Source organism: Phaseolus vulgaris, chromosome 2 (genome assembly GCF_051622355.1).
Source record: "Phaseolus vulgaris cultivar YP4 chromosome 2, ASM5162235v1, whole genome shotgun sequence".
Lineage (NCBI taxonomy): Eukaryota > Viridiplantae > Streptophyta > Magnoliopsida > Fabales > Fabaceae > Phaseolus > Phaseolus vulgaris.
The window spans coordinates 20,965,247-21,037,335 of record NC_143499.1 but is presented as its reverse complement, the minus strand read 5'-3'; the positions used below and the strand labels follow the sequence as shown (position 1 = coordinate 21,037,335).

Here is a 72,089-nt window from a genome sequence, read left to right as displayed (position 1 = left end):
GCTTTCGAGTGTTCATTGTTAATCCAATACAGCCTGTTGCAATTCCTAACAGCACCGTCTGACAAGTTACTGAAGCTCTGAGTAGCTACCCTTGTATCCTGCCGACTGGACACAACATCCACCTGAATATTATCCTCCAACGTGCTTCTCCTTCCTTCTACCGCGCTAAGATGCCCTCTCCCTACGTTAATGGTGTCAGATTTGCGACCCACGCTCTCCTTCGCCAACTTCGTTCCGTCATCAATCTTCTTGCCATTCTCGTCGCATCACCACTCCTTGCGCATGTTGCAATCGCCTTCGCTCTAACCCTGGTGCAGATGTGATACGCCTGTATGGTTGGTCTGATCGGAGATGGCTCACTTTGTCGTTCAGGGAGCCTCATCGCCGGCGTACACGACCCCCGTCGTCGTCTTCCTCCGTGATCGTCACTCCACAAAAGACGTCTCCCCCACTTGCCTCTACCATGGACAAAGACTTGTGCTTACATTCCTTAGGGTTGTCGTCACGCTTCTCGTCGTAGTCATCGCTAATCCGGGCCTCCTCCGCGCCTTCAACCCCAAGCTGGGCGCTCCTTGCTATCGGTACCCTTCCTGTTTACTCATCTTCTAGTTGTTTCGAGCCCAATCCCTCAAAGAAGCTAAACTCACTCCCTTCGTGTAGTTGGGCCTTAGCTGACCTACTAACAATTAGGTCAAACACGTTTCCACACCTACTATCCGTTGGAACCCCTTAGATGTCCATCCTCCTTCTGCACTAGCGCATGCTTAGAATGAACCCTGTATGCGCTCGCTTTCCACGAGCAACCTACGTGCTCCTCCAAAAGTGGCAACCTACTCACAGCCCTAGACACCAGGACCTTACTAGGGCTACCTGTACTGGCGCCACCCCCATGCCCCACCGCGTCCTCCGCCGGGAATCTCACTGAGCACTCTTCGTCACCTTCCCCCCCTCATATTGCTGAACATCAACATCGAAACCCTCCGATTCTAGCAACTCCTCTCCGAACTTCTCCTCCGACCCCTCGTTTGAATCGCCACCCCGTGCCTCTCCCCCTCTGCTATGCGAACAACACCTACATGTGTTATACGAAGGGGTTTCTTTTTCCAAAACGATCTGGCAAAGAATGTCGTTGATCTTCATATCCACCACCAGGCGAATGTCTCGCCCCACCGTTGTCTTTACTCTTAGCCTTGCAAACTCCAAATCTTCGAATTCAGACGTAGCTCCATCTACCTCCACCAGGGATCCTACATGAGTAGCAACGCGTTCAAAGCATCCTCTGTTCCACATGTTTAGAGGTAGTCCTCTACATCTAATCCACACCACCTTTTCATCCACTGCGAAACTCTCCTCCCACGGAACAATCGACTTGAAAAGAGCTCCCACCATCTTCTTGTTATCTTTGAGCGTCTTCTGGACTATCCCATCTGATTCCCCAGACAAGAGCACATATTGGCCTCCTAGGTATCTCACCCGGATGAAGTCAACACCTTCCATTATGAAGCTCTCCTTTACCACCTGCACCATTCCTGCGTCAGACAATTTTCCAATAAAATTGTTCCTCAACCATTCAACATCCTCCTTCTCCACATTGATGTGAGCCATGTTCAGTTCCATGTGCCCTTTTTCCTTCACGTTCCCCACCAACCCAGCCTGAAGGAATGGTTGTCGACGGTCCATGGTCACTGCCTATGCATAAGAGTGAGTATGGTTAAACCCAGCCTGTGAATGAGTGTGAGCACGGTGAGTTGGCGTTCGTTCCTGCCTCTGTTGTGGTGCTTTCAAAGCATTCTGGTCTTCGTTCCGCTCTTTTGTTGTCCCTGGTACCTTCCTATACTTTGATTTATTAACCCTCATCTTCCAAGTCCCAATCCAAATGGCGTTCAACCTTCTTTCCAGCTCATCCACCTCTACCACCTCCTGGAACCTCACAAATCCAAACCTTTGTCTTTTGATGTTTAACCTCCTTGAGATAAAGATATCTTTTATCCTCCCCATCTCTAAAAAATCTTCCACATGTCCCTTTCATCATGGTCATGAGGAAAGTTGGAGAAGAAGAAGCTAACCTCCATGTCCGAGCTCCCACCTAATCACGAGATGATATTTTGTTTAGCTATTATTGGGTTAGTGCACCATAGCTTAGGACAATCACTCATCTAGTGATTCTACGGTACTAACTACAAATCTATAGATATTAATATCTATAACAGTAATATTAATATTAATATTAATAATAATATTACTAATAAAGTTAATATTAATATATATCAATAGTAATATAAATAATAATAACAATAAAAATAATAAATTTATTAATCCTAATATTAATAATAAATAATTATAATAATAACAATATTATTATTATTAATATATTAATGCAATTAATATTACTCTGATCCATATATTTTGATTGATTTATCTACGAGTAAGGAATCGATAGGTAAATTTCACTATAAATACAAAATTCTTAGATTAATTTATCCATGGATCAAAAATGTATGAGTACTATCATTAGTATTATTAAAATTATTATTGTTAATATTAGTATTATCAATGACTAGTGAAAAATATATGTGCGGTTTTATTAAATTAAAATATATAAAATTTTATACTTTATAAATTTTCAAGTTTTATCATTTTTGTGAATAATTAATTAAAAAATAATACAATTGAAATATATATATATATATATATGTATATTTAAATCATGTTAAAAAAATTATACAAGCTATTTTTTTAATAAAAGAGAAGTTTTTTTAGTTATTTTATAATAAACAAAAGTTATTCAATTTTTTATTTTATTCAATATATAAATAAATTATTTTATTTATTAAAGGATAAAACTATCCAAATAAAATATTACATCAAAGAAAGTTACCAATGATGTATCCTCTTTATATAATGATTATATAGATATTATTAATATTATTTTTAATATATTATTAATAATTTTTAATAATATTTTGTAATAATATTATTAATTTTTTGTATAATATTTTTTAATAATATTATTAATATTTTTAATAATATTATTAATATTTTTAATAATATTTTTAATAATATTTTTTAATAATATTATTAATATTTTTAATAATATTTTTTAATAATATTATTAATATTTTTAATAATATTTTTTAATAATATTATTAATATTTTTAATAATATTTTTTAATAATATTATTATATTTTTTAATAATATTTTTTATAATATTATTAATATTTTTAATAATATTTTTTAATAATATTATTAATATTTTTAATAATATTTTTTAATAATATTATTAGATTTTTTAATAATATTATTAGATTTTTTTAATAATATTATTATTTTTTAAAATAATATTATTAATATTTTTAATAATATTATTAACATTTTTTAATAATATTAATAATATTTTTTAACAATATTATTCTTAATATTATTGATGTTATTTATAATATAATTAATATTATTAATGTTATTTATGATATTATTAAAATTATTATTATTGTTAATGATATTATTATTAATATTATTAATACTTTTAAATTTATAATTAATATTATTATTAAAAAATAGTATTTTTAATAATATTATTAATAGTATTATTAAAAATTTTAATATTATCAAAATTATTATTATTAAAAGTATTAATAACATAAATAATGTAAAATTATTGTTAATATTAATATTATTATTAGTATGATACTATTATTATTATTAATATTTTATTAATAAAAAAGTATTAATAGTATTAGTAGTAAAATATTATCTATAGTAATATTAATATAATGATTATTATTAATAATATTTTAATATAAATTATAATAATATTATTAATATTATTATTATAATAATATTAATAACAATATTTATAATAGTAATAATATATATAATAATAATTAGAATAATTAGAATAAATATAATAATAATAATCATAATGTAATTATTAAGTTGGTTTGGTGTAATTGTTAAAGTTTATATCATCAAATCTAAGTTTGATTCCCTCTAAAGAGGACACCCTCTTATGGAGAGAGATTTAGTCAAAATATGGATGGAGAGTTTTAGACTAGAGAAAGAGACAAAGTTGTTTGATCGTAAGATAATGTGAAAAACAAGAATAGGATGGTTTGAATGAGAAAAGGCTTTGGTCAATAATTTAATGCGAGAGGTAGACTTTGGAACAATTTGCATGGCAAGTACTAATGAATAGTGTGGCAACATGATAGGGCCATAGAGGTGGGAAGTAAAAGAATGTCTCTTCCGTGATAATGAATCTCTGAGCCATTTATGTTTCACTTTGGGGTGGTAACATTAGTATGGAAAATGTGTAATTCCTGGTTGGAAATTTCATCGGTATAGCATAATAGCCAAGTTACATTTATGGTAGTTTGAATGCCTTTTTTTTTATCAGAGAAAGAATAAAGTTAATAAATTAGAATATTTCAAACATTACTCCAAATCCAATTGTACAATTGTTTGAAATATTGACAGGAATAATGTTATTTTCAAAGACAAAATTAATGTTGAAGATTTATTGGCTCTAGCGCAAGTAAAAGCATGAGATAAGTAAATATCCAATAAATGATAATACATTTGATAACTTAATTTTTTTTTATACAAAACAACTCTTAATATTATTATTTTAATATTTTTTATATAATTTAATTCATAATTTATCTTTTATTATATATTTATTTTTAAACTCATTTCATCAACACTTACGCAAAACCTTAAGACTTACACAAAACCTTAAGATTGTCAAAGTATATTTTTTTATACAACCACATCCTTTTGATAGTCAGAAGTGGTGTATATGAGGCCATTAACAAGCTTACAATCCTTACGTTTGTAATTGACATAGTAATAATGCATATCAGGAGCTTTCTTAAGAATGGTGAGACATTTATTTAGGAAGATGTATGGACTGCATAACATATATAACTTTAGTTAATCTTAACCAAGGACTAGGGCTGCTAACAATACTACATTGAACATTCTACTATATCTGCAGGTACATACATATGTTAAACAATCTGTATAGGACAGATTCTTAGACTTACCCTGTTGTTTGCACACGTGAGACAATTGTATAGAACATACTTGAACAGTTTTCTGTTAGGTGAGTGGAGATAACGAAGTTGGCTAAGGAATAACAATATATTATATAGGAAATGTGTGGTGGCCTTCGTCTTGCTCTCTTCTGCAGGTTTTTTAAGAGGTAACAAAGGTAAAAGGATGGGCATATAAGCTGACATAGATAATTATCAAATTGCTCTCTAATCAACTTAAGGAAGGAAGATTATGGCAAACCGATAAGAGAAGGAGGCACAGAGACAATAATATATCATAGAAAAAGGCTGCTGAACGTATCTAAATGTTTAGGAAATGTGAGCATATGAATAACAGGTTGGAGGTGCTCATGCTATAGAATACATGCCTTTTGCTGAACTGATGTTTTCTGATTGTGAAATGGGTTATGTATAATGTTATGTTTAAAACAGTAGAAAATATTTGGTTAGCAGTGGAAAGACTCTGCAGGAGGATTGCACACTTAGTGACACTTCTTTATTTTGATTTTTCTTTCTTTTTTTTCTTCTGTAAATGGATCTCTTTACTTCTTAATTATTTATATATTTGTTGTTACTGATAAAAAAAAAACTATAAAAGTTATAATATATATTTTATTGAAGAAATACAATCATGCCATAGAAAAATGGAGTTCATATGGTCCACAACAATTGTAAGACCAGGCTCCACCGCGCATAATGTCCTACGAACACCTCAAACTACAACATGCTGATACTTTCGTAAACAAAAACAAAAAAAACATATATGGTAGTGACACACTGTATGCCTATGATATTTTCCTATGACTCCATTAAGAATCTTGGTTTAATAGTATATTTTTTGTGCAGGATGCTGATGGCATATTTAGGGTCTAAAAGCAACTCTCGGGTTGAACTGAACCCAACGCCGCTCCATCTGCATGGTTGCAGGAAGATAGAGCACGTTGGTTCTTATATGTGAGCTTCACATCCTCCAACCGTATCCTGCTGCATGGATACTTGGAACTGCAATCAAATTTCACAGCAACTTGGGTCGCAGATGTTCCATGAATGTCTTGGTATGTCACATCACTCACTTTCACTCCAGATGCCTGTTATTTTATTTGTGCAAACAAATCAAACATGAAAAACAACATTAGCTCAACTTATAACAGATGATGTTTGTTTTCTTTGATAATGTGCCGTTATGATTTGCATGCATACCTGACCCGGGCAGCCCTTGTTATCTGGGCAGTAATTTTGGTCAATTATAACGGGGTTTTCGACATTGACCATGATAGCATCTTGGAAAAGAACGTTCCTCACAAAGCCGTCGCTGGGTCTCCCCCAGGTCTTGATTCTAACACCGTTTTGAGTCCCAGTGAAGGTAACCGTTTTAACTGTCACATTTTGTACACCAGCTTCTCTCGAAACTTTCCCCAAGCTCCCAATGCTGCAAAATCCAAATGAACATTTCATACTTATGGAACAACAAAAACAACAACCTTGTTAATCTTTTTGTTTTGAACTTTTGAATGAAAGATGACCTTATTCCATGTCCTGGTCCACATGCAATGTTTTCAATCCACAGGTTAGTGGTTCCAGGGCCTATGGAGATGCAATCATCTCCGGTTCGAATTTTGGAGTTGAGGATGGTGACGTAGGAGGACATTTGAACATGGATGCCGTCGGTGTTAGGGCTGTTTCCGTCGGCAATGACCTTCACTCCTTGCATCTTCACATTCTGGCATCCGTTGAGTACTATGTGGAACATTTGACTGTTCAATGAGGTTAACCCACTAATTGCGATGTTATTCGAGTTGGTGAAAGCCAATGTCTGAACACAACACAAAAACCAGAGCACTTCACTTAAAATTATCTTTTGCTTTATAAAATTTAAGAATCACTATTATTTTATATGCAAAAGGCCAACAGAAACAAACAAGGTTATGTTAGCAGATTTGGTTTAATAGTGTAATGATTACAGCATACTAGTAGAATTGGTATATAAAACACAATATCAAATAATTAAGTGTATAATTAAATTCAATGGCAGATGATTATCAGAGGTGATTAGGTTTTTGTATTGATTGTGAAAGGTAGTCTTTTAGAAAGTGGACTCAAAAAATGAACAAAATTGGGTAAGAGACAAATTATCAACAAATCCAGAGGTTCAAGCAATTGTTCTAGCAAACTAACCACATAACCTATTATTTATTCATTTATCAAGTAACAGTATATGTTAATGCTACAACTAACTTCTCACTTCAAATTAATTATCTTCTAGCCACCATAATATATCATTACTATTTATTAATTATTAGAAGTATATATTATGACTATCTCCCTCGCTTGATATTTGTTTCCTCCTTAACAAACCATGGTGAGCAGTTGAAAAACCGTTCCATGAATTCTCCCACTAATTAAATAAAACAAACACTCACTAATCACCAAGGTCAACTCCACCTCCAACATTAGATTAAAAAATTAACAAAATAAAAGAAAATGGGGTGAGTAATTGTGTGAACTATGATAATGTGCATGAAAGTGAAACACACCGTGGCACCGATGGGGCAGTTTCCTTTGCCGGAGTTCTTGCAACTCCACAGGGCTGTGCCTTGACCATCCAACACACCACCGCGAATGGAAACCCCGTTCACACTCTGGAAGTGCAACCAGTTACCGGCATTTCCGATGACCCTGTAATCAGAAGGAGCCATCAAAGTGCCATCAATGGTAAAGGTGATAGCTTTGTTGTGACATTGACCACCGAAGGTTGCACTTCTGAGCAAGAACCTCCCTTGCGGCACGTAAACCGAGGAAGGGTTGGTGGAAGCACAAGCCTTGGCCCATGCATTGAGGAAGGCCGTGGTTGAGTCTGTTTTACCGTCTGATTTGGCACCAAAGCTAACCACATTGTAAGTGGCTCCCATAACAAGGGATGAACAAAAACAGCAACATAAGATGAGATGAAGGATGAAAGTGGGAATAGGTTTTGGTGTTGGATTTGCCATTTTTTTGGAATTTGGTGAAGTGTTGAATGGGGGTGATCGTGGAAGATGGAGAGGTCCAAGTGTTGAAGAAGGTGGAAGGTTGAGTGGGAGTTGGAACGGTTTGTGAGCGTATTTATAGCTAAGAATTAGGAACAACGCACTGTGCAGGTTGGTTTGCTACATAGAAATAAATAAAATTATAAGATATTTTATTTTATGTAATACTAATAAAGAATAAATAATTCAACTAGTAAAAGTGGTGCCCAACTTTTGAATTTGATGGGAGAGCCTCTTTTACCAGAAAGTGAACTTTGCGTGGGTTATGGTTCCATTATCTTAATATTTTAGGCAAGACTAAAAGAAGAGAAAGAGATATTTTTTTTTATAGATAAAGAATAAATTGAATTAAAAAAAAATGTTTTCAATCTTATAAAAAAAATGTCCTATTAAAACTTATAAAAAAAAGTCATATTGATACCCGAAATTATTCAAATACCTACTAAATATTAATCCAATTCAAATATCTACTAAATATTAATCCAACCTTTTGAGTACTAAAGATGTACAATATTGTTCATGATATCAAGTTTTGAGTTATAATAAATACTTACTTCTAGTTAGACTAAGAATGAATGAAAGATGACTTAATTATTTGAACTAAATTAATTTTTCTTCATATGAATAATGTAACTAAAAAGTCATAATTGTTAGGTATCATATCTAATATACACAATATATAATGAATTGAGTAATATGTTTTCTAGATTTGATTAATATGCATAGTGTAATTAAAGGACGTAGCAGAAAAAATGAAGGATTACACCATGTTGTATATGGTATAGTATGCATGGTTGCTTAAAAATATAAAGAAAGAAAATTATTAACATAAATTAATTATAATTTCTTGCAACAAAATAAGGAAATGACCAATAAGGTGACGTGGCATTCGAATACGTAGGTTGCAAACATGTTAAAAACCCTAAATCACGCCATCATTTGGTACTCATTTTCCGGAGTTAATTGTTGTAGCGTATATACCAAATATATACTATAATTCAATATAGCGGAACTAGATTCTATTTACTGTTGTCACATATATTACAATTATCTCTACAAAAATTATTAAATAAAAATTAATTATTATATTAATTAAATTAAATATTATTTAAAAAATTAAAAAATTATTACTAATTAATAATTAAAAATTGATAATTAATTAAATATAAATTTATAAATTTGTATTAATCATATAAATTACTTTAAATATTAATAAAAAAATTAATTTTAATTAATATAGTAATTAATTATTTTTTATAAAAAATTAATTTTTTATAATTATAGGAAGAGTATATGAGTAAGTTTCAATTTTAAAAATTTAATTATGACTTGGAAAATACAAACATTCCAAAAAGGATATTAGGTAAAAATAATTTTCTAACTAAAATTATAATTTTATACTGAATAATATACATGAAATAACTATTAAACTAAAAAAATACTTAAATTCTGATATAACTTTTTTTTTAATTTTAATTGTACTTATCTTGTCTATCTTATTTTTAACATTAAATATTTTATATTAAATTGTGAGAATTCTGCGGAATTTTTATGCAGCTAATAAATTTAAATGGCTCAATTCTTCTTAACAGTCTCTTAATTGTGATTGTATATTTTGTTGCAGATTCATATTGAATCTCCATAAAAAGATTTACTTACTAATCATTTCTTCAATAAAAAGATTTACTTACTAATTTTTTTTAAAAGAGGGGAAAAATAAATATTACTTAATTTATTTTATTAGGAATTATTAATTCTGTATTTTGGAAAATTAATCTTATTTTTTATCGTGTAAAGTTTTTACCATTATTATTAATATAAAACAATATATAATAAGATTTTTCATTTGGTATATATAAATTTTTCTAAAATTATTTTTAATTATAATTATTTCTTTCATATATTAAAACACATAATGTTATCTATAGTTTGACTCAACTCTTTTTTTTTAATATTTTATACATTATAATAGTTAATTTATTATTGTAATTGCAATATATTTTAAAAAAATTATAATTTAAGTTACTTTTAAAATATATATTATGTCAGTAATAAATAAAGACTTATTAGTTAATATATACAATTTAAAAATTTAAATACTTTGTGTTCTTACTGGAAATTTGTTTGGAAGAAGTGAGAATTTGGATGTTTCTTATCAAATGTGTTTTCAACTGGTCTCTAGCAAGAAGAGAAGCTCTATCTGAAAAAACTCCTCTGATATTTAAATAAGTAAGAGCACACAGATAATGATAAGTGTGCAATAATATGAGAATTAAGAGGATAGAATAGAATAGATTGTAATTTTTGGAGAATTGATATTTATAGATCTTTTTCGTGGCAACCCTTGGTTGTATGATAACTATTTATTGATTCATAAATAGTTGTTTATTAATAAAGGTTCTTTGAGTAGGTCATTTCATTCATAATTCTCATTGATGACAATGAGAACTCAGTTATGGGATATACACAATCGCCTCAAGCTATAGGTATTCCTATTTTATGACAGGTAGGTACACAAGCTTCCCAGCTTGGAAGTCGAGGTGATACACTGACTAGAAGCAACCAAAGGATGAACGAGTTGATGAGAGTTGATGAGTACCCGAACTCATGCTTGATGCTTGTAATAGTGGTGGTTCCGGGAAAGATGATCCTCATAACAAGTCAGGTAGGTTATTCTCGCCTAAACCACTTATTTTTTGAAATATTTAATAGTTAGAGGTTTTTTCTACTGTGACAGTGCATCATTATTGTAGTAGTTAATGTCACGTCTCTTTAATTTTCCCTACTTTTTTCCTTTTGGAATCATCGATTAACATCTTTATAAGTATTTTCGTCTACTTATTTTCCTCTTGGAATCATTGATTAACATCTTTATAAGTATTTTCGTCTTTATGAGAGGTAGGTACACTTTGTATCTTATTAATATAAATTTCTTTGTTAAAATTAAAACAGAAAATACTAAAAAAATACGAGTTTATGTGTCATATACTCAGTATTGTCGTAATATATTGGTTCTTTAATGAGCATCCGTCCCAAAATAAATATTGAATTAATTTTTTTAAAATCATATTATTTTATTAAAATTCATGTTAAACAACATGTATCATCACCTAAAATATAAATATAGTATAAAATTAAAAAAATAAAAATATAAAGAAAATATTAAATTAATTTTTAAATAATAATGTTAATCAAATCTAACGCTATTAGAGTTAATTGTCTAACTTGATTCTAATATAAGTACTAGTGCAAAATGAAGAAAAGAATGTTCTTTATTTAGTGCGGCTTTGCGCTTAAATGCATTTGTAAAAAACGCGGTGGTATTTTTTAAATTAATTTGATTTACAAATGCGACTATTTGTAAAACCGCATTTATAAATCAAGCGCTTTGATTTACAAATGTGGTTTATACGTTTAGCCGCATTTATAAATCCTTTTTACCCTAATTTTTTTAAGCACGTCTCACCACTTTCGTAGTTTCTTTCTGTTCTTGCCTCTCATTTGCACTGTTCATCCTTTTTACGTTTGCCTCTCGTTTGTGCTGGCGTAAGAAGTTCATCTCTTTCGTAGTCTTCATTATAAGTTTGTAAGTTTTTGAATCGCTTTCTTGCTCTCCATCTTCACAAATGCCCATTTTATAAATTGTTTTCGTTTCCTTGCATTGGTGGTCGAAGGTACTGTTCCATTGGCTGCTCCGCCACTGCTTCCGCTGCCGCCACTGTTGCTCGCGCTCCTCTACCACTCTTCACCACCAACGTTGGTTCACACACAAGGTTGGTGAGCTGCTTTAAATTTTTTGATTTTTTTTAACTTTTTAAATTTATTTTTTGATGTATTATAATTTGTATGTTTTAAATTTTATATTATTTATTATATTTTGAATTTGTATGTTTTTTTATGTATTATAATTTGTATTTTTTAAAATTTATATTATTTAGTATTAGTACTTATTATATTTTGAATTTGTTCTTTTTTATGTATTATGTAATATATATTATTTAGTAGTTAGTTGTTACTTTATATGTTATCTTCGACAATAATACGTTTTGTATTGAGTCTGGGGGTGTTCGACCCTCGGCAAACGCGTGACATAAACACTAATTGAAAAATCCTAACCATTTCAGAATATATAATGGATCGAAATTGGATGAATTGTGTTCGTATAAGTGATGAGTACGAAAGAGAAGTAGAAGAATTTATATAATTTGCACAACGTAACGCGATTAATAGTGGTCATGGTGGAGCAAAGATCAGGTGTCCGTGGGTTAACTGTTTGAATGGAAGGATACTAGATGTTAATATAATGAGGGAGCACCTGCTATGTGATGGGTTTCTTCGGTCTTATACAACTTGGACATGGCATGGTGAATTATTAAATTTACCATGTGTTTCCGTAACTGAAGAATACGTGGGGTCCACCATGGATGAAATAGTACACAAAGATGTAGATGATGATCGATTGGAGGACATGATTCGTGATGTAGGAGTTGAGTCTTTTGCAAAAGCGCTTGGATATGGAAGTATGTCAAGCGATGCAGAGACTCCATTGTATCTTGGATCAACTAACTTCACACGGTTGTCCACGGTGTTAAGATTGATGAATTTGAAGGCAATAAATGGATGGACTGATAAAAGCTTCACGGAATTGCTTCAGTTGTTGAAGGATATGCTTTCAGAGGAAAATACTCTACCTAATCGTAATTATGAGGCCAAAAAGATTCTTTGTCCAATGGGTATGGAGTATAAAAAGATACATGCATGTCCTAATGATTGTATATTATACCGGAAAGATTTTGAATTGTTGAAAAGTTATCCGAGGTGTGGGTTATCACGTTATAAGTTGAAACAAAAAGATTATGATATTATTGAAGATATAGAAAAGCATGGACCCCCAATGAAGGTTATATGGTATCTTTCCCTCATTCCAAGGATGAAGCATTTGTTTGCAAACCCAAACGATGCTAAGAATCTTAGATGGCATGTAGATGAGAGGAAATGTGATGGCATGTACCGACATCCAGCTGATTCTATTAAGTGGAAGAAATTTGATGATGAGTTTCCAGAGTTTGGTAAAGAATAAAAAAGTATCCAACTTGGTTTAGCTACAGACGAAATGAATCATTTTGGTAATTTGAGTACAAATCACAGTTCATGGCCTGTTTTACTAGTTATTTACAACTTACCTCCAGGATTGTGCATGAAGCGAAAATACATGATGTTGTCCATGATGATATCCGGTCCGAAACAACCAGAGAATGATATTGATGTTTATTTAAGTCCCCTAATTGAAGATATGAAGTTAATGTGGGACCAGGGTGTTGAAGTAGTTGACGAATTTGCTAATTAAACTTTCAAGCTTCATGCCATGTTATTTTGCTCAATCAACGACTTTTCGGCATATGGTAACTTATCAGGTTATAGTGTTAAGGGTCATAAAGTATGTTCAATATGCAAAGAAGACACTGCTTCTCAACAATTGAAACATGGAAGGAAGACAATATATCTTCGACATTGGAGGTTTCTTAGAAGTCATCATCCTTACCGGAGGTTGAAAAAAATCCTTTAATGGACACCAGGAGGATAGTGGTCCACCAACTCCATTAACCGGTGTTGAGGTTTACGAAAAGGTAAATAACACAGACCACACCTTCAGTAAGTAAAAAAAAGTCATATGTGACAAACATTTGGAAGAAGAAATCAATCTTCTTTGATCTTCCGTACTGGTCGAGGTTAGAAGTCAAACATTGTGTAGATGTAATGCATGTTGAGAAGAATGTGTGTGATAAATTAATTGGTACATTTCTTAACATTAACAGGAAGACAAATGATGGTCTAAATGCTTGTTTAGATTTGATTGAGATGAACATACGAGGCGAGTTGGCACCCATAGAAATGTGTAAGCGTACATATTTGCCCCCAGCCTGTTACACAATGTCAAAAGATGAAAAAATTAGTTTTTGTCAATGTCTAAAGGGTGTGAAAGTGCCACAAGGACATTCCTTAAATGTGAAGAGCCTAGTGTCAATGCAAGATTTTAAGTTAATTGGGTTGAAGTCTCATGATTGTCACATCTTGATGCAACAGTTGTTGCCGATAACTATTCGTGGGATCTTACCAAAAAATGTTAGACATACCATAACCCCTTTGTTCTCATTCTTATCTTCCATCTGTTGTAAAGTCATTGATCCATCAAAACTAGATGAACTTCAAAATGAAATTGTTATTATCTTGTGTGAATTGGATATGTTTTTTCCTCCATCTTTTTTTGACATCATGGTTCATCTAGTGATGCATCTGGTAAGAGAGGTTAGATTGTGTGGACCAGTGTACTTAAGATGGATGTATCCTGTTGAGTGGTATATGAAAATTTTGAAAGGTTATGTGAAAAATCATTATCGTCCAGAGGCTTTAATGATTGAAAGGTACATAGCTGAAGAAAGTATTGAATTTTGTTCAGAGTACATGTCAAAAGCAAATCCAATAGGTCTTCCAGCTAATTCATGGCACCACATGCATTCTACAAGTAAATGTTTACGTGGTGTGAATATTGTAAGCAAATCTCGATCAGAAGTCTTGCAAGCACATTTGTACATATTGAATAACACAGATGAAGTTATAACTTACATAGAAGCTCATAAAGCCATTGTGAAGGCAAATAACCCAAAACAAGCAGAGAAATGGGTCTTGATGGAACATAATAGAACTTTCATGTCTTGGTTTAAAGACGAGGTGTTCAAGGATTCAACGGCATCAGAGACCTTGACCTGGTTGGCTGCTGGATTGAAGTTTGATATCATCTCATGTACAACGTACGAAGTGAATAATTGTATATTTTGCACGAAGTCCATGGATAAAAAGAGTACAGTTCAAAATTCTGGTGTTACTCTTGAAGCCGAGTCAATGCAATTTTCGACTTCAAAAGATACAAATCCAGTACTTGGATGAATGACATACTATGGGTTTATAGAAGAGATATGGGAGGTTGACTACACTAAGATTTTTGTTCCCGTTTTCAAGTGTAAATGGGGTTGACAATAAAAGTGGGATTAAAATTGATGAATCAGGATTCACACTAGTGGACTTTCGAAAGATAGGGTATCGAGATGAGCCATTTATAATGGTTCAACAAGCATCTCAGGTTTTCTACGTGAAAGATCCTACGTCAGAACATTGGTATGTCGTTTTACATGGGAAAAAACAAGGGGAGGCCATATATGATATTGAAAATAGTGACCCCGTTCATTCACACCAATGATCATTAATAAAGATGACGATGTACTTGATGATGTACATGCAACCCGTAAAGACCACAGTGAAGGAATTTACATATGAACATTCAACCCACATGCAACCCATAAATAAGCATTTAGAATTTTATGTATTATTTTTATATGATTTTAATTCGATGCAGATTAACTAATGTTTGTTACCTAATTTTTTTAACAGAGACATGGATGACGATCAGACTCCAATCAAACCTCGATTCGGACGAGGCAGCAGAGGACCTACTAGATTGAAGCGTCTCACATTGAGACGTGCTGCTGGTGAAAAGACAAGTGTTGACATTGATGTCAACACTGGAATGGCTTTTGGTCCTAGAGCAGATGAGTTTAGGAGATATCTTGGAGTTGTTTCTCATGAGAGGCTCTCCATTTTGATTAATTCATGGGATGAGCTATCAGAGGTCGATCGGAAAATGATATGGGAGGATGTTCTGGTAAGCTTTACATTATTATTGTTACTTGTCTTATCAATGGTTGATAAGACTGTTATGTGGTTCTGTTCCCTACACAAGAAGATACCCACAAATTTTAAGAATATCATTGATATGTAAGTACACTATAAACTTAACTTTGTATGTTACTAATTAACCATCTACTAATGAGGTTTTTTCTATTAATCAATTCAAGGAGTGGATATAACATTCTAAAAGGTCGATCCAATTCAAATTATTTGAACTGGATAAGAATAAAGGTTTGTAATTTTTTTTCTTTCTCTTATCATTGTTTATCAATATACTAATTTTTACTTTTTATTGAATTATAGTGTAATAAACAACCAAGAAGCTATGAGTGTGGCTATTACGTTATGCAATGGATGATTACCATTGTAAGACTAGGTGTTAAAACTGGTTGGAAAGAGGTAACATAATATGTTAAATCATTTTTATAATTCTTGAACATATATGTATCTTAAAACTAATTTATGTCAACTATATTTTGAAATGTAGTTATTCACGGAAGAAATACCAATGAGTTCGGAAGCCATGTCATATGTGAGTCATTCTTGGTCCACATATTTCATAAATTTTTATAACTATAGGATAGTTGATCAATAGTGTAGGAATTATATGTAATTTGATTACTGTTTGTAATGTACATTTTGATCAATATATATTTGATTCTCTGATTTATGTATTTGTCTGGCTGGGTATATATAATTGAACAGGTTAATTTATATGGGTTTAACACTAAACAGATTGCACTAAAAAAAACCACTATTTACAAGTGTGGTTATTTACCAAAGCCGCATTTTTAAATCCAGCGTATGATTTACAAATGCAGCTATTACCAAAGCCGCATTTGTAAATGCTATACCCCTAAACCCTATCACCTGATTCAAAAGCATATACAAATGCGACTACCAGAAATAGCCGCACTTATAAATAGTATTTACAAATGCGACTATATAGTCGCATTTGTATCTCTTTGATTTACGAATGCGTGCTGATCAAATGCGGCTCTATAGTCGCATTTATAAGTATAAAATAACCGCCCTTGTTTAGCATTTCTGCGCTAGTGAAAGTTAAATTTTTAAAAAAATATATAAAACTATTTTTAAATTTAATTTTATATCATGAAAAATATATATACATCGATTAAGTTTACAATCAATATAGTCCACTTAACTAAATTTAAGTTAACACTAAAATTTTAGTAGTTAAAAGTATTTTATGTTAGTGTCAGATTCACACTCATTAATATCATGTACTACTAGAGTTAGTCTAGTCAATTCTAAAGTAACGCTAATTATTTTTAACTTTTTATATAAGTAAAAATATTTGTGCTAGTGTTAGATTAATGTCGACTTAGTCAATATTAACAGAAATAAATACTAAAAATAAATAAGGTGGTCTAGTTGACATTAATCTTTTTTGTTTTTATTTAATTTAGTGACAACTATACTAGCACTAACTTTATTTGTTTATGTTAATGTTAATTAGACCGATTCTAATTTATATGCTATAAATTTTTGCATCTTCATGATAACAAATAAGAACATAGATTGTTTTTAATCCAAATATCTAAATTTAAAGATGGAAAATCTCCTCATTCACAATCTTCATCTCTCACATTTCTATATGAATATCTTCACACTCATATTTTCCATCCACCATGAGGGAATTTTGACCTCACCCTCGTTCTCTTTCAATTCAAAACTTTTTTTTGTCTAATTTTTGTTTGTATTTTTTTTTTGTTGAAGATGGATACATTGTATGAAAATATTTTTTGAAATTATTGTCATTAATGTCAGTCACACAGACGCAAGTTAAACTAATATCGTGAATAAATTTCATTTAGCATGAAATCAGTTGACACTAATTAAATTAAATAAATTTTAAAATAAAAATATATTAAACTGTTTTAATTAAAAATTATTAAAAATTAATGATGAATTAACACCGACTTAACTGACACTATTTAGAATTGACCTTAAAAGGTCAATGATAATGAATTAACGTTCATAATTTTAGAATTCATTGAATATACACATAAATTTGATATTATTGATTAATAGCTTTTACTTTTAAAATCGATTAAAGTAGAGGTTAAATATATATTTTCTGATAATTATGTGGATCATGTTGAGCATTTGGTAGCACTTGTTAGGATTCATTCTTGTTTTTATATGGGTTGGGAAGGTTTCTTCCTTGTAGTGTGGATGTTCCTTGATGTGCGTTTTTTATATGAATTAGGTCTTCAGTCTTCAGTCTCTCCCAAGTCTCGGTCTTCGATCTTGGTCAGAGTGGGAGAGTACCTACAAAAGATACTGTGACGCTCAAGTCAGTACTTGATTATTAATGGTTGGAGTGATTAGGCTCTTCACCTTAAAAGGCTTAGTCTAGGGCACTATGTACCATTAGCTAGTTTGATCCTCTATTAAAAAGGAATGTAACTTATCTAATGAGTCGATTATATGACCTACTAATAACTAAGAGAGAGATTCAATAAAACTACCCAAAATATTAGACAAAAAATAACAAGATATTTGCTTGTGGTTCTTGAAATCGGTTGAGAAAAATACAAACTTTAAATATTAGTTAAAATTCAGAAGATAACAAAACAAGTAACTAAGGCTTATAAAATACACCTCTCACTATGAACACAATTACTACATTTTGAATGCTCTAACTAAAAGTCCTAGAAATAAAATCAAGATACATTTGAATAGAAAAATTCCCTTCAAGTGAAATCATGGACATCCCAAATGTTAACCTTAATTGGTTGACAAACACTACTACATGCAGAATGGCTACTCATACAGAAGAAAGTTTATGTCTTTGCTTCGTATTGTAACAATAGTTTGTGAAACATATGTTGATTTTTCATTGAGTTAGTTTCTTAATAAGAAATTTCAATAACTATTTTCTATATTTTTACAAATTGAAATAATAATTTATCTTACATACATGTCAAATTTCCTAATCATAATTGGAGTTCACAGTTCATTAACATGATAGACAAGTTAACGTTGTGTTTGTTTTCAATGTTTTACTATTGATGAAGAAAGAAAGACGAGGATCATATGTGTTTGTATTTGCTAATGTGAGTGGGCATGTGAGCGTGGAAATATGCGCCCTCTACACCATCTGGTGGAACTTCCTTATCTAGGGGATCCAAGAGAAAATCACCCATGGTGAACATAATTGAAAATCAATTTTCTATGTTGAATAGTAATCTTTAAAACGGTGTCTCCTCCACAAACCATGGAAATGAGGTGGCTTTAAAGTTGGTAGACATTGTTGGTCTACAACTCACCACAACATAAGATGAAACTGCGGAATCAAACGACTAAACAACTTATATGATCAGAAAGTACACCATCAACGTCGGAAAACATCCTATCAGTACTTAGAGTCTGATATTTGGTCTAATTCTACTCAACATTTCGGATGAAAATGTCATGGACCAATTCTACGACTTCCTGTGTGAAAATTCAGCAAGAGTTAAGCAACTATTTGACATGCACGTCAAGCGAAGGATGACAAAGTTGTAACATTATGACTCAATATCATTAAATTGTGTTTAACTTGTATTTTGGGCTTGTAATTCATTTCAATTTGAAGTTATTTGTGTACCTAATTGAACTTGTAATTATTTTATTGTTGGATTGTGACAGAAACGTTATGTTTAATAGTAATTCCATTGTCACTTTTGGTTCATCTATTATTGAACATTATTAGTTAATATTCTTTTTAATGCATTTGAAATGTTGTTTAGATTTTCCAATAGTAAAAATAAGGCTTCATTACCTTTTTTGGAGGACGGAAGGCTTTATAGTAGTGTGCTTCAATGTATGGGTATCACTTTTCATCATCGTGTAGTTGTACTTGGTGGGTGTGCAGAAGCGTTGTAATTCTGCCCATGGTGGTGGAAGCATGAGTGTCTTTATTGCACCTATTTGCGGTTGTGGAGATTTTGCTATTTTTAGACCAACAACAACTGAAAAAAAAGGTTGGGAAGCGATTTTGGGGTTGTCCTAAGTACAATGTCAGATTTATTGAACCATACTTTCTACAAAGATATATATATATATATATATATATATATATATATATATATGCATGTTATGTTAAAATTATTTATTCTTTTGATGTTATGCTTTTGTTAAAAATAGAGTAGAAGTGACATGTAATTTCTTCAAATGATGCATTGAAGATGTTGGCGATGAAATAAATGTAGTTATTGTTAGATAAAGGAATAACATATGTAGTCTAGATATGTGTCCATTAAATGGATTCATATGTTGTTAGGGGCATGTTTTCTTGTGGTAATTAACATTATTATGTTGAAAGTTTCTTTAAATTTCCATGACAAGAACATGTGTCTCTTTTAGGATTGTAATGTAATGACTTTATGTAACGTGGAGTTCTATGACTATTTCAACTTCATTTCATGTTAAGTTGAAGTATAATATAAAATGTATTTTTACATGAGTTGAGGTTAGTCATATATTTTCCATTTCACCATAATCTAAAATGAATAAATCATATTATACAACTAATAATATTATTTAAATTCAAAACAAACTTATTTAATAATATTATTTATAAAATATGCCTATTAAATTTATTTATTTCTATCTAACAATTTTAAACGTTTACATATATTGATAATTTTTCACCTAAAAATTCTTACAATGATGAATATCAAAATTTTATTTGTAATGCAAACACAATTATTTTTGATAAATTTTTATTTTCTGAAAAAATTACATAACTGTATTTTTTGTTCTAAAATAGGTTCTGAAAATAATGTTTTAATTACAAAATACACAAATAAATAAATTATTATTTTAATTAGTTTAATATAACGGTCAATTTGTATATACTTAGACAATATTATTTTTATGATAACTTTTCATGTTCTTACCAGGTTAAGTACTTTGTATGTTTTTTTTAAAAAATATTATTCAATGGTACTGGACAAAATTTACAATTTTTTAATAAACTTAAATATACATAAAAAGACCTCATATTTTATTATTCAAATACTTTTATAAATCATGGTAAATTTGTAAACTTATATTTTATACATTTTTAAAAAATTAAAAAAAAAATAAAACAATCACATCACTCACAAACTTAATAAATTTTTCTCACACATCCACTCTAGTATACCAAAATCCAAATGTCCCTTACTTTCTTCACACTTTTCTCTCGTATCACTTCCCATTCATTTTCTCGAATCCTCAATTCACTCTCTAAATCCTCAACTTATATTGCCACGTCACAAACTACAGTAGTAGTTGAATAAAATAATGAATCCCATTTTAATATAAGTTTATGAAAGTATAATGCAGCAGTCATGATCTGCAATATTCAAGAATGTACGAAGTTAAGTATTTTATTCATAAATTTGAAATAATGCAAGGCAGGAGAGGGCTCACATGTTCTTTGTGAGGATGAACTTTGTCTTCTGCAAAGTATATATAATCCACAACACAACCAAATTCCTGTGTGTACAGTTTCTTTGGCGTACAAAATGGTACTTACAAACTTGTTTCAGGGTTCCTTGCTTAAGGCAATTATAGTTTGTGGAGCCATGTGATTTATGTTGACCAGCATGAAAATATACTATAGTCTATAGCTTTTAGGTGTAGACACGTGATCATCGCAGCTTCAAATGCATCCATGTTTTTGCCTTCACAACTTATCATCAAATCATTTATATTATCCATTTCATTTTTCTAGCCTTATTATCCAAGTTAAGACTTAATTATGGTCCTACCACTACTATTTTCATTTTGAAGTTTCATACATAGTATGAACAATGACTCTATGGGTTAATTTTTTCATAATTAGTTCAAGAAAGAAAGAAAAAATATGGTATCAGATAGAAAATAACCAGGTTTATTATGTCTAATCATTTAATATGATTTGATTATATTATTAGTCCACATAATAACTTTAGTATTATTGATCCTAAATACATGATCTTATATATTACATTAAATAAATTAATTTTAAAAACAAAAATAATTAGTTATTATATTTATTAAAATTAAATATTATTTTAAAAATTAACAAAATATTGATATGTAAAGTAATTTTTATTATTAATAAATAATTTTTAAGAAGCAGCCATAGAAAAGGAATCTGAGTTACAAATGAAAATATGACTGTTTGGGGGGGTAGGGGGATGTCACAGTAGACACATACATAGACAGATGCATGTTTCACGTGTATTAATTCACACGTACAAAATTTTGTCAATTCTTGAGATTCGTAATCTGTGATGCAGCTGCCCTTGCAAACAACTAGAATATTCACTGTTTAGGTTAGGAGCAGATTGAAGTGGGTTAGGTTCGTTACCCAAAGAATGTATTGCTTTTGGTTGAAAGCAAAATCCCAAATTGTAAGTCAATTGCGTGCTATATATAACCATCATTCATTGTTCATAACCATTATAGCTAGGACTGTAAAATGTTCGATTCAAACTCACCTTAATGGTAGTGACTTTGCTTAATGGCTTGCACGATTGGTGAAATTTTTTATTGCACACTTTTAGAAGAAAAGAACAATGAAAATAAAATAAAATGAGATTCTTCATAAGTTATATAAGAGCTAATTTTTGTGAAAATTTTCTCCTAATAACTTCTCTTGATTTTATTTTTTTAAACTATTGTATAGGTTAATTTTACTTTATTTCAATCTTTAAATAATAATCAAATATTGTAATTGTATAGACAAAGTGAGTCTAGATAGTATCTGGAACTGGTTGTCCAATTGCTCAGTTGTTCTATCACTCCCTTGCTCTTGAAAACTCTTAAGTTTTCTTCTTCAATTCACTAGTGCTCAATCGGGGTTGACTTGCAAAATGTATTTCGACGATCAAGTAAGTACTTAGTATTCAGAATATATATTAAGAAGTGTACCTTACTCCTATGCAGTTTATAGTTTTTGGTCATGAACCCTGTGCTATAATGGGTCGAATTTATCATATATCAATGTTAGTTTTTTTTAGGAAGGTTGCCTGATTTCTCGAGGCGTTACCCAAATTTATTAAGACGTGTGTTTGTTTTTTAGGAAGTCTTTGCAGTTGGCCTTAACTGTTATTTATTGCAATTGTTTTAATGTTGTAATTGTTTTAATGTTTCTTTGACTGGTTAGTCGGTCACCAAGACCGAGTGACATGACTCGTCCAGTTTCAACCGGTACAAATATATTTAATGTTAAAAATAATTAATAAGTTAAACAAAATTACAAAAGTATAAATTGTTAAAATTTTAGATTCAACTCGGCTTGTAATTAATGTGAGGGTTCTCTCTCACTTAAGTACTATTTTCATACTCTATATCTAGTAGATGTATCTGGATTATTTGGTGGTAAATAATAAATTACCCTTTTTAACGAATTTAAAATAGATTTATTTATATCTTAGAGTTTGTAACTGTGTATAACTTAAGTTTAGAAAATTTATTTAAAAATAAATTGTCTCTAACTTGAATATTTTTTTCAAACTCTACCTTTAGCCTACATTGAATTTTGAGTTATTTTGTAATATTTAGAAATGAGTTTACTATTGATGATTCATTTCTTCGTATTATCTATATATATATATAAACTTTTACTAGATGCATGAACCATGGGAGTTGCCTAATCTATCGTAAAAACATGCCACAAGTTTCGTTTATACCTTATATATAACTTACCAATAAAGTTAACTCACAATAATCTCGGAAACTTCTTGTTGAGTTGGGATGTTTTCAAAGTTTAGACATCTTATTGGTGGTGGAAGCTTACGAGACAGATGACAGTATGAAAGAAACAAGTTTTATATATATGATTATTAAATAGGACTATATAACTTATAATAATAATAATAATAATAATAATAATAATAATAATAATAATAATAATAATATAACTTATATAATAGGATTATCTTGGTGTATAAAATTTTATTTTTCACCGTTACTATTATGTATAATTATCACTTCCACATATAAAATGTATAATTTTTCTGTAACAGATATATTTAACTTTTATTTTTCAGTACTTCTTAAAATAAAAAATAATTTAAAATATTTTTTTTAAATGATAACTTTTTAGTTATTTTATTGGTAAAATAATAAATATAGAACATTTGAGGGGTGTTTACTTTATTACTTTATTACAAAGAGAAGGTAAAATAAAAAGGACTTCCAACTTAACTTACAAAACCAAAGTGAATTACATACACTACAACAAAATCATTAAATAACAATCAAATTTAGAGATAAAAAATAATTAGTCACTATATTGACTAAATTAAATACTATTTTAGAGACTAAGAAATTATTGATATCTAAAGTGATTTCTATTATTAAAAAAAAATTATAGAATGGTTTCTAAATTGGTAGCTAATGGTTAGATACCAATTTAGAAACTACTTTATAAATTTTTATTAACAATAGAAACTACCGTAGATACCAATAATTTTTTTAGTTTATAAAATGGTCTCTAATCTAGTGAATATATTAACTAATTATTTTGGTATGTAAAATTAGTTAATGATTTTCTTATTGTGATACTCTTCTAATTATTTTGGTATGTAAAATTAGTTAATAATTTTCTTATTGTAATACTCTTGTGTCCCATGTAACAAAACCAACAACATCTGAAGATGTTCCTCCAAAATCCTGTTGAGTTAATGTAACTACATAAAAATTTAGCTACCACAAAGGAGATATCTAAAGCAATTACGAAAAAGTCTATTACAACAATAATAGACTAACAAACCTATAATAACAAAAAACAAAGAAAATAAAAAATACTCTAGTAAACTCCTTTCAAGTTGGGCGGTAAATATCACAAACACCCCAACTTGTTAAATAAATGTGATTAATGGACTTGGTAAAAGCATCTACAAGTTGGTCCACAAAAGAAATCAGAAGTAAGTGAATTAATTATTGTTAATTTTTTTCACGAAAAGCATTACAGTCAATTTCAATATATTTATTGTGTTCATGAAACATAAGGTTATGATTAGCTAACTAGATAGTAGATTGATTATTACAATAAACAGAAGTATGATCCAATGAAATATGAAGACCATGAAGGGGCTAATGTAACCATTGGATTTCACAAGTGAGGCTAGCCAAATCTATACTCAACTTCAAATGAGGACCGAAAAATAGTAGTTTACTTCTTCGACTTCCAAAAGACCAAAGAAGAACCAAGAAAAATACATAAACCAATTATGGATTTTCTGGTTGCAAGCAGCAAGCCCAATATAAATATGCAAAAGTAGATCATCTGAGTTTAAAGTGTTAGAAAGTATGGCTTTAAACTAGAGGGGGGGGGGGGGGGGGTGAATGGTTTAAAGAGGGTTTTCGCAGACTTTTAAGCCAAGAATGAAATTACTTCGAGAATAACTTGATTAAGAAATCAGATTGCCAAAACACAAAGCAAAAAGCACAGCACCAGAAAAACAATCGGTTGTTTATACGAGTTTACAAATATAAAACTGAAATTAAAGAGTTAAAGGATAGAGAGAATGCACACAAAGATTTATACTGGTTCACTCTTAACCAAGAGCTACATCCAGTCTTCCCAGAAACCACTGGGGAATCCACTAAGCAATCAACCCTAGATCACTTACAACACAACCAAAGAAGTGACCTTGATCCCCTCAAGACACACACTCCCTTTGGTCCAGCACAACACCACTAAGAATGCTGATTTTGATCCCCTCAAGAACACACAACACTTCTCATCTATACCTGGTTGCTTGTGTTGGATCTGATTGAATATGAAGCAGTACTTGCAAAAACAACATATATGCAATCCAATGCTTCTTACAGCAGCAGGTTAGATTTTCACACTTTGAAAGCAAATTTTCAGACAAACAATCGGTTGTTTACTCGAAACAATCGGTTGTTTCTATCAGCAGAAGCAGAAACAGATTTAATATCAAAGATTTCAGCAGATTTAAATAGTTACAGAGAAAGATACACAAGAACCAATCAATTCTCCCCCTATTTGTCTTCACAAATAGACTTTAATAGGTATTAAAACAGATTTAGGAAAGATTATGAAGGTCAAGGATACCTAACTCATTTCTTAGAAAGAAGAACCTCTCTGTTGGTAATGGTTTTGTGAAGATATCAGCTAACTGCAGTTTAGTCTCAACAAAATTCACTTCACAGTCCCCATTGCTTACATGATCCTTGATGAAATGATGACGTATCTCAATATGCTTAGTCCTTGAGTGCTGAATCTGATTTTTGGTAAGATTAATGGCACTTGTGTTATCACACATCAAAGGAACCTTGCTGATTTGCAATCCAAAGTCTGCAAGTTGTTGTTTGAGCCACATAATCTGTGCACAACAGCTTCCAGCAACTATGTACTCAGCCTCAACAGTAGAGAGAGCTACACATGCTTGCTTCTTGCTATGCCATGAGATAAGGCTTGAACCAAGAAGGTGGCAAGTGCCACTTGTGCTCTTCCTATCTAGCTTGCATCCTGCAAAGTCAGAATCTGAATAACCAATTAAATGAATGGGAGAGTGAGAAGGATACCATAACCCAACAGTTGATGTTCCTTTGAGATATTTCAGAATTCTTTTTGCAGCTTTGAAGTGTGACTCTTTAGGATTTGCTTGATATCTTGCATAAAGACACACCACAAACATAATGTCTAGTCTACTTGTTGTTAGATATAACAAAGAGCCAATCAAACCTCTGTATTTGGTTTGATCTACCCCTTTTCCAGCAGCATCTGCATCCATGTAGCAGCTTGATGGCATAGGAGTGCTTGCTTCTTTGCAACTCTCCATTTCAAATTTATTGAGAATCTCTTTACAATACTTTGATTGGCATAGAAAGATCCCATTCTTTGTTTGCTTAACCTGCAATCCAAGAAAGAAAGACTATTCTCCCATCATAGACATTTCAAACTCACCTTTCATAGCAGCCACAAATTCTTCACACAAACTATCTTTTGTAGCACCAAAGATGATGTCATCAACATAGATTTACACAAGGATAATTTCAGAATTTGACTTTTTGATGAAGAGAGTCTTGTCAATCATTCCCCTTTCATAGCCATGAGACAGCAGAAAGTTGCTAAGCCTCTCATACCACTGCCTTGGAGCTTGCTTCAGTCCATACAATGCCTTTTTCAACTTGAAGACATGATTGGGATGTTGATGATCTTCAAAGCCCGGTGGTTGATTCACATACACTTCCTCATTGATGTAGCCATTCAAGAAAGCACTCTTGACACCCATTTGGAAGAGTTTGAAACCAATCATACATGCAAAAGCCAGTAACAACCTCACAACTTCCAATCTTGCAACAGGAGAAAAGGTTTCACCATAATCAATGCCCTCCTCTTGATTGTAGCCTTTGGCAACTAGCCTTGCTTTGTTCCTTGTGATCACACCATCTTCATCCAACTTGTTTCTAAATACCCACTTCGAACCTATGATGTTCATCTCAGCTGTTTTAGGGACAAGAAACCATACCTCCTTCCTTGCAAACTGATTCAGCTCTTCATGCATAGCTTTAACCCACTTTTCATCCTTGAGAGCTTCATCAATTGAATTTGGTTCAATTTGAGAGACAAAAGCAGTGTGCCTACAAAAGTTTGAGATGGAGCTACGTGTAGAGACACCTTCCTTTATCTGCCCTATGATGTTTTCCACTGACAGATCTCTAGGAATCCTCCATTCTTTGGGCAACTCACTCTGTTGCAGAATTTCAATGGGTTGTTTCTGCGATTCAATCGGTTGTTTTTTTGCACTGATGCCCAGCTTCTCCAAGCTGATGTTATGCTCATCCTCTTTAGCACTGGTCTTCGGGATTTGAATGCTTTTGCAATCCACCTCATTAAAGACAACATGAACAGGCTCTTCTATAGTCATTCGCCTCTTGTTGTAGATTCTGTATGCATGACTTGTTAAAGAATAGCCTATGAAGATACCAAGATCAGCTTTTTCATCAAACTTCCCTAGACTTTCCTTTCCATTGTCGAGAACAAAACAACTGCAACCGAAAACTCTGAGATGATTGATGTTAGGCTTCCTTTCATTAAAGAGTTCATAAGGAGTCTTCTTTAGAATTGGCCTAATTAGCACTCTATTCATCACATAACAAGAAGTGCTAACTGCATCAACCCAAAAGTACTTGGGAAGTGAAGATTCACTAAGCATTGTTCTTGCTAGCTCTTCAAGGGACCCGTTCTTCCTCTCTACCACACCATTATGTTGTGGAGTTCTTGGAGCAGAGAAATTATGCAGAATCCCCATCTTTTCACAAAACTTGCTAAACTTTTCATTTTGAAATTCTCCTCCATGATCACTTCTTATTGAGCCTATGTTGCTGTTCTTTGTGTTTTGCAATCTTCTTACAAGCTTCTTGAATGCAGAAAATGCATCACTTTTTGATTCCAAGAACAGAGTCCAAGTGAACCTAGAAGAATCATCCACAATAACAAGAGCATAGTAATTTCCACCAAGGCTCATGGTTCTTGAAGGTCCAAAAAGATCCATGTGAAGTAGCTCAAAAAGTTTTAAAGAAGAAACAACATTTTTTATTTTAAAAGAGCTTTTCACTTGTTTCCCTTTTTGGCAAGCTTCACAAATATGAGCTTTGGTAGCCCAATCACAAGAACCCTTGAAATTAGCTTGTTCAAGTGATTCATGTGAATATGAGCAATTCTTCTATGCCAAAGTCAAGACTCATCTTGCTTGGATAGAAGACAACCAATTGAACATGGTGAAGAGATATCTAGAAGATAAACATTATGATTCTCTTACCTACCAACATTACCTCTTTAGTGTTAGGGAGACAAATTTCACATGTGTTTGTTTTGAAGATAACTTGAAATCCCTTGTCACACAGTTGACTAATGCTTAGCAGATTGTGTTTTAAACCTTCTACATAGAGCACATCATGGATGACCAAGATATCTTTGTCTCCTATGGATCCTCTCCCAAGAATCGTCCCCTTGTTGTTGTCCCCATAGGTAACATGCCCTTCTTGCTTAAAGGAGATGCTCAAAAACTTTGATTTGTCCCCAATCATGTGCTTGGATCATCCACTGTCCAAGTACCATTGTTGCATGCTCTCCTCCAAGTTTTCCTACAAAGAACATTTTCAAGTACAAAGATTTGGTCCCCTTATGAATGTGGGTCCATTTGGTTTACATTCATCATCTGAACCTTTACTGTACTTAGGAATCCACTTCATAAAGCCTCTAGGAATAACATATTTTCTGATTTTACAGAACCTAACAGAATGACCTCTTTTCATGCAGTAGAAGCATGTAACAACCGATTGTTTCGATGATCCAATCGGTTGTTTTTCTGGCATTTTCGAAAATGACTTTGAAAATCTATCTTGCTTATTTTGTGGGTTAAAGCCCAATCCAGCTTTTTCCAAAAACACAGTTTTGAGATGCCAAGACATTCTTAAAGTTGGATTGACCTTTGGAAAGTTTATCCACAGTTTTAACAATATAATGGACTTTCTTTTCAAGATTTTCGCAATTTTCTCAAATAAGAGTATCACATTTGCAAGAGGAGTTTTTGTAAACAATTTCAAGGTTTTCAAAATCTGTTTTTTAATTTTCCAATTCCTCTTCCAATGTTTTGACTCTCTTTTCAAGCCAACTATTCATTCCCTTTAACCGGTTGCTCAAGAGGGCCAATCGGTTGGCTTCTTCATGTGTTTCTTGAAAGACTTGAAGCAATTGACTATAATTTTCAGAGTTTGAGGAGTTAGATGAACTTACACTACTTGAGTCATCTTCCTTTCTGGCCATGAAGCAGAGGTTGAGGCTTTTTCAGTTTTGCCTTCTTTTCCTTCTTGCTTGACTTCTTGACCTTACTTCCTTTGATTCATTGATGTTCCCATGAGTAGCTTTGAGTGTATCCCATATCTCATTAGCAGTTTTGCATTTTGATATCCTGAAAAACTCATTAGTATCTAGTGCATAAGCTATTATGTTTTGAGCAGTACAATCAAGCTTGGCCATTTTACATTCTTCATTGGTCCATTGGGACTAAGGTTTTGCAATCAAAGAACCATTCTTTTTAAACTTTGGAATGAAAGGACCATTCTCGATTGAATCCCAAATTCCTTGATCAATAGATTCCACAAAGATTTTCATTATGGCCTCCCAATACTTGTAATTCAATCCACAGAATAAAGGTGGTTTGTAGATTGAAGCACCTTCCTCAAAAGATAGTTTTCCAGCCATAAAAAAAGATTTTCGGATCAAACCTGATTAACTTTCAAGTACCAAGCTCTGATACCAATTGTTAGAAAGTATGGCTTTAAACTAGAGGGGGGTGAATGGTTTAAAGAGGGTTTTCGCAGAATTTTAAGCCAAGAATGAAATTACTTTGAGAATAACTTGATTAAGAAATCAGATTGCCAAAACACAAAGCAAAAAGCACAACACCAGAAAAACAATCGGTTGTTTCGTAGAAACAATCGGTTGTTTATACCAGTTTTTTAAATATAAAATTGAAATTAAAGAGTTAAAGGATAGAGGCACACAGAGATTTATATTGGATCACTCTTAACCAAGAGCTACATCCAGTCTTCCCAGAAACCACTGGGGAATCCACTAAGCAATCAACCCTAGATCACTTACAACATAACCAAAGAAGTGACCTTGATCCCCTCAAGACACACACTCCCTTTGGTCCAGCACAACACCACTAAGAATGTTGATCTTGATCCCCTCAAGAACACACAACACTTCTCAGCTATACACACAAAGTTTCTTTCAAAGTACAAAGGATTACACTTGTTACAGAAAATATCTGAAATCAATACAAGATGAAAATCCTATCTCATACTCTTTGATCAATGCAATCTCTAAGCAATTCTCAACTTTTCAAAAGCTCAATCTGTTGAAAAACTGAAATCTGTTTTTCTGTATTAAAACAAAGTTGTTTGTTGCAAAATCTTAACAAACTATTAATTGCATTTAAAGATTGGTCAAAGCATTAAAAACTAGAGCGTAAACCGTTGTAAAATCATTTAATGCTCAGTCAAAGCACAAAACAATTTTCTGTAATGGTCCCAAAACAAACAATCGGTTGTTTCCACGAATCAATTGGTTGTTTTGGTTTGACAGCAAGTCAACCATCAAAAACAGTTTTCAACCTTTCTAAAAACACCTTAAGTATAAAACAATCGGTTGTTTCGACAAAACAACATGTTTTTTTCACTTAGTTTGTAAAACACTTTTCAATTAAAAGGTTTGAGAATGCTTATGCTTTGGATTCAATCAAGAGTGGATATATACAATTAATCTACCCCAGATCCTATCTAAAGACAACTCAACAACAACAAGCACATCCTGCCTTTCATCAACCTTCAAAGGGTTTGGATTCTTCAAAGCTTGAACACACTTGATTCAACATAGAGAAGCAAAGAAAAATAATCCTTTATTAGGTGATCCTTTTAAGTAGCAAAGAACCTTGACAACAACCTTGTAATGAGTATCAAGATGATTTGACTTAAATTGACTTAATTGTTGTACAAAATAAGCAATACAGAGCCTATTAATGGTAAGATACAAAAAAGTCAACCAACAAACCAATTATAACCAATAACATCAGTAAAGGGTTTGTTGAACATAGGCTTTGATGTCTCCAAATCAATGAAGATTGGTTGAAGGCTTTGTTGCTGCTTATGTGTGTGGGTTTTGGATAGTTTGAATTTGTAATCCAGTCATAGATTTAATCCAAGGTTGTTTCATTTAATCCTTTTTGAAAAATATGTGTTTTCAAAGAGAACTAAAAAATCAACCTATTGAATTTTCGTTTCAACCGGTTGTTTTACACTTAGAGATTTTTGAAAAGGATTTGAAATTGTTTAACTTTGGTTGACTTTGCTGTCAAACCAATTCAATCAGTTGTTTCGAAAAATTAATCAAATGTTTTTTGAATTTTCTTAACAGAATTCTGTTAAGTCAGTTCAATCTGTATTAATTGATTTAAAACTGATTTGGCTCTTGCATTAAATGTTTTTAGCAATTGATATGAGTATATATAATCTGTTTTACGCTCCTGGTTGTTATTCATTCACAAGATTGCTTTCAAATCAAGATTTATTTTTTTTTCATCTGTGAAGATAATCTCGTTGGTACGACCATTGTGCATGGAGTTTTTAGCAAATTGTGATGGTCGTCTCAATAAGACATGACAAGTTTCCTTAGACACTACATCACATAAAATTTTATCTTTATAGATGCCTACGGATAACTCGACCTTCACTTGTTGGTGATATCTTAGCATATAGTCAAAATAAACTACTACATAAGCCTCATGAAAGTGCTAGGTGCATTAATGAGTCCAAAAGGTATCACTAATGATGTGACTCCAATAGCAAGATAGAGAATGATTCTTGACATTCTTAGGAATCAACTTGAGTTGGACAATAGTTACGCACTTTTTCTTAGAATTGGATCAATGTTCTAAGTCAAGAACTCACCAAAACTAGTACCAAATCCAAACTCATATGGAAGTTCCACATATTGTCAAATTGAACCAATTAAAGTGGAAGAAAAGGCAAATGCACCGAACATATTACTTAAGAATTGAAATGAACCGAACATATGAGCTAGAAAAGGAAAGGAACAAGATGAATGGACAGAAACATGAAAAGACCGAACCAAAAACCACAAAAACAGCAAGAACACCGAACAAAATTTCAAGGAATCAAGCTAAGAACAAGAACAATTGAAAGAGAAGGAAGGAAGGAGAAGAGAAAGCTCATGAAGATGGATGTATGGTTGGATGATCACGCCACTAGGAGGATGGAGACTCCAAGATAAGTGTGCAAGCCGCCACTTGAGGTAACCATGGAACCTTCAACATAAGACTAGTGAAGAAGGCACAAAGCTCTCCAATGCTCTCTCAAAAATTGAGTATAGTTTCTCTAATTAAAACTCAAATCTGAAATGTACAAGGGCAGCACCTATATTTATAGCCTAGAGGTGCTGAAAATCAAACTAAAAGAATTCAAAATTCCCTCCTAAAAGCTAATGGAACCAGCGCCTAAACCAAGACATGAGGAAGGTGTTAACTCTTCTCTCACTTTGGCACCTCCTTATTTACTCCTACACCTATCTACTAACGCACCCCCCTCCTAAGACTCCTAACTAAAGACTAAAAGATGCTTTAACAATAGAGGTTTCTAATGTTTCCCTCTAAGCACCTTCAACCAAAGAAATTACAAAAAGAGTAAATAAACGTCCCCTAGCTCCTAAAGCTTTGAACATGCTTCTTGTAAGCCTTTGAGGTGGGCTTTGACCTCCATGGGCGTCCTCCATTTGAGCCTCTACCTCTTCTTGATCTTGGTGATTGGCCTCCATGTCCACTTGAGCTTGATCTCCATCATACTCCCTGAGTTGGAGAGAATTCGACCACGAATTCTGGAGACCTACAGAAAAAGGAGTTAGATCGCTGACATTAAAAGTATGACTACCTAAGAATGTATCAAGCATATCTAACTCATAAGCATTGTCATTAATCCTCTTGAGGATTTGGAAAGGTCCATCCCCTCGAGGCATTAGTTTGGACTTCCTTTGAGTAGGAAAATGATTCTTTCTCAAGTGAAGCCAAACCCAATCTCCCTCATCAAACAACAATGCTTTTCTCCTTTTATTGGCAAATTCAGCATACTTGCCAACCTTCTTCTCAATTCTCTTCTTGATGTCTTTATGCAAAGTTTTCACAAAAGAAGCTTTTTCATCCCCATCTTTGCACAAGACATCTCCAAGAAGGGGAATAGGAAGAAGATCAAGAGGTGTTAAGGGGTTAAACCCATAGACAACCTCAAAAGGAGAATGGGAGGTGGTAGAATTTACTACACGATTATATGCAAACTCAACATGGGGTAGTAAATTCTCCCACACTCTCGGATTCCCCGAAATAAAACATCTCAATAGTTGTCCCAAAGTTCTATTTACCACCTTGGTTTGACCATCAGTTTGTGGGTGGCAAGTGGTAGAAAATAAAAGCTTAGTCCCAAGCTTGCCCCACAAGGTCTTCCAAAAGTGACTCAAGAACTTGGGATCTCTATCGGACACTATAGATATAGGGATCCCATGCAAGCGAACCACTTCTTGGAAGAAGAGGTTTGCAATGTGGCATGCATCATCCACTTTGTGGAAAGGAATAAAGTGAGCCATCTTTGAAAAACGATCCACTACCACAAAAATGGAGTCCTTTCCCTTTGATGTATTGGGTAATCCTAAGATGAAATCCATAGATATATCTACCCAAGGCATTGAAGGGATAGGAAGAGGAGTATATAAACCATGGGGATGCATCTTAGACTTAGCTTTGCGGCAAGCTATGCATTTATCACACAAACTATGAACATGTTTATGCATATAAGGCCAAAAGAAATGTTCATGCACCACATCCAAAGTTTTAGCAACCCCAAAATGTCCCATTAAACCCCCTCATGAGCTTCTCTAACAAGAGATAATCTAATAGAGCATTGAGGAACACAAAGAAGTTTTCCTTTAAAAAGAAAGCCATCTTGTATAAAAAAGTCTTTGTGTCCTCCCTTAAGACACTCTTGATAGATGAGAGAAAAATCAAGGTCATCATGATAAAGTTCCTTAATGTGATCAAAACCAAGATATTGAGAGCTTAAAAGATTTAGCAAAGTGTATCTTCTAGAAAGAGCATCCGCCACAATGTTTACTTTGCCTTGCTTGTGTTTGATCACATAAGGAAATTGCTCAATGAATTCCACCCACTTAGCATGCCTCTTGTTAAGCTTGTTTTGGCTTTTCAAATATTTAAGAGATTCATGATCACTATGTATCACAAACTCTTTGGGAAAAAGATAGTGTTGCCAAGTAAACAAAGCCCTAACAAGTGCATATAATTCTTTATCATAGGTGGAATAATTGAGATGACTTCCCTTCAATTTCTCACTAAAATAGGCTATGGGGTGGCCCTCTTGAAGGAGAACAGCCCCAATACCTATGCTTGAAGCATCACACTCAATCTCAAATGTCTTAGTGAAATTAGGAAGGGCCAAGATGGGAGCATTAGTCAATTTTTCTTTCAAAGTTTCAAAAGCTTTTTGTTGTGTTTCTCCCCATTGAAAGACCACATCCTTTTTCACTATGTCATTGAGTGGTGCGGCAATGGTACCAAAGTTTGGGACAAATCTTCTATAGAAAGAAGCAAGTCCATGAAAACTTCGAACCTCTTTCAAAGATTTCGGTGTAGGCCAATTTTGAATGGCCATCACCTTTGTTTTGTCCACATGGACCCCTTTGCAACTCACAACAAACCCTAGGAATTCTATATGATCAAGAGCAAACATACATTTAGAAAGATTAGCATACAAATGTTCCTTCCTAAGGGTTTCTAAAACTTGCTTAACATGCAACCTATGGTCATCCAAAGATAAGCTATAAATGAGAATGTCATCAAAGTAAACAACAACAAACTTACCAATGAATGGTCTAAGAACATGATGCATGAGGCGCATGAAGGTACTTGGTGCATTAGTTAGACCAAAGGGCATAACTAACCACTCATATAAACCAAAGTTGGTCTTAAAAGCCGTCTTCCATTCATCACCCGGTTTGATACGGATTTGATTGTAGCCGCTTTTAAGATCAATCTTTGAAAAGATTTTTGAACCATGTAATTCATCCAACAAATCATCTAGTCTAGGTATGGGATGCCTATACTTAATTGTTATGTTATTGATGGCCCTTCAATCTGAACACATTCGCCATGTGCCATCCTTTTTTGGCACTAAGATGATAGGCATAGCACAAGGACTCATGCTATCTTGAACCCACCCTTTCTGAATCAAAGCCTCAACTTGTTGGCGAATTTCCTTGGTTTCACTTGGATTGGTCCTATATGCTGGACGGTTTGGTAAAGAAGAGCCCGGTATCAAATCAATTTGGTGCTCAATCCCTCTCAAAGGTGGAAGTCCATTTGGAGGATCTTGAAACACATCTTGAAACTCTTCTACCAAATTTTCCAAGCAATGAGGACTATCAACAAGTGATTCTACTTTAAGAGTTCTAGGGATGGCTAAAAAAAGAGGATGATGAGCCACTATTTCCCTTTCAATTTCACGCCTAGACACAAGGAGTGTAGGCTTAGAACTCTTATTTTTTTTATCTTTTTTATCTTTTTCACTCTCCCTCTTTTTCTTCATGATAACTTGGTCCTCATGGACTTCTCTTGGAGAGAGAGATTTTAAAGTAACCTTGTGACCAAGGAACTCAAAAGAAAGTTTGTTGGTAAAGCCATCATGTAAAACTTTTCTATCAAATTGCCAAGACCTTCCCAAAAGAACATGAGTGGCTTCCATGGGCACAACATCACATAATACCTCATCTTTGTATTTTCCAATTGAGAAATGGATGAGGATTTGTTTATTTACAACTATTTCTCCTACTTCACTAAGCCATTGTAATTTGTAGGGCTTTGTATGAGAGATAGTAGGCAATCCAAGCTTATCTACTACTCTTGTACTAGCCACATTTGCACAACTACCCCCATCCACTATCAAAGAGCAAATGTTGTTTTGAATAAGACATCTTGTATGGAAAATATTTTCCCTTTGACTTTCATCAAAAGGTTGTGAAACTTGTCCAAGAAGTCTTCTCACAACTAACAAATCCCCTTCAAGTGGACATTCACTCTCTTCCTCACTAGATGCACTATAATGCAATGAATGCTTAGGAGAATCTGAATCATGCTCACTCACTACAATGCCTTCATGCATGTACATACTTCTTTTGGAAGGGCAATTAGCAGCTATATTACCATAACCCATACATTTAAAACATTTAGTATTAGACGTTCTAGTGGGTGATTTAGGCCTAGAGGTAGATGGCTTAGTTTCCTTGGGTTTGAAAGAAGAATCTTTGGAAGGAAATTTAGAAAAAGACTTTTTGTTCCTCCAAGACTTGTTGTAGTAACCATCATTGGGAGCATTTTTGAAAGAAATTTTCTTAGCAAGTTGGGCTTCCACCTTCATTGCAAGATGAACTAAAGAACCCAATGATGAATACTCTTGTAACTCAACAATGTCTTGAATATCCTTCCTAAGACCACTCACAAACCTAGCAATCATAGCTTTTTCACTTTCTTCTAATTCAATTTTAAGCACAAGCGTCTCTAGCTCCTTATAATATTCTTCCACATTTAGCGTGCCTTGTTGAAACCATTGGAGTCTCAACATGAGGTCTTTCCTAAAATGTGGGGGCACAAATCTAGCGCGCATGTGATCCTTTAAAGAGTTCCAAGAGTCCACGGGAGGACCCTTGTGATAGATAATGTCCTTTACAACACCATGCCACCATTTCATGGCATAATCACTAAACTCTAGGGTGGCTAGCTTAAGCTTATGCTCATCTTGGATCTCATGGATCTCAAATATTTGTTCACACTTAGCCTCCCAATCTAAATATACATTAGGATCACTAGAGCCATTAAAACAAGGAAGCTTGACCAAAGGAAGCCTAGACTTTGCATCTTGATAGAAGTCATTGCCGTAGTGATGTCTTTCCCCTTGGTTATGATGTTTTTGTCCATGAAATTGTGGTGGATTTCTCCTTCTCCTATGCTCTTCTTCACGGCCAAAATCATTTAAAGAGGCTCTTGTTGAAGGTCTATGTGAATGATGCTCATCATGGATTGAAGGAGATGGTCTAGCTTGTTGCACCTCCATCTTTTGCAATTTCTCTTCCAAGCGTCTAATGGTTCTTTGTGCTTCATGTAATTCACCAAGGATTGAAGCTTTGGAAGGAGAATGCTGCTTGTATGATGCATCACTTGAAATCCAGCCATATGTAATTAAAAACAGCAAACACACAAAAACAGTAAACAAGTCAAGAAACAAAAAATTAGCCAAAAACAGTGAAGTAGACAATGCAAATGCCGAAGTGAAATTCGTCAGAAAAATAGGTCACTCTCAAAGAAATAATGTCCTTGCACCAATCTGATCTTGAGGTCTTGGAATCCTCAAATGAAAGATGTCAAAGCAAGGCACACCAATCTTAAAGCCAACCACAACAAAACCAATGAAGCAATAAAGACAAACAAGAAAAAGTATAAGCAAAGAAAGGCTAGAAAAAAAGGAATACTAGATGTATGACAAACTCAAAGATTAATGAACAAAAGACAAGCAAGAAAATTAAAGAACTCAATGAGAAAGTAGGCACAAAAAAGAATACTTAAAGAAGAGCACTAGAGTAGATGAAGAAAACAAAAATTTAGCTACTGGAAAATATTAGTTTTATGCAAATTGTGCTTGATGTTCACTGATTTAACTGAAATGATATAGAGCGAACTGGATTATGAAATTTTAACCACACAAACTCCAATATCTTAGCTCAAAAATGGCACTGAAATTATGCAAAAACAGTAAGCCAATTAATTGAGATAAAGTTTTCAAAATCGCTGCCAGATTACCGTATTTTTTTCGGCAGGAATGTACACTTTTTGTATTTTATTTATCATTTTTTGTGTACTTTGAATTTTTGAGTATTTATTTTTTCTATTCTTTTATAATACTTTGAATAACAAAAATCCAGAATTTTAGAATTTTCCAGTGAGGAAATCAATTGCAATAAGGAAAAAACAGTAAGCACTTTTCAGAAAAACAGAGGAATCCTAATAGGAATGAAAAACAGAATTATGAACTAGCAAAGACATAATGGAAAATGATGTGTATGAACTTGTATAGGTCTAGAATACAAGTATGAACTCAATTCTAAAACAGAAAATGCACAAAGGATCAATATCAAACTCAGAAAATTATATGACACGAAAGCAAGAAACAATAAAATCAACAAAAGTACTACAAGAAGTGATGACAATTATGGAAAAACAAGACTAAGACAAAACTTGTATGGATTCAAAAAGGAAAATACTCAAACATATGATAGGCAAAAGAATTAAAACAGCAAGCAAACTCAAATAAGCCTAAAAAACAGAACCGAAAATTGCAAGAAATTAAAAGAGCTCTTGAAATAAAGTGCTACACAACTCAAAAATTAAACAAGAACACACATAAACTCTTGATACCACATGATGTGATTCCAATAGCAAGATAGAGAATGATTCTTGACATTCTTAGGAATCAACTTGAGTTGGACAATAGTTAGGCACTTTTTCTTAGAATTGGATCAATGTTCTAAGTCAAGAACTCACCAAAACTAGTACCAAATCCAAACTCATATGGAAGTTCCACATATTGTCAAATTGAACCAATTAAAGTGGAAGAAAAGGCAAATGCACCGAACATATTACTTAAGAATTGAAATGAACCGAACATATGAGCTAGAAAAGCAAAGGAACAAGATGAATGGACAGAAACATGAAAAGACCAAACCAAAAACCACAAAAACAGCAAGAACACCGAATAGAATTTCAAGGAATCAAGCTAAGAACAAGAACAATTGAAAGAGAAGGAAGGAAGGAGAAGAGAAAGCTCATGAAGATGGATGTATGGTTGGATGATCACGCCACTAGGAGGATGGAGACTCCAAGATAAGTGTGCAAGCCGCCACTTGAGGTAACCATGGAACCTTCAAGATAAGACTAGTGAAGAAGGCACAAAGCTCTCCAATGCTCTCTAAAAAATTGAGTATATTTTCTCTAATTAAAATTCAAAACTGAAATGTACAAGGGCAGCACCTATATTTATAGCCTAGAGGTGTTGAAAATCAAACTAAAAGAATTCAAAATTCCCTCCTAAAAGCTAATGGAACCGGCGCCTAAACCAAGACATGAGGAAGGTGTGAACTCTTCTCTCACTTTGGCACCTCCTTATTTACTCCTACACCTATCTACTAACGCACCCCCCCTCCTAAGACTCCTAACTAAAGACTAAAAGATGCTTTAACAATAGAGGTTTCTAATGTTTCCCTCTAAGCACCTTCAACCAAAGAAATTACAAAAAGAGTAAATAAACGTCCCCTAGCTCCTAAAGCTTTGAACATGCTTCTTGTAAGCCTTTGTGGTGGGTTTTGACCTTCATGGGCATCCTCCATTTGAGTCTTTACCCCTTCTTGATCTTGGTGATTGGCCTCCATGTCCACTTGAGCTTGATCTCCATCAACTAACCACTCATATAGTCCAAATTTGGTCTAAAAAGTAGTTTTCAACTCATCACCCTCTTTGATTCTTATTTGGTGAAATCCACTTTTAAGATCAATCTTGAAAAATATAGTGGACCCATGCATTTCATCAAGCATATTATCAAGTCCAGGAATTGGATGCTTGTATTTGTTGGTGATATTATTGATGGCTCTACAATCACAACACATTCTCCATTTGCCATCTTTCTTTGGCACCAACAAAACAGGTACGACACAAGGACTCAAACACTTTCGAACCCAGCCCTTCTCCAACAATTCCTGAAATTGTGATTCTATCTCCTTAGTCTCATCATGGGCACCCTATGGGCCAATGCGTATAAGCTTGGGCTGTCTTAACGTGGCTCATTTGATGACTCAGTACATGGATGTCACGACTCTATTGGCATCTTCTATAAGCTGGTCTATTTGGTATACTAGCTCATGGAACTAAATCTATTTGATGTTCTATACCCCTAAAAGGTGGAAGTTCAATGGGGCCTTCCTTAGGGAATATATCACCAAATTCTTTTAAAAGCTTTTTCACTTGAGGAGGTAGCTCACAAACTTCAGCAAGTGTGGCAGTGCATGCAAGTGTTCCTATACAAGAAAGGATGATTGAAGGTTGTTCAGATAGAAGTATATTTTCAAATTTTTCTTCTTTCTGAATGACCTTGTGGGAAGGAACATTCTTCTCCCATACCTCAGATTGGTTCGTAAGGACTTTCTCTTGATTTTTTATTTCTATTTTTACATTTTCTTCACTCTCACTAGTTTCTTCTTCTTGGCTACTATTTTCATCTTTATCCCTTAAGATCATAGTTCTTTCCTTGGGACATTGAGATGCTAAATAACCCTTACCAAGACATTTAAAACACTGAATTTCTCTAGTTTGAGTGTGTGAGATTTACTCATTTTTTTTATAGGTTTTGGGATAGATATTTCCTTTATATGTTCTTCCCCCTTTTGGAACTCATCCTTGTCATAAGGTACAAAGTATGAACTTTGTTTTTGACTTGATTTTAATTTTTTTTTCAACTTTAATGCAAAGTTGAATCAAGTCATTTAAATCTCTAAAAGGTAAAAGTTCAACTTTGTTTCTTATCTCAAGTTTGAGACCACTTAAAAACCTATATATGATGGTGTTATTTTCTTCCCTAACCTCTTCCCTTATCATATATAACCCCGTCTTTTGCCAATACTCTTCTATACTCATATTTTTTTGATGAATTCTTTGGATCTTGTCCATCAACTTCCTACTGTGGTATGAGGGAATATGGCGACGTCTCAAGGCTCCCCTAAGGTCATTCCAATATGTAATGGAAGGGTCCTTGTGGAGATGTCTCTCTCTTTCTAGGTCAGTCCACCAATACATTGCATTAGATTGGAAGCTTAAGATGGCTAAGGGTACCTTTCTTTCCTCACTAACATGATGGCAAGCAAAAAGTTGTTCTACTTTCATTTCCCAATCTAAGTAAGTCTCAACATTTTCCTTCCCATAAAAATAAGGTAGGTCTACCCTAGTCTCTTTTGGGCTTTCCCTTCTAGTTCTTCTAGGTTGAGGTTGATAATATTCATTCATTTTAAGGCTTTCCTCACCATATGAATCACCCAACCTAGAGCTAGATGCATGTGAAGATCTTTTTATTTTTTTGGTGTATTCATCATTTTCTTTAACAAGTTTCAACTCTTCTTCTAATTTAACAAAATGAGCATCCCTTTCTTTTAGTTGGGCCTCTTGTCACAATTGTCTATATGATAGTGATTGAAAGTCTCTGACTAATTGTTTTAAAAGAGATTTTGTATACTTTCTACCTCTTTCATTTGGACTAGAAGAATGAGAAGACATGTTTAAAGTGATGTGTTAAAAGTAAGTTACCACAAGAAAGATAGATGGAGTAATGTAGGTAGATTCCCAGGAAACGGAGGTGGATCACTTAAGTACCAACCCTTTCCTAGCCAGATTCTATCATCCAAGACTTTCACAAACCTTTCTCTAAGTAATTCACTTAAAGCACAATCAAGAATGAAAACACAAGTTTTATGCAAGAAAACAATGCAAAGCAATAAAACACACAATTGAAAATTGCTAACTAGAAAGCTTTAAACTAGGCGACTCCTAAAGGTGAGGCTTCTTGGCACTTAGAACCTCAAAGACACATTCGCCGTCTAATTGCGCCATTAATCCACTAATTGTTCAATATAACAAAATACAACTCAAAGAAAATACAATGACAATTGAAACAACAAAATTTTTGAAACACCAAAAATTTTAAATCCTAGTCTATGCACTCCTTCTTTTTGCACTCCCTCTTTGTGTATATTTTGGTACAAACTTGTTGTTGTCCCCTTGTGAAATCTTTTAAGGATATTCAACTTTGAGTATTCAAATCTACACCTCTTGAGTGATAAGGATTCTCACCGAAAATTGTTAGCTCCAAACTCAACAAGGCACTTTGGAAATACTTCCACCAAGAAAGAGGTCAACAAAATTTTAAAACAACAAAAGTTTCAATTTAAAATTGGACTACAGCAAAGAGAGTAGATATTTGAAAAATCTTGAAAGAGTATTGAATGAAAAATGACAAACAAACAAAATAAGGTACTCAATAAAAGGTGACACACAAATTGAACCTAAAGAATGGTACTAGATTTGGATTAAGAAAACCAAAACAGCACTACTGAAAATTTGAGGTGTAAAAATGCGTGACTTAAACAAATTACGCTGAGCTGGATAATTTAAACCACAGAAATTTCAATGTCTTAGCTCAAATTTGGCGCTGGAATCACACCAAAATAGTGCGCCAATTAATTGTGATAAATTTTTCAAAATCACTGCCACTTCACCGTTTTTCTTTCGTGCCAGAATTTCACACTGATTGTATTTGATTTATCATTTTTTTTTTGTATTTTGAATTTTGATTCACTTTTTTTTTCACTTTTTTCTAACAATTCAAACTACTCAAATCCAGAGTTTCAGAATTTTTCTCCAATGGAATTAATTTTTACAAACATTTTCAACCAGCACAAATTCAGTGAAATAGAGGGAACCTACAATGGAAGTAAAAACAGAATTGAAAAACTTCAAAGACACAATGAAATTGATGTATAGGAACTTGTATGGATCTAGCACACAATAATGAACTCAAATCTAAAAATAAAAATGCACCAAAAGCTCAAATACAGAAATATAAAACTGCACTCAAATTAAAACAAGCAACCAAATCAAGAACAATTAGTACTGCTTGAAATTGATGACAATTGTGGATGCATATGACTTGACAAAACAGAATTGGATTCAAAAATCAAAATGACTCAAATAAAAAATAATATGAACTGATTAAAACATCAAGAAAGACTCAAATAAGGCAAAATTAAAACAGCAACACAAAACTCCATGGAATCCCAATCAAATTTGCACACAGATTGCTCAAGCACAATTGAACAAGATGCACTGATTGGAATTTCCAAACAACAACATCAAATTAAACACAAATGTAAAAAAAGCAAGACAATTAAGGAATTGATGAACAACACGGAATCAAGAACAACACAAAATTTAAAATGAATAGAAGACACACTTAGCTCTTGAAGAACCATGGCTTATGATACCAAATGATGGATTGTGCCTTCATGACCAAATTCTTTGATTGAATTTTGGAGAGGATTGGCGAAAGCTTCAATGGAGGAGGCGTGCAAGGAGGCTCACATGGAGCTCGGTTTCCTTGGAGGTGCATGCTAAGTATATGAAGAGTGATAGGTGAGGCCTAATCACCTGAGCTAGGTGGAAAGTTGAAGACTAAAGTGTCTATCCTAAAGAGACAAGACAAGAGTGAGAATTGGCTCAATAATTTGGCAGCAATTTCACTCATTAATTAATCTTGAAAAATGAGAGCCAAGCACCTCAATTTATAGGAGAGAGGACTAAACATTTTGGAGCCAAATTTTGAAAATTCAAAATAAAACTCTCCAATGAGAAGGTGCCATGTGGAGTCATGCTTTCCATGTTTGGCTCACACCTTCCATGCTAAATCCTCTCCACTCTTAGGTTTCCATGTGGACGTCCATGTGCTCCATGCCAAGGTATTTTCGTTCCCCACTATACCCTAGACGTTTTTGGGTTACATTGGGCTCAAAGAAGTCCAATTGTTACCCTAACTAATCAGTTTTAACCCTAACTAGTCATATTTTACTATTGGCCCAAATACAAGCCCAAAAACCTATGCTACTTGACCCAAATATTTGGTCCAATTATTTTATGCTATTAGGCCCAATACATGGCTCATCAAATCCTAAACAACTTTATACAATTTATTTAAGCTAAAGCTTGGCCCACAAATAATGTTGACTAGTTAGCAGAAACTCAGTCTTCTTGTGTTCTTCTGACCAAAACTCTAGTTTATGTTTTGATGAGTTGTAGGTCTTCTTGGATATGTTTGTACATTCCTTCACCCTAGAGTTTTCCTCTTGATTGGGCCTACAAAAGTAAACAAAAGCCCAATTAGAACCATATTTGCAATTAAATCAATAAACAACCTCTAGGTCTTTATCCTCTTTATTTTGGGGTTATGTGTGGCTGGACGGTTTCCATCAATGATTACCTAGAAGGTATCCTTGAAATAGTTAGGAGTAGCCACTAAATTAAATGGAAATATACTAAATAAGAAGGTTTGTTCCTAATACGGGTGGAGTGTCTAATAGGCTGGTGATGGAGGACCATCCAGAAGGACACATATTGGACCTTTAACTAGGGTCATGGCTAGAAGAATGGAAGAAGAGGAAGGAGTACAGAAAGATATAATAATATGGAGAATTAATTTTTAACTTCCAATTTTCCTAGTCTTATAAAAATCTAAAGAATAGTGTAGGATTTTATTTAGGCTTGTATTTGGGCCTTATTTGAGCTTATTTGTGGGCCATGTATTGGGCCTATTAGAATATGATGTAAAGAGTCTAACTAGGATTACAATTAGGCCTTTTTTAGCCCATTTGCAACCCTAAACCATCTAAGGTTTTTGGAGTGCATTCTAAGGAGGAATGGACAACACCTGCATGGCAAGGAAAGTATGAAGGGCCAGCTGGATAGACAACATTGGAAGTGTGACTGCCACATGGTTGCACTCAATGGAGAGAATTCCTCTCCACTCACAAGCCACCACTTTTCATTCTATGAATGGAGAGGATTTGCTCCAATTATAGAGTGTCATTTCTCAACCTATGAGTAGAGAGTATTTTCATATTTTTGACACCATTTAGGCTATAAATAGAGGTGTTCAACTCATGTATTTTCCATCTTTGATTGACTAATGAATTGCTACATAAATTCAGCCTCAATTTTGTTAGAATTAAAGGCTTTAAACAAGAGGGGGTGAATTGTTTAATGAAAGATTTTCGAAAATACTGGACAAGAATGAAGATTAATGTAGAATCACAGAACAAGCAATCAGATCAGCCAAGAAACAAAACTGTTTTAAATTGATTCCAGAAAATCAATCGGTTATTTATGCGAATCAACCGATTGTTTTTTTCAGCAGTTTACAAAAACACAGATCAAACAGTTTTAAAGCAGTGGGGGATAGAGAGATTCACACACAAAGTTTATACTGGTTCACTCTTAACCTGAGCTACATCCAGTCCCCAGAAACCCTTGGGTATTTCACTAGTTAATCAACCACGGATTACACAACACAAACACCAAAGAGATGATCTTGAACCCTTCAAGAACACTCACCCTCATTGAAACACAAACACTACAAGTCAGAACACCCTCTGACTATAGACACCAATACCTTTCAAGTTTAACAAATATGAAATGAAATACAAGTAAGAACAGGAAAGATCACACCTGATACAAAAGGATTACAACAGTTCCTATTCCAGTCTTAACCAAAGCAATCTTGCAATCTTGGAAAACTTTCAATCACTTTAGTAATATGATTTTTCTCTCTTATTTTAGAGATGTAAACACCAGTCATATAGCCTAAAAAATAGTCGTTTTAGACTTTCAATCAAGGGCAAAAACAAATTAGAATAATGAAAAACAAATTTAACTGAATTAACCAATTCTGTTAAGATTTTTAAAAAACAATCGATTGAAAGCACGATTCAACCGATTGAATTGGCCTTGACTGTGAGATCAGCCAATTTCAGCCTTTTCAAATCCTTTCCAAAACCACCAAGTGTAAAACAACCGATTTAAACGAAAAATCAACAGGTTGTTTTTCACTGACTTTGAAAAACACTTTTCTTTTGAAAGAACTTGATTGATTCAGTTTTGAATTAAACTAAGAGTGGATTGACAAATTCTAGTCTACCTAGAATTCATGCCCACAAGCAGCAACTTGTCTTCAAGCAATCTTCATAGATTTGGAGACATCAAAGGTTCAAGTTCAACAAATTTGTCTCTTAGCTGCCTCCTAGTTAGCACTCTTGTGAGTGTTTTAGAAAGTATCCTCTTAGAAGTTTGCCTCACATCTTCTAAACATATTTTCCCTACTTCAATTCACATTCATCCATAGTTTAACTTTGGCCATTAAAGTCACAAATTTGCTCCACCTTGCGCAACAAAGAATTAAACCAAAAGAAACAATGCAAATCAAGTTAGAATTACATCAATTGGTATCTAGAGCCTTAGTTGTCTTCAAGAGATAAGTTGTTTTAGCTTATGTTTTTCATTTTTCTATCTTGTTCACTCATTATTTTTTATGTATTGATTTATCCTGTTAGCATATCATTAACAAGTTCATTAGAGTTAGGTTTCCATAATGTTTTGAAGTTTCAATTCATTTTATTTGAATTCCTTAGATTTCTTCAAATCTGAACTTTTCTAGAAATTCTGAGCTGGCTGAAAAAATTATATCAATTCATATACTGCGAGTTTTGATTGATTGTCCTAAAATTAGATGTTAAAACATATAAATCTAGAAAGGACAAGAACTCGGATTCAAAGGGCTGAATGAAGTTCATAACGCCTAGCGAGTAGCATTTTTGTTGGATTTATCATTTTTCGTGTAAAAAGAGAATTGATCTTGATTTTTTTTTGTGTTCTAAGGGGATTGAAGTTTTTGTAAAAAAACATCAAGGTTGAATCACATATGAAAAAAAAAATATACAGCAGACAAGTGCATAGAAAAAAAAATCATTCTAGAATCTTTTTTGTTTTGAGATCTATTTATGTCTGAAAATAATTCTTGCATTTGTCATAAATAATTCCATTTGAGTTTAACAAAAAAAAAATAATTGAACTTTTCTTGATTTCTAATTATTGTCCTCCTAAGGTGAATTTCATCTTGTTTGGAATTGTGATTTAGAAGTTGTGAAAGCTAATTCCTATTTGATGATTCCTTGTTAAAAACTTGCAAATATTTCATATTATTAGAGAAGGCAACAATTGAAGATTAAGAATCAAAACCATACAAATTGAAGGAAGAGTTGACAAATCGAAGAAAATAAAGAAAATCATTAAAAATTGTAGCAATAGTAGCATTGTATCACGAAACCTTTGTGTTCAATTTTATTTTCATTACTCATTTTGCTTACATTAGTTAGTTGGGAAAATGATTCCAAAGCAATCCAATTAAAAAACATTGTAATAGTCAAATTCGTTCATTAGTAGGTGAAAGTCTGTCAAGGGGTTTAAAGTGTGACTTGCACTTTCACATAGGACATGTCTAGTTTACATTCTTCATACTTTCTTGTTTTTATTTAATTCATTCTTGTTTAATTTCTTGCTTTCTTGTTTTTCTTTAACTAGGATGCCTCGCACACACCACATTTAGGAAATAAAGTTGTTTTGAAGTTTCTTTTAAGGGAAATTTGTTAAGACTATCCGTGGTTAGGTCTGGCTAAGGAAAGACTTGGTATTTAAGTAGTCCTAGTGACTCGCCACTCTTCCATGCGAGTGAACTTGGAGAAATTTTGACTTGTTGACCTTGATTGGAACTTCACCAAATCTAAAACCTATTTCTGAAAATACTTTTATTCAGCGTTATCAAACTCTAGGGTTAACTTGTAAACCCTTACGAGTTTGAGAGTCTGTTGCAGGGTAGAGAGTCGACTCGGGAGTAAACTCGTTTTTGAGTGAACTCGGAGCAGACTCGGTCAAACTTAGTCAAACTTGCAAGTTCAAGATCGAGTCAGCGAGTTGTGAAAAAAGCCCCAAAACGGTGTGTTTCATTTAGACTAGGTTAGATTTTAGGGTTTCTTTACCTGGTTCATATTGTCATCTCATCTTCCTCATCGCGCCATTCTTTGCGTCGCGCCGCTCGCGAAGCACCGAAGTGGTATGCGCTGCTGCTGTGGGTTTTTCATGACTCGTGGGATTTATTAGGGTTGGGAAATAGGACAAATTAGGTTTAGGGTTATGAATTTTAAAATTAGGTTGGAGCTTTTTAAATTGGGTTGGGGTTTTTTAGCTGTCTAGGTTTAGGGTTATTTTTAGGTTTAGGGTTTGGGAATTTTTTAGCAAATTAGGATTTTTGGCAGATTGGGGAATTTTGGATAGATTGAGATTTTTTTTAGATTTGGGATTTTTGGGAAGATTGGATAGTTTTTAGATTTTTGGCAGATTGATTAGTTTTTTAAGATTTTTGGCAGATTGTAAGATGTCTAAAAGTGGTTCAAATTCAACATTTCCACTACTACCTAGAACTAAGAATGCTACGGAAAATAGAATAGATATTGGATGGAAGCATGAAACTGATGCTATAGGGAATGGGAAGAAAGTGAAATGTAATTATTGTTGCTCTCCCATTTGAATACATTGAGTCTGATAATGAATGGATAATTGAAGAAGGAGATAATGTTGTTGAGGTTGAGCAAACTCAAGTTGAAGATGATGGTGTGAGTGCTGACTTAGCTGGAGGAACAAGTTTAAATGATTCAATTCTAGATGCAACTGATTTTGATAATATAGTTTTTGATAATGATGTTGATGGTGATGAAGATGAAGATGATGAATATGGTGATGAAGATGATGATGGAGATGATCATGAAGATCTTGGAGATGATTTCCTTAGAGGATTAGATGAATGAAACTTTTAAACTTGATAACATTTATGTTGTTTTAGTTATTTTGTTGGTGTGTGAACTTGTTTATTTCAATATTATAGAATTGGTATCATGATTTATTATTTGTTTTGTTAAATTTTTTATGTGAAGTATACTCTTACGAGTCTACGAGTCGGGCTTACAGGGCTCCCACGAGTCTAAGTAGATTCTCGAGTTTGATAACCTTGCTTTTATTACTCATTTTTTAAATATATTTTTTGTGAAAACCATTTCTTTTTAATTTCAAAATGAGTGATCATAACCATGCATCCAGTGTTCAAGGAAGTAATAGGAAATACAAATTTTTAGATTGCGAGATGAAAGTAGAACAAATTTTTAACAACCACCATGTTGAGAAGGACAGAAAATTACACTTAGCTTTTAGGGACACGCCATGTACTGGTGAACTGTTTTAATAAAGAACCATGTTGTTAACATTAGGCATTGGAATGAACTCAAATATGCCCTTAAAATGTAATTCCTATATCAATTTAGAGACAAAAACTAAATTGACATTAAAGTTTGGTACATAAAGAGCATGATGTAAAGTTAAGGAATCATATAAAATAACAATACGAAAAATAGAATTAGAGACCTTAATACCATTGGGAAAGATAATGAGAATAGGGTGGATGTATTTATGAGTAACAAAACTAATGAAATTAAAAGTAATATTGATGAGAATCAAGTAAAGGAGGATTTTATTAATGAAGGAAGAGGCCATTCACCATCACACTTGAAGTTCTTCCTTCTAGTCTTCTCAAAATTAAAAGAAGACATAAAATAAAGAGAGGCCCAAGCCCAAAGCCCAAGCCCAAGCCCAAGTCCATCCTATAAAGGGCAAGGCCAAGTATTAAATAATAAAGAATATTGTTGAAGGTGCTTAGAGGGAAACATTAGAAACCTCTATTCTTAAAGCATCTTTTAGTCTTTAGTTAGGAGTCTTAGGGGGGGTGTGTTAGTAGATAGGTGTAGGAGTAAATAAGGAGGTGCCAAAATGAGAGAAGGGATCACACCTTCCTCATGCTTTGTTTTAGGCGCCAATTCTATAAGCTTTTTAGGAGGGAGTTTTTGAATTTGTGTAGCTTACATTTCAGCACCTTAGGCTATAAATAGAGATGCTCTCTTTGTAAATTTGAGATTGGAATTAATCTAAGAAAACTCTACTCAAATTTTGAGTGAACTTTGGAGAGCTTTTGGAGCCTTCTTCTCTAGTCTTATCTTGATGGATCAATGGAGTCCTCAAGTGGCGGCATCACTCTTATCTAGGAGCATTCCACACTTCTAGTGGCGAGATCATCCAACATCCTTCCATCTTCATGAGCACTCTCTTCTCCTTCCTTCCTCCTCTTTCTATTGTTTTTGTTAGCTTGTGTTCTTGAGTTTTGGTTTGGTGTTCTTGCTGTTTTTTATGAGTTTTGGTTCGACAGTTTTATATTTCTGTCCATTCATCTTGTTCCTTTTAATTTCTTGCTCTTTTGTTCAGTTCAATTTGACTACAATTGGTTCATCCAAATGAGTTTGGGATTTGATACTAGTTTTTGGTGAGTTCTTGTCTTAGAACAATGATCCAACTCTAAGAAAAGTGCCTCTATAATGTCCAACTCAAGGTGATTCCTAAGAAGGTCAAGAACCTTTCTCTATATGGCTAGTGGAATCACATCAAATATGGTCAATAACACTTGTGTCAAAAAGGCACTGATGAATTTTCTTACATTGAGAAACGTTAGGAGGAGTAGAGGAGGATGGGAGAGAAAGGGTGGAAACATAATTGATAGTATGAAGAACATATATATGGTGTATTGAATTTTCTTTGCTGCAAAATTTAGAATGCCGTGATACTACTCTTCAATAAAATTAAGCCCTGACCTAGAAGTCTCTTGAAGATTTGAGTTATCAGTTGCAATAGGATCTAAAGGAAAATCAGTAGCATTGGTTGTAATGATCATTCAACCAAATTTGGATTGATATCCTAGAGGAAATCCATGTTTAAAATACGCATTAACTATATGATTTTTCCTTTCACAATATGTGCAAAACTTGGTGCCTTGTCAGACTTTTCCTTTGTATTGTCTTTCTTTATCTCTATCAGAATAACCTCCCCGTTTATTAGAAGGTTCATCATTAAGATTTTCAAAAATTTTAGGCTATGAATTCGTTATGCTATAGCTACATAGTCACTAGGAGAAATAAAAGTATTCAATTGTTGTTCTTGTTGGCTAACCATATTGAAGACCTTAGTGATATTAGGTAGGTACAAGATCAAGTAACATAATTTGATATCTTATATGAGCAAACTGCTCATTTACACATTTAAGAAAACGAATCACATAATCTTGTTGTCCATATTTTCTTGCAGACTTAACAACATCATAAAAACATGTAGTGGAATCAATTAACCGTCTAAAAGTATCAATTTCTTCCCAAATAGTTTTAACTGACTATAAAATTTAGAAATCGAAAGAGTACCTCCAATTAACTAATATAACTTTTTTTTATCAGCAAAGAATTAATTAAATTAAAAAGGAGACACTTTAGGGGTGTCACAACCCTTATACAAAAATCCCATATTTTCCATCTTTCACAAAAACTAGCACGAACCGTTTTACATTCACTACTTGTGCAACTTTTCTTACCAGAAAACAAAAGTACATGGGTTTCAAAAGTTCTATCCCACCCACACCTACTTATCATCCACTTGGTCCTTCATTTCTTTCTCAAAATCCATCTAATTAGAATGGCTGCACATCAATGCAAATGTATGTTATCTGGATACTCTGATTCTTGGCTCATGATATTTTAATTAGCTGCACCCACCCGTGCCTAGACCCCAAGCCTTAGTAGCCATCTAATTGGACTTTATATACCTGATACAACCCCCACTTATCCATCTAATCCTTACTCCATATACCTATTTTACTTACATTACAGGTTCAAAACGGATTACTACCTGCATAACCAGTGTAATATATATATATATATATATATATATATATATATATTTGTGTGTCTAAATCTATATCTCCACCATGTGGCCATCCATCAAACTTACACAAGCATGTGACATTAGTGTCTAAAGTTAGATGCTCATGACAACTCCCTTTCCAGCTTCCTTCCAATTAAACCATTGTGCCTTCACATACTCTCTGCCCTTTGATCCCTCATCCATTTCAATACCAACAACAATAGGCTCAGAAAAAACTTTGTAGCACTCCAGAAAAAACAATTTCCACCCTCTCTTCCAGGTAATGCCTTGAGCTTTGTGTATATAACCTCATTAATATTTGTTTCATCACCAGCTTCTTACACCGTGACAGCACCAAGGCACAACATCAGCTGCTTGACAAAAATCCCATAGCCTAACCTCTATATAAAACCGAATGAGCACCCTTGCTGCGGAACTAAATGAGGCTGTAACAGAATACTTCCCCTACCTTCCACCACCTGCATTCCTTTTTACTTCCTCCACCCTTCCTAACTTGCCTTGCAGATTCTACTATTGTCCTACACTACTAGTGTTTTGTACAATTTTCTTTACTGACCTCTAAACCTACATCTACCTACAAGTTTACAGAACAACACCCCAACATATCCACCCCAGAGCCCCTACATCACCTTGCTCTATTCTTTTTGGTGGCCTCTAACCTGTTTCATACCATCACAACACTTTTCCTGCATAACTTCATATTGGTTCTACCTTACCTCATCTGTAGATTGGAGGCCATTCTGTTAATATTTAATCAGCATTCTGCAGCAGGAGCAATCCTTCACCCATAGGTGATATAAGGCTATGGATATGTAGAAGCACACTAATTAGACCACAATACAGCAGACGTGAATCTAGGACACCCAGAAACCACCAGCATCAACCATTTACTTGTAGCTTCTAATGCATATTAAAGGATTCAACATCTAGTCTACAAAGGAGTAGCTAAAAGAGTGACCCCTATACTTTAACCACAACCAAGTCTTGAGCCAGACAATCTGAAAAATCTCCTCCACGTCTACTACCCCTTGATTAAATACTATAGAATTCCTTTGCTCCCAGATACAGGTCACTATAGTTGCCCATACTCCTTTCCACAAGAGATTTTGTCTGTTGCTAACTTGGGGTAGGTAAAAAATTTCAAAGTGAGTCAAGGTAACTTTATGTTGTACAAACGCAATGCCTATCCATCTAAAACATAATGACCACACTCTCTGAGCAACAACACACTCAATGAAAATATGTTGACATGATTCGTCCTTAGTCTGACACATAGCACATAAGGTTGTGTTTATGATCACCCCTCTCCTACTCAAGCACACCCTTGTAGGAATCCTACCTAGAAGAACCCTCCACGATGTGGTTAATACGTTGGGAAAGGTTTTGATTTTCCATAGGTACTTAAACACTTTCTGTTGATGACTTCTGTCATGTTTAGTTATACATTCATATGCAAAATTTACAGAGAACAACCCCGAATCATCATACCCCCATACCTGTATATCTTTCTGTTCCCTTGACAACCTGACTCTTGATATGTGCGTAACCAATTCTGTTTCCAACAAGATTTCCCACTGAAATCTAGTTCTCCTCCATCTAAACTTCCAACTCCATACTGAATCTTGTCTTTCACCAACCTCATCCACCTTTTGGTTCTGGTTTAATGAAAGCGAAAAGAGCCTGGGAAATAAAGTTTTGAGGTTACTATTATCGACCCATGCGTCCTCCCAAAATCTTACTTTGTCTCCACGTCCTACTTTCCAGACTACTTGTTATTGAAACCAACCTGCTCTTTCTCCCTCTGTACAGGCTTTATGTAAATCTCTCCACCACCAGGTTTTGAGTTTTATTGGTGATTGCGAGCATTCCAAATTCGTCCCATACTTTGACACCAACAACTCCTTCCACCTCCCTTTCTCTTCAGATACAAGGCGCCATCTCTATTTAGCCAGAAGAGCACACTTGAACTTTCTTATATCTCTGAACCCCAATCCACCCTCCTCTTTCGGTTTACACAACACCTCACAACTTACCCATGAAATCAGCTTCTTCTCCTTCCCCCAACCCCACAAAAACCTCCGTTATAGGTTGATTAATATTATACTTTTGCAAAAAACAATCTAGCGCTTTAAAAAGCGATAGGTAGAAAAGTGGCACAACTGTTACAACTGATTTAATAAGACATATTCTCTCTACCTTAGATAGGAATATTCCTTTCCATGCATTGAGTTTGACTTTTAGTTTACTTAGCACAGGCTCCCAGAATTTTGTCTTCCTTGGGTGCCCTCCCTGATATGATTCCAATAGCACAATATGAATGATTCTTGACATTCTTAGGAATCATCTTGAGTTGGATATGAGATAGGCACTTTAAGATAGAATTGGATCAAGGTTCTATAATCAAGAACTCACCAAAACTAGGACCAAAACCCAAACTCATATGGAAGTTCCATGTATTGTCAAATTGAACCGAACAAAATGGAAGAAAAGGCAAAGGCACCGAACAAATAGCACAAAAACTGAATTGCACCGAACAAAAAGACTAGGAATGAAGAAGAAACAATGAAGAACAGCAAAGAAGCAAAAGAACCGAAGCAAAACTCATAAGAACTGAAAATGCCGAACTGAAAATCAAAAGAAGCAAACTAAGACATGAACATAAAAAGAGAAGAAAGGAAGGAGAAGAGAAAGCTCATGAAGATGGAGGAATGGTTGGATGATCACGCCACTTAGAGGATGGTGACTCATAGATGAGTGTGCAAGCCGCCACTTGAGGTAACCATAGAACTCTCAAGACAAGACTAAGTGAGGAAGGCACAAAGCTCTCAAATTGCTCTCTCAAAAATTGAGTATAGTTTCTCTAATCAAAATTCAAATCTGAAAAATACAAAGGCAGCACCTTAATTTATAGCCTGGAGGTGCTGAAATGCAAAGCTAAATAAATTCAAAATTCCCCCCAAATACAAATGAAAGTGGCGCCAATCTAAGTCATGAGGAAGGTGTGACCTCCTCTCTCACTTTGGCACCTCCCTATTACTCCTACACCTATCTACTAACGCACACCCCCCCTAAGACTCCTAACTAAAGACCTAAAGATGCTTTAACAAAAGAGGTTTCTAATGTTTCCCTCTAAGCACCTTCAAACAAAGAAATTACAAAAAGAGAAAATAAACGTCCATTAACTCCTGAAGCTTTGAACATGCTCCTTGTAAGCCTTTGAGGTGGGCTTTGACCTCCATGAGCGTCCTCTATTTGAGCCTCAACCTCTTCTTGCTCTTGATGATTGGCCTCCATGTCCACTTGAGCTTGATCTCCATCACTCCTACTTCTAGACCCAAATACTTAAAAGGTACTCTCATCTGAGTGCAATTCAAGGTCTTTACATAGCATACCATAGCATTTCGGTTAACATTTACTCCTGCAATTTTGGATTTATGGAAATTAATCTTTAGGCTCGAGGCTAGCTCGAAACCCCTAAGAATTGCCTTCATAGTTACCACATTACTATGAGAATCCTCCCTTAAGAACAAGGTGTCATCTGCAAATTGCAAAATACAGAGTTCTACCTCCTCTCTTCCAATCTTGAAACCTGACAACAAGTTGGCCTTGTTAGCTTGCCTTACTATCCGAGTTAAACCTTCTGCCACCATAATGAAGAGGAAAGGAGCTAGAGGATCGCCTTGCCTCAAGCCTCTTGTTGGTTTGAATTCCTCTGTAGGGCTACCATTCACTAACACAGAGACTGTAGCAGATTCCAAACATCCGCATCCATTTAATCCACTTACCTTGGAATCCCATCTTAAGGAGCATATCATAAAGAAATTCCCACCTAACCGAATCATAAGCTTTTTTGAAATCCACCTTCAAGCACAACCCAGACCTCTCACTCCTTCTAAGGTCCTCTACCACTTCATTTTCCATGAGTACGCTATCAAGCAATCCTCTGTCCTTTAGGAAAGCTGATTGGCTATCATCAATCATTGAGGGTAGCACTTTTTTAATTTTGCCTGCCAACACCTTTGATATAGTCCCCACTAGGGAGATGGGTCTATATTGCTCTAGCTTAGAAGGGTCCCTTAATTTTGGTACCAATGCTATAAATGATGTGTTTCATCCCTTCGGAATAGAGCCTGTTTCATGGAACGCAGCCAAGGCTATAACAAACTCGTCTTTTATATAGTCCCAGCTTTTCTTTATAAAGTTGAAATTGAACCCATCTGGTCCAAGGCTCTTTGATCATTCACATTGCCACATCGCTTCCTTGATTTCCTCCTCTGTAAACACAGACATGAGAGACAGATTTTCCTCCAAGGTTAGCGTTTTAAATTCTATTTACCTAATCCATCTAAATAAAAAGATAATTAAATTTATTCAAAATTACTATTTAAAAAATTATTTTTTATTACTCTTTTAAAAAAAATCTTATACGGGTTGGCCTGTGGGCTAACCTGTTGCTAATAAAATCAACCCGCATATTTTATGCGGGGTGGACCTGCCTGCATTGTCATCTCTATTTAAAAGAAAAATAATCAAAACTAAGGCTGGATTTTTGTTAGAATGAAGAAATAAAGGGTTTGAGAGATTAATATTGGAATCAATATAATTTGGAGTTGTTAAAGAAGAAGGTTGAATCAAGAAAGAAGAATAGCATCTGGGAAAGAGACGACCCGTAAGGGTCACGTCCCAGGGGTGATATGCATGCATGGCATGTGAATAAGACAAGGAACTCCCAGGGCGGATGACCCAGAGATTGGGTGCATGAGTTGGCATCCAAGTGATCATCCCGTGCCAGTTGCACTTCGACAGGGTAGTCTTACGCAGTAGATGGCCCTAAGACTGGGTGATAGTGTCACTAAGACGCACCTACAGTATGCTTAAGTCACAGTTAGCAAGAGGGGCAGAGACACTGAAATGTATATAAAGGGAAACAACTAGCGTAACAAGGTACACATTTCTAATACAAGTAACACATAGAGAGTTAAGAGTTTTTGGTGTTTCATTGCCCAAAAGTTTGACTTGAGTGTCAGAGTGCAAACGGCCGCGAGGGCGCCCTTTGTCTCTTTCTTGCAGGTGTTTGATCATCGAGGGGAGGGAACGTAGAGACAGGGGTTCTTGGACGCGAAGTTATCAGCGGTGCACAAAGATGTTTGGGTTACCGGCAGGAACAATTAAAACAAATAGAAAGATTCTAAAGATTTTTTTTCTTAAGTATATAGAGATATTAAAAATATTTTTTATCCAAGTAATATTTTATATACTTTGTGTAACTATTTTTTTAAAGTTTTTAAGTGATTAATTAATATTTTTAATTGGATAAATTAAAATATTATTACGTGTACATATATACTAAATTACTCCATTAGTTTTAATTATAAATTTTAATGAATTAAATTATAATATTATAGTACATTTACATTCTTCAAAATAATACAATAAAGAAATTAACATTTTTATTTTTTTTTAATTTGAAACAGCCATCCAATATATTAGAGCGGACTAAGAATTCCAACTCGATTAGCTTAATCATACTAGTCAAGAAAAATCAAGAAGAAGCTCTCCACTGTTTTTTAAGCGAAGCCTCAGCTTGGGTCTGCTTTGTCATTTTTCACTTGTATATTTGGGTTTGTATTGGTGGTACCGCTAGTACATTATACATGTAGCACACATTAATAGAGACACCGATACGAAATGAACATAGAAATATATATAATTTTTAAAATATAGAAAAGAAGACACCGATACGAAATGAATATAGAAATACATATAATTTTTAAAATGTAGGAAAGAAGGTACGAATTTATATATTATATAATTATGAACTATATAAATTGACATTAAGGATTTTCGTGCATAAGTATGTTTAAGATTTTGTTTGGAGCATAAAAGAAAAAATAAATGAATTAATATTATAAAAAAATATTATTAATTATTAGCTATGATAAAGGCTCCATTGTCGAATTCAAAGATTCCCCGACTGGATTTTAACACACAATAAGCTTCTTCAAGCGAGGGCTTACAGGGCTAGGGCTCATAAAGCCTTTCTTTTCCTTTAGCCTTTCAAAGGCATCGGTCGGATTGTACTCCTCCCTCATGGAGCTCGTCCCTAAGGCGATAGAGCTCTATTAAGGAAGGTTCCCCTGAGGCCGCACGGGGATTGACCGGTTCAAAAGGATTTGTTTCTTATTTTTATAATCATAATAAAAATTTATACAATACGTTTGAGTTTTTAAAAAATTAATGTATTTCTCATTTCTAAAATTTCATTAGAAGTGTGGTAAAATTTTCAAAAATCCAACAAATATTTTTTGAATTAGACACTTCACGGATATGTGTCCTATGAGTGTAGTGTTAGTATCTAATACGTGTGTCCAATATATATGAGATAAATAGTAGGTTATCTCTAATACTAAGATTTTTATTATGAAGACGTCATTTATTACGTTATGGGTATGCCTTGTGTATTAAAAATTTCCTTATATTAAAGTGAAATGAGCTTTAAGTCCTAGAACTGAATTCCGCATATTTCCTTTGTACAATTCTTCGAAATATCATAAAAGATATGAAAAAAAAAATTGCTGGCTACACCTGATCCACTAGTTTTTAAACCAATAAAAGAGTAAATCATATTAAACCCTAAAAATTCAACAAATTTAACGTTAATTTTATGTCGCATAAATAAGGGTGCTAAAAATATGGACCCTAAATTATTAGTATCGGCTTTTAAGACAGAACTCAATAGAGTCAGTTTAACCAATTTAAATAACATTAATTTATCAATATTTTTTAATTAAAATAATTTAATGTTAGTTAAATCGACACTAATGTATTTTTTTAATTAAGTGTCATTTAGAACAATGCTGAATAAAGTATATCTTTAATATTATTTTAATTTGCATTAATTTGACTCACATGGATAAACAACAATTTGAAAAAAGAAAATCTAATACAAAATATCCATCTTCCACAAAATAAAATATAAAGGAAAAATAATTGTAGTGGATGAAGAAGGTGAATGTGGATGAAAGAGATGAATGTGGATGAAAGAGACAAGTGTAAATGAAGAAAATAAGGAGAATAATATGAATGAAAGAGACGAGTGTTGATGAAAGAGGTGAGTGCAAATAAGAAAATGAGTGAGTCTGAGTGAAGGACATGAGTGTAAGAAAATTTATACTATTCAGAAAGTGAAGGAAGAAAGTTATGAGTAAGGAGATTTGTCTCCTTTAAATCTGAATATTTAAATTAAAAATAATCTATAATTTTTATTCCTTATCATGAAAGTACACATAAGTGAGATATAAATTAGCGACATAGAGTTAACATAAATATTTATTTATTAAAAAATGTTAAAAATAATTAGTGTCATTTTAAGTTGATTACACTGACTTTATTACACTTTTTAATTCTTTTGTTAAAAAGTTAATCTTTTACGTTGTGTTAGAGTTGGCTAAGCGACACTAATATTTAAAAATTAATTTAATATTTTTTATTAAATAAGTGACACTAATATATGAAAATTAATTCAATATTTTCTTGTAAAGGGAGAATCACTATTAGAAAACAATTCAACCATCTTCTTTAAAGATCCTAAAGAATAAATAAAATGTTAGATAGAACTTGAATAACAAGATGAGAATCATAAACAATCCGAATATTAGTCCATCGTTTGAAGATAAGTTCCATAACGAAAATCACATTTATAACCTTCACATACAAGACATTATCAACACTAACATATGAAAAAATTAGCAATGCAAACATGACGTTCTCTAAAAATACTCCTACAACCAGATACACTAGGAGAACCTTTAATCCCTATCAATATTGCATTTTAAACCAGTGACAAGAAGGAGGAAGAAACATGAACAAAGACTGTATTTTCTACTCCAAAAATTTTAAGAAAAATGAGGTCTTGTACGTTGGACTCCATGCAACCAGTGAACAATTACCAGCCTAATTGACCTCGACATAAATCATGTTTTAATTCTATAATTTTATAATAAAAAAAATTATTATTGTAAAGTTTGAGCCTTAAACTAGGCACTTGAAAGGGCTAAAAGCAACAATAAAACTGACATGTCAACCGTGATTACATTTGCTTATAGAGAGGCCTAAACATGAACCAAGCTTCTGGTTAAGTTATACAGATAAGTCCATTTTCAGGTGTGACCATTCGACACTGAGAAAAACTAAATATATCTTTAATGGAAAGGACAAAACATGATATTTGCATTGAAAATTGAAGAAAATAACCAAGAAAGACAACCAGATTATTTCCATGACAAATCCGTTGTATTTCGTTACCGAGATTTGATACAAGCAGGTTGGTACATACCCCATAACTAAAAAAATGGACAGCACCTTATGTTATATACAAAATTGTCTCTCTTTCATAGTATGATGTTCTGCTTTTAGCGTGTAACATAAAATATCGTTGTTTGTTCTTACTCAATGTATAATACCTTGCCTGTGCAGAGGAATCTTAAAGCAACTTCTGCTATTAGACATGTAGGGTTTTTTGAGTTCCAAGTTAACGATTGGATGATTGTTCTACAGGTGATGAGACCATTTAAGCAAACGAGAATTGCTCACTAGAAAAGAAAAATGAATAGTGTTCTTTAACATCTCTTAGAGACTCAGGATTTGAGCTTAATATCAAGAGGATGGTTGCCAGATAGAGACTCCGCGAGCTACAGAGGAGTGGGGTGTGGCACACTACCGACTTTCTCCAATGCTTTAAGTTAGAGTTTGCTTTAGCATTGTAGTTAAGGTGTGAGGTGTATAACCCAATGCAATATAAAACTCAATGTGAGAGCTGCATCCTTCATCATAAATGGAGTCTTCAGAGACAGTGTCACTCTTAAAAATCCCATTTGATAATAAAGTGATTGAGATATTCCTTTTCATTTTCCATTTTCTCATCATTGTTCATTCTTTTACATAAATGGTACATACAAAGAGAACAAAAGAAGGCTATCACTGGTATTTGGTGGCACAATGTTTCTTAAAAATCATTATGTATCCTCCCCATCTACTAAATATACAGTATCCTTTAGCTGCAGCTATAATCTAATTAGGTACATTTACTTGTTCTTCAATATTCATGATGCTCCTAGCTTGTACAAGATTACAAGGAATGCAAGTAATGTGAAGAAGATTCACTATTCTGATGAATATCTCCATGCTCAACACCTCCACAAGCACTAACAACTGTTGTATGGATATAATCATCCACCACTAAACCTTCAGCTTGCATTCTGTGCACGAGCTTCAGAGCCTCTCTAGCATGTCCATTCCATGCATAAGCCAAGATCATGGATTCCCAAGAAACCAAATTCCTCTCTGGCATGTTGTCAAAAACTTGGAAAGCATCAGCAACATATCCGCATTTTGAATACATGTATATTAAAGCACTGTTCACAAATACATTAGACGAGGCAGGAGACTTGCTTGCATAGGAATGAATTAACTTTCCAAGCATTGGAGCTTCTAGTTCTGCACAAGCTTTCAAGGCTGATGAGTAAGTATAGGAATTAGGCAACACGCCTTCTTGCATCATTTCTTGCAAAAACTCCAGAGCCTCAAGTTCAAGCCCAAGTCTGGCACAACCAGAGATAATGGCAGTCCAAGAAACAACATCCCTAAATGGCATGTGCTGGAGCACCTTGAAAGCGTAAGAGTATTCTTTACACTTGCAATAGAACCATACCAAAGTGCTTCCTATGTACATGTTCGTATGGATAATACGTTTGATTATCTGTGCATGAACCTCTCTTCCAATAAGCAAAGCTTTAATTGTGCCACAAGCCATCAAGACACTTAAAACTGTCAATTTATTAACATGCATTCTTTTACTCTCCATTGATCGAAACAAGTTTATGGCCTCTTTACCAAACCCATTTCGTGCATATCCTGATATAATACATGTCCAAGTAGCTGTATTTCTAATTCTCATTCCATCAAACACGTCTTTAGAATCCCTCATCAATCCACATTTTGCATACATATCAACTAGGGAAGTTCCTATAAAAACATCACTCTTACAGATATTCTTTATTATGGCACAATGAAGCTGCGTTCCAAATTTCAAAGCTTTATTCTTTCCACAAGCCTTTAGTGCACTACATATAGTATATTCATTAGGAAAGAACCCTTCACCTAGCATTTGTGACAACATTAACATAGCTTCATACCCAAACCCTTGTTGGGAACAGGCAGTGATCATAGTTGTCCAACATATTACATCTCGCTCTGCCATACAATCAAATGCCCGAAATGCACTTGATATTTCACCACATTTTGCATAAAAATGAACAACAGCATTGTCCACAATTAAATTCCTCCATCTGCTTTTCAAAATGCGAGCATGGATTTGTTTCCCCAGCTTTAAATTCACTCTTTTACCACACAAATTCATGATACAGACAAACATCTTACTGTTGGCTGGAACCCCATGTTTAACAGAATCTTGAAATAACTTAAAAGCCTCATCATCCAAGTTACATTTTAAATATCCATCAATAATAGCAGTCCATGTAACCGTATTCTTTTTTGGCATTCCATCAAACACACGACGAGCCCGAACCAACTCAACCAATCTTAAATAACTACAAATCAAATTATTATCAACATAAGTATTTGAATGTCTAAAACATTTCAAGACAATTGCATGTACCCTTCTGACTTCTTCCACATTATAACACAATTGTAGCCAATGAGCTACTAATTCTGGATTGAAGCTTTGATTTTTCTCACCTAAGTCGTCTATCTTCCAGCAGGAAGCATCCGAGGGAGACTTGATAATATCTTGGAAGTTCATATCTGCAGCATTTAGTGCTTCAATGCTTTCAATTTTACAGTCGTAAACTTTTACAGCAGACAAGCACATGTTCCGAAGCTTTGCAAAATCTTGTTACATAAACATATGGTGAAAAAGTACCAGATTAGTTGAATACGCAAGTTTGAACTATAAATTGACTCATTTCTTCAATATTAACATGTTGCAAGTGTTATAAGATCCCTACCTTGCAAGGACATAAAAATCCCTAAGCATATTATCACAATTTATCCTAGGTTAAGGCTATGCTGAACAATGTGTTATAAAAGAACTTTTGGAGAGATGAGAATGAAAATATAATATGATTCTGTGGATGAATTTGATTATAGAAGGCACCAACACTAACTTTACTAATAATAAAGTATTTAAAAACTCTGAACTTAAGAGATATCATTCAGTTCTGTGGCTGACCAAACCAAATACTTAAAAGCAAAATATACTCTTATAAGAATTCAAAGCATTTAGTCTCACCATTTTGTGTTTCAATATTGTCGACAGAAGATTCAGTTATGGTATGAAGATGCATAAAGAATTCTTTTGTGAAATCTCTACGACTCCTTGAAACAATTTCACTAATTTCAGATGGATTCTCTTTGATCATTAGGATAAGTTTATTGTGTCTCTGCAAATCTTCATCTATCTGAAGAAGAGGAGTATTGAATAAATGTGTGAATGACATAAATAACAATTTAAAGGAGTGGCATAATATTTAGACATACAACGTTTCCATTAATGACATTTTTGTTATAGGGGTGGGGGGTAAAAGGTAAGATAGAACTGTGCCAGACGGATTTTAATTAGTAACCAATATCATGAAGACATAGTGATGGGTATAATTTTCAATATCAAATAAGCAATGAAATACCTCTTTAAGCTTCTTTCCAAGCCAGAGCAGTTTGTTCTTCAGCACTGGATTGTCTATGGTATCTGCTTTATCCCGACAGTGTCTAAAGAAATGGGACCTAATATTGCTCCACTTCTTGTTTAAAATTAAAAACTTTCTCCAATCGGTCTCATGCAGCATGAAAGACTCTATTAGCTTGTCACAATCTCTATAGATCATTTCATAGTTATCCAAGAACCCAATGCCATCATCATCATCACAAGAACTATCACCGCAAGAGGCACTAGTACATGAAAATCCTTTACTGATGGGATTCAGCACTGCCCTTGTTTCACGTGCAGTGGCTGGAAAGTAATGCTGCTGATCTGCTAGATCAAGGAAAAAGTTAGCATAATTAGCATAACAGGACTTAGGATCCTCTCATGAAACGAACCATCAATTCAAGTGAGATAAATACAATTATGTTGTAAATACACTATCAGAGTGGGTTACAACTTTCAAGACTAGCTACTTATTTTATTAAAAAGGGTAACTATTTATTTAGTCCTTATAACTTGAGTTCCTACACATGAATGAAAGTTAAGCTTTGGTTCCTGGTGTTAATATCAAACAAGTTACAAGCTAACAATCTCTTTTTTGGCAGACATAACCGTTTTAATATCAAACAAGCTACAAATATCAAAATATTTGGCCACTCAATATTTAAAACAGTTTTGCCAACTATTGCCTTAGAAAAGCAAATAATGCTCTGCTCATTTCCATGCTTGCCATGGTGTTCACGGAGTACAACACTTTTGTATTTGGGATGTTTCCTCCCATCTTTTAGACTTAATCCTTCTCCAGTGAGCTTCAGTTCATTTTGTTTCATTGAACAAAAGCTACGAAATCAAAAATAGAGTTTAAAAAACATAAAATTTTATGTTATCAATACATCTCAACCAGGAAAAGCTAGAATTTATAGACTCTTTAACCACATCACAACAGTTTAAAAAAAAAAAAACAAAAATCAATCTGGGTCTTTCCCTTTGTTTTGTTTGTTAAGTGGCACAAGTCACGACACTGAAGATAAACAAATAAAAAAGAAACTTCCGATATGCTGATTTCACCTTCTAAGTTCTATCCCAAAAACAATATATAACATATAACTCAGAAAACAAAGAAAAGAAGGTGGAGACAAAAAATGGAGTTGAAAAGTAGAGACTGACCTTTGGAAGCAAAAGTGGAGCATGGAAGACGAAGTGAATTTGCAATGAACAAAGAGAAGGGTGGGGACAAATCTTGAGTGGGTTTGTGAGTGTGAAATCTCGGTTGAAAGGAAGAAGACGAATGGAGAATTGCGGTCCGTAAGGGTAACTCCATGTGTCAAAGTACAGGAAGAGATTGTGAGGTTTTGTGGTGGAAGAGTTCTGGGTTATGACACAGTGGTGGTGAAGCAAAATCAAAACTACAAATAAAAATAAAAGGCAGAGGATGAAACATGGAAGAAGTTGAAAAATATCTGAAGGAATTGATTGATACTGCGGGGAGTGAAGTATAAGAGGAAAGGGAACGAACAGAGTTCAGTGAGGGATAAGGGGTCTAATTCCTAGAACCATTTCCCACACAAAGCAACATAAAATTAGTTGATTTAAATTCTTTTTTCAAATTTTGGTTTTTAATTTTCTTACAAGTACTTTTAAACATGTAGCATAGACACTAACCTGATAATGATGACATGTACACTGGTATGATACGGGGACATGAACACACAAATATGTATATTTTCTAAAATATAAGACACGAGAAAACAAATTTATATATTATATAATTATGAATTACATAAATTGACAATAAAGATTTATATGCACTAAGTATCTTTTAGTTTTTTTTAGAAAACATATATTTTTCATGATTGGTTAAAAATAATTTGTTCCTTATTTTTATTATCATAATAATAATTTATGCAATAAATTTGAGTTTTTAGAAAATTGTGTTAGACCTATGTCAGAATTGTCAGAAATCTAACAAATATTTTTTGAATTAGACATTTAGCTGATAAGTGTCTTACGAGTGTCGTGTCCGACACGTGTATATGACACGGACACGCAATTTAAAAGAAGTGTCCGAGCTTCATAGCTTTTAAATCAATTTTTAACCTCTATAATAAGACGTGTTAAATGCATTTTATTTAATGTATTTAAATTATTTAATAGTGAATATTGAATAATTTTGTATTTGATATATACTAAATTTTGTTTTAATGTTGGTTGTGGGTTGATTAACAATGAAACAAAATATCTTTATTTAATATTTTAAATTGTTGTTATTATCTTTTTTATACTTGTTCGTTATTTATTATTTATTAAATATGTTCATTTTTATAGAGTACAATTTTTTTTTATAAATAATTAACTATTATTTATATATATATATATATATATATTTTGCTTTGTTTTGATTAATTGATGGATTTGAAAGAGATTAAAAAACGAATTTGATATGAAAGAGAAAAAAAGAAAAAAAAATTATGAAAATTTATAAGTAATGTGATAAGTGTGATTGATAAAAAAATTAACTAATTAAATTATAGTATTATAATTTTTTCCAAATTGTTAAAATTATTTTAAAATAAAATATGCTTATTTAGTTATACATACATATAAATCTTATGTGATTAAAATATTATTCCTACTTTTTAGCTAAAATAAAATATTAATTATTTGATATTATGTATACATGTGGAAAATAAATTTTAATAAAATTAAATAAAATTTGAATAAAATAATTATAAAATATTTAATCAATTTTTTAAATTTTAATAAAATAAAATAAACAGATATAAATATCAGCATATAATAAATATTAAACATAGAATAGTATAATACAATATAATAGAAAAAAGAGTTAAAATACAATAATCAGACAAAAATTAATAAAAAAAAACAATATATTATAACAGCAATCTAATACCAATAAATCTCAAAATGTATAAAAGTAATTAAAAATTATAACTAAAATAAATTATTATTATTTGTAATAATTTTATTATTTAAAATTATTTTGGTTCTTATTATTTTTAAATTTTTATTATTTCATAATTTTATTATTATAATAATAATAATTTTTTAAATTAATTATTATTAATATTTATTTTTAATATTTTTATTATTTATAATTTTATTATTTTTTTGTATATTATTATTTTATAAATTAATTTTGAATATTATTATTTTTAATTTTGTTATTTTTATTTTTATTAATATTAATATTTTACAATTTTATAATTTTATATTATTAATTTATTTTTATTGTCATTGTTATATAAAATTATTTTTATTTATATTATTATATTATATTATATAATTGATTATTTTAGGTAATGTTATAACTTTTATAATATAATAAGTTATTATATACATAATTAATTATTTTAATTCATAATATTTATTATTTTTTAAGTATAATTAATTATACAAATTCTTTTAAATTATAAATCTTTATATCAATGTTACCATTATCCACCTTATACCTTTTGTACAACCCTTTTCTAATTAGCTTCCCTTAAGTCCAATTAGTCCTTTTACTACTATTGTGAATAGGTGTGAGACCAATAAATTCCCATGCCTCAACTACTTTTCTTTTTAAACTATTTTGTGGGGGCTATCATTAATCAACATTTACAAGTATATCCAGGTCATGCATAGTCTCATTTAGAACATCCATGGACCATGTAATCTCATTCTTCTCCTGATATAAATCATAAACTCCCAAAAATCAAATTATAAATTTTTCATAGTATAACATTCCCTTTTAATCTTCAACTCAAAAAACATTCCACCTCTTATCAATTTGATAATAAAAAGTTGACTTTAAGTTTAATTCAACTTCATAAAACTAGTTTATAAGGTGAGCTTTGCACCCACATATATACTATGAAATGTCCTAATCTCTAGTCTATGTGGGATCTCCAACACACACCTCTCACACCGAGACAACCAACTCATGCGTGTGAGACTAGATATTATAGGTGATCCGATAACGGTCCGATAGTGGGTGACATAATAAGTCCAACAAACATTCACTAAGATAGACTTGAAATGACTATGATACCATATTAAGAAGTGGACTTTAAGCCTAACTCAACCTTATCAAATCGGCTTATAAGGTGAGATATATATTATGAAATGTCTTAATCTTTAGTTGATGTGAGATCTCCAACACCTGATGTGATTCCAATAGCCACATAGAACAAGATTCTTGACATTCTTAGGAATCACCTTGAGCTGGAAAATATAGAGGCACTTTTCTTAGAGTTGGATCATTGTTCTAAGACAAGAACTCACCAAAAACTAGTACCAAATCCCAAACTCATTTGGATGAACCAAATATTGTCAAATTGAATCAACAAAGAGAATGAAAGCTGGAATGACCGAATAGAATTAAGCAACTAATCATATGAACCTGTTCTGTCCGGTTGACCGGGACGTCTTCGTGCACGACCTCAACCGTCAGCTGGGGTCTCCTTCCCGCTGGTTGCCCGCGGATTCCTGCAAAAAAGGGGACAAAGAGGCGCCCTAGCGGCCGTGTGCACTCCGACGCTCAAGTCAGCCAGCAAGAAACACCAAAAAACTGTCCACCCATGTATCTGAGCACCGCGTGTGGCACTCTGAAGGTGGTAAAAGAACTGTGTATATGTGTGTGTGTTGTCTCCTTCAGGCAAAAATATTCTCCAGTCACTTGTACGTAATCTTAAAGCACGGGCAAGCAACCAGAGAGTTTCTCGTCAATTTGCCAAAGGTTCCAACCCTTTTTCCAACATTCTCCGCGCTATTTAAACTACCCTAGCATTTAAAGCGCCTTAAAGCGCTTTTAATCACAAACGTAACGCACTCATTAAAGCGCTTAATTAAAAAACGTAGCGCATTTAAGACGTTTGAAACGCTCGGGAGCCATTATAGTACCTGAATGCTCGAAAGGGAAACTGTATTGAATAACTTTTAATTACCTGGCACCTGACTAAAGGGTGTTTCTATTCTGGCATGGCTGTCGTACACGTGGAGGGCCTCACGACGCCATGACCCCATCTGGGGGCGCTTCGGCCCACCTGGGGATGTTTCTACGTGTGAGTCCTCCTGCTGGGAGTGCTACTGCGCTAGGGGTGGCCTTTTGGGTGCCAACTCATGCCCCCAAGTATCTAGCCACTTACTCTGAGAGCGTATCTGCCTTCCTCTCGCACCCTGCACCCGGTTATCCTGGGCGTGACCTTCCTCTTGGGTCGTATCTGTCCCGAAGGCGTCTCTGGGGCGGCAGGGGTACTTCACGAGTCAGGCTGCCCTTCACTGGTACTATCACTATGGCCTTGAAGCCACCTTTTCCTTCTCTTTATCACTTTCCCGAGATATCGGGTCCTGAGGCTTTCCCACGGCGTCGCTCCCTCCATGGTCTTTCCTACCCATGGGTATCGGGGAACCATACCGTGATTGCCTTACTTTTACACTGTTTGATCTGGCTACGCCCTGGTTGGGCGACGCCTCTACCCAGGCGACGCCTTGCCTTGGCGACGCCTGGTCCTATCTTGGCGACGCTTCCTCTTGGCGTCTCTACACCTGGGCGACACCTTGAGTTGACTTTGACTTTCCAGTCGTTGACTTTGACTTAGTCAACACCCTGATACGGGACGGTACACAAGCCCCCCAGTCTTAAGCCGAAGACTTGTCTTCAGCGCAAAGACTAAAGCCTTGCCCCCACCATCCGCGTGCCTTCCTGATGACGTGTCATTCTCTGCTGACTCAGCAATTTTTCGAATTACTGACGCGACACTTTCTGAACCACAGGGTATTCTTAATGACCGATTGGACATTCCCTAAAATGGGGATGATAACGCCTTTTGGGCTACCCTTGATCGCGCGCCACGTGGCCCATCGCGTGGTCCTCCTTTAGGGACCTTTGCGTTTCCCCTGGGCAATCGACCCTCTGACGCGTGGCCCGATCCTGCGGCCCTTAGTTAGCACCTCTTGAGTTGCGAAATGTAACGTTTAAGTTACTCCAAACCCCGCGCTCACCCTACTGTTACATTCATTCACTCTGCTACTTTGCACTGTTCATCGCCTCCAAAACCTTTTTTCTCTGCAATTGCGATTCTCCCCTTCCTGCGCTCTCCTACTTTATCTGGGTTCTGCCCATTTCTTTCACTTCGTTGGGCGGTTTGGTATGATCGGGTAAGGTCGCCCGCCAACCCTCACGCCCATGGAGAGGCTCACTAAGTGGCGCCGTATCGTCCACGGGACGTCTCTGATACCGAAAGGTCCTTTCTTTGATCTTTTAACGCTCGACGCCCACGCCTAAGGAGAGGCCTGCTAAAGCAGCACCGTATCGTCCCCGGGTGTCTAAAACGCTGAGTGCTGTGGGGTTCTGTTCACTCCATGGTCTTTCCTGCCCATAGGTATCGGGGAACACCCTGCCAGTGACTCGCTGGCGTTTGACGGTCTCGTCTCCCTCCACAGTCTTTCCGACCTGTGGGTATCGGGGAGGCGACGCCTGTGACTAACTTTGCTTTTCTTTGCTTTCGTCTCCCCCCACAGTCTTTCCTTCCTGTGGGTATCGGGGAGGTGACGCCAGTCGGTATTTGGGTTGGCGACGCCCGCGACATCTCGCGCTGTCGTCGCCCTTTACGTCCTTCCTGGCAACGCCTCGGGCGTTACCTTTACTTCGACATTGACCTTAATTCTTGCCTTGGTCAACGCCTGATAACAGCGAAGAGCCCAAGGCTTTGCCTGTGCCATCCACGTGGCGCTCCTTGTATAGCTGATGGGACCTTCTGTCATTCGACTTGATCCACGTGGCGCTGCTTGCATGGTTGATGGGGTATCTAGTCATTCCATTTTCTGACTCCTGCTGTACCCCTGGCTCACTTTCGACGGCGCATCGTACCACTGGATATTCTGCTGATACGACGTTTTCTGATTTAAACCAGTGGTGCCAGCGTCATCCTTTCATCTTCTGCCACGTGTATCAATCGCGCGGTGCATCCGTTCGCATCGTTTGGCGCTCTAACCGCTTTATTTAACTCTTCAAACTCTGGAACTATCTTCATCATTTTCTCACTCTTCATAACCTACTTGCGTTCTTTCTCCTTGCACCCTTCCTTCTTGCACCCTTTCTTCTCTGTTGAAGGGTTGTTCTAACCTTCGCTCCCCTCGCTCAACTCTTGCATTTCTGGCCATCCCGATCTTGTTAAAGAATGTCTTCTCACGATGCTTCCTCCAGGGTCCGTCCCAAAGACTTGTACCCTTGGGCCTCGAGTGAACTTCTTGATGAGTGTTCATGCTTGCTCTCCACCAGGGCCGTACGGGAACACAAAGGGGAGTTATGTTCTTATGACCACCGGGCCTTTGCAAGGAGGCATGATGACGACATCGCTGTGCTCCCTTGCACTCTGGGGGAGCCAGTGTGTGGAGACGAACGGGCCAACGACGGGGTCCCTTTCTTTTACTTTTACCAGGTGGCGTTCAAGACCATCAGGGTGCGCTTACCCTTCTCCTGGTTCGAGAAGGAACTGCTGACGGAGATCAACGTTGCTCCGGCCCAGTTATACCCCAACAGCTGGGCCTTTGTCAAAGCCTTCGACGTTCTCTTCGGGTTTCTGGGTTGTGCACCCTCGGTTGACCTCTTTCTTCACTTCTTTGAGGTGAAGAGACAGAGACACAACCTCTGGGTAACTCTCAGTAACGTGCCCGGGAGGGTTCTCTTCACACCCTTCCAGAGCTCGTTCACCGGGTGGAAAGGCCGGTTCTTCAAGATCTGTCGTACTGACCTTGTTCCCGACGCTCTGGATGGGTTTCCGCTGTACTGGGTGAGAGAGGAAAAGGCCCTCAAAGCCAAACCCCTCAAGAATCTGGCTCCAAGTGATCAAATAGCTTGTCGGATTCTTGCTGAGGCGGGAGGCTTTGACTCTGCTACGGTGATCAGCTTGGAGTTCAACGCTAGGACTCTTGAGAAGTACATATGTGAGAACCACTGCCTTAGGCAACTTCGGCCTTCGTTACTTTCTAACTGTGCCTGTCTTTCTTCACGGTGTCTCTAATACATCTGTTCCCTTTGTGCAGGTTCGAAAATAAGCCAAGAAAAGAGGACACGACTTACTCGAGCGCTGCGGGCTGGGAAAGGGGCTTCGCCTTCCTCCAGTGATGACTCTGATGAGCGCTAAGAAGTGGCTTGTTTGTGTTTTTGCATTTTGTACTGAACATTGCTTGTAACAACAACTTTCCAATATCATAATTCTTTACAACGCCACTTTACTTTGCATATGCTTCATATACCGCGCGACTTCCTTTCGTCTCGTTCTGCCAACGATGCATGCTTTTACTTGGGCGACGCCTTCTTTCTGGGCGACGCCAAGACCTAGGCGACGCCTTCTTCCTTGGCGACACCATGGCCTAGGCGGCGCATCA

At 34.2% G+C, this 72,089-nt stretch overlaps 2 protein-coding genes across 7 annotated transcripts; both read right to left on the bottom strand.

Moving 5' to 3' along the window:
* Nucleotides 1-5,644: 5,644 nt before the first annotated feature.
* LOC137809646 (polygalacturonase) lies at nt 5,645-8,124 on the bottom strand. Its single transcript, XM_068610745.1, has 4 exons — nt 7,587-8,124; nt 6,576-6,865; nt 6,253-6,481; nt 5,645-6,140 (listed from the first exon to the last, which is right to left on the bottom strand). The coding sequence occupies exons 1-4, from the start codon at nt 8,040-8,042 to the stop codon at nt 5,922-5,924; spliced, it is 1,194 nt and encodes a 397-aa protein (XP_068466846.1). The 5' UTR covers nt 8,043-8,124; the 3' UTR covers nt 5,645-5,921.
* A 52,727-nt stretch (nt 8,125-60,851) lies between these two features.
* LOC137810883 (Pentatricopeptide repeat (PPR) superfamily protein) lies at nt 60,852-65,264 on the bottom strand. 6 transcript variants are annotated; one of them, XM_090298345.1, is made up of 5 exons: nt 64,866-65,262; nt 63,682-64,025; nt 63,288-63,456; nt 62,735-62,887; nt 60,852-62,586 (listed from the first exon to the last, which is right to left on the bottom strand). In XM_090298345.1, the coding sequence occupies exons 1-5, from the start codon at nt 65,017-65,019 to the stop codon at nt 62,579-62,581; spliced, it is 828 nt and encodes a 275-aa protein (XP_090154471.1). In that variant the 5' UTR covers nt 65,020-65,262; the 3' UTR covers nt 60,852-62,578. The 6 variants fall into 6 exon arrangements, with proteins under 6 accessions (XP_090154471.1, XP_090154470.1, XP_068468470.1 ...); XM_090298344.1 differs by having other exon boundaries at nt 63,682-64,028; nt 64,866-65,247; XM_068612369.2 differs by having other exon boundaries at nt 60,852-62,887; nt 64,866-65,264.
* Nucleotides 65,265-72,089: the final 6,825 nt, after the last annotated feature.

Bases quoted from the DNA above. Each gene is read 5' to 3' on its own strand.
- LOC137809646 (XM_068610745.1), bottom strand. From the start codon at position 8,042: ATGGCAAATCCAACACCAAAACCTATTCCCACTTTCATCCTTCATCTC. The intron at 6,866-7,586 runs GTGTGTTTCACT...TGTTGTGTTCAG, and splicing joins ACTGCCCCATCGGTGCCACG to ACATTGGCTTTCACCAACTC. The intron at 6,482-6,575 runs GTCATCTTTCAT...TGGATTTTGCAG, and splicing joins GGACCAGGACATGGAATAAG to CATTGGGAGCTTGGGGAAAG.
- LOC137810883 (XM_068612368.2), bottom strand. From the start codon at position 65,019: ATGGAGTTACCCTTACGGACCGCAATTCTCCATTCGTCTTCTTCCTTT. The intron at 64,029-64,865 runs GTCAGTCTCTAC...TCCTTGATCTAG, and splicing joins CTCCACTTTTGCTTCCAAAG to CAGATCAGCAGCATTACTTT. The intron at 62,888-63,287 runs GTGAGACTAAAT...TTATGTAACAAG, and splicing joins CAATATTGAAACACAAAATG to ATTTTGCAAAGCTTCGGAAC.